This window comes from Salvelinus namaycush, chromosome 11 (genome assembly GCF_016432855.1).
Source record: "Salvelinus namaycush isolate Seneca chromosome 11, SaNama_1.0, whole genome shotgun sequence".
NCBI lineage: Eukaryota > Metazoa > Chordata > Actinopteri > Salmoniformes > Salmonidae > Salvelinus > Salvelinus namaycush.
The window spans coordinates 19,732,517-19,804,605 of NC_052317.1; the positions used below are offsets into that span (position 1 = coordinate 19,732,517).

The following is a 72,089-nucleotide window of genomic DNA, read 5'->3' on the forward strand; positions in this document are numbered from 1 at the left end:
CCAGTGGGAATGGTTCTTAGTTGTTCTGGATGCATATCAAATGCTTCGATACCCTTTCTGGCTGTTCCTTTCTCATTTCATCCTCATGTTGTCCTTTTCCGAGCAAATTAATGTTCAGAACCATTCATCCAAGCCAACTGCAATTAAGAGAGGAGACATTGAAGTTCTATTTTCATCAATCAGAACTTGGGTCTGTGGTTAGATCGAACAGTCTATTGCTATAGCAACCACTCTTTGCCATGGAGGAAAGTGGCAGGCAATTCCGCAAGGTGAAGGAAAAGACCATTGTGAGGTGGGTAAGATAGACAGAATCAATAAGGCAAAGGATAATGAAGATTAACTGTGACTTCAGCCTTCCTCTGAGAGATGTCTCCACCTGAACCACAGATAAGGCAAATATAAAGTGTATGTTCAGTTGGCCTTTAGTCTAGGTCAGTGGTTCCCAACCGGGGTACTAGGACACCTAGGGGTACTTGGCCTATTCATAAGGGGTACTTGAGAAGACTCATGAGACAATAGACCTACTGGTAAAATGCACATGATGGGGTACTTCAAGGGTGCTCCGGGAAGAGCAAAATTCAGTTGGTGGTACAGTAACCGAAAAGGTTGGGAACTACTGATCTAGGTGATATGTGAAAATTATGCCAAAGAGCCTATAAAAACAACTAATCCCTTTGAAAACGGCCTATGTGACATCGATAAGAGTCAGAAACACTTATTTTAATGTCAAAATTGACACAAAGTAGTGTCTTTGTTTGTTGACACAAAGTGTAATGTCAAAGTGGAACAAAAATATAAATATTAAAAAAAGGAAAATAAAACACTAATATATCTTGATTAGATAAGTATTCAACTCCCTGAGTCAATACATGTTAGAATCATCTTTGGCACCGAGTCTCCAAGAGCTTTGCACACCGGTATTGTACAATTTTTGGCCATTATTCTTAAAAAAATATTCAAGCTCTGTCAAGTTGGTTATTGATCATTGCTAGACAGCCATTTTCAAGTCATGCCATAGATTTTCAAGCCGATATAAGTCAAAACTGTAACTAGGGCACTTAGGAACATTCATTGTCGTCTTGGTAAGCCACTCCCGTTTATATTTTACCATGTATTTTAAGTAATTGTCATGCTGAAAGGTGAATTTGTGTCCCAGTGTCTGTTGGAAAGCAGACTGAACCAAGTTTTCATCTAGGATTTTGCCTGTGCTTAGCTTTATTCCTTTTTATCCTAAAAAACTCCCTGGTCCATGCCGATAACAAGAATACCCATAACGTGATGCAGCCACCACCATGCTTGAAAATATGAAGAGTGGTACTCAGTGATGTGTTGTGTTGGATTTGCCCCAAACAAAATGCCTTGTATTCAGGACGAAAAGTTCATTTCTTTGTCACATTTTTTCAGTTTTATTTTATTGGCTTATTGCAAACAGGATGCACGTTTTGGAATATTTTTGTTCTGTACAGGCTTCCGTATTTTCACTCCGTCATTTAGGTTAGTATTGTGGAGTAACTAAAATGTTGTTGATCCATCCTCAGTTATCTCCTATCACAGCCATTAAACTCTGTAATGGTTTTAAAATCACCATTGGCCTAATGGTGGAATCCCTGCGTGGTTTTCTTTCTCTTTGGGCAAAGTGAGTTAGGAAGAAAAGGGCGCCTGTATCTTTGTGGTGACTGGGTGTATTGATACACCATCCAAAGTGTAATTAATAACTACACCATGCTCAAAGGGATATTCAATGTCTGCTTTTTTCTACCAAGATGCCTTTCTTTGCCAACCATTGGAAAACCTCCCTGGTCTTTGTGGTTGAAGCTGTGCTTGAAATTCACTGCTGACTAAGGGACCTTACAGATAATTGTATGTGTGGGGTACAGAGATGAGGTAGTCGTTTAAAAATCATGTTAAACACTATTATTGCATACATAGTGAGTCCATGCAATTTATTATGTGACTTGTTCAGCACATTTTTACTCCTGAACTTATTTAGGTTTGCCGTAACAAAAGGGCTGAATACTAATTGCTTTTCATTTTTTATTAATTTGTAAACATTTCTAAAAACATAATTCCACTTTGACATTATAGGGTATTGTGTGTAGATCAGTGACACAAAATCTAAATTTAATCAATTTTAAATTCAGGCTGTAACACAACAAAATGTGGAAAAAGTCAAGGGGTGTGAATACTTTCTGAAGTATTAGGATGCTGCCATGTAGGCTGTTTCATATGTAAGGCTCCTTGCAGAGCCTGTACTGTACAAGGCAGAATCCTGATTTATAAGCATCCAGCTGTTATTGGATCTGATCAGCCTGCCAGGAATAAAGCTCACGCCCTAGATCAGATATGCATCTGCCTATAAAGCACTTTGACAGCTAATCTGCCTACAAGGAGCTTTACCTATAAAACAGCCTACAAGGCAGTACCCTGACTTATCAGCAACTGAGGCTGAAATTGAATCTGATCAGCCTGTCAGTAATGGAGCTCACCCACTGTAAATTTAAATATTATCTACAAAACATGGTGTCCCTTATAACTATACACATTTCAGTTATGCAAGCTAACAAGACTACCAAGCTACCTAGCTAGCTCACAAGACTAGCCAAGTTAGCTGCGTTGTTCCTTGCATGTGATTGGCTGTGGTCTTGGGGGCAGCCTGGGAGACAGGGTTGCCTCTCGGGCTTCGTTCAGGGCTTATATGCCCAGGAGTACATTGCAATCAACGCAGCCACAGGGCTCCTTAATGAGGTGGTTATTGTGCAGCTGAACAAATTAATGAAATGTGTGGTACTTTTGATTATCTCGTGATCTCGATAAAACAACTTTTATAATGTCGTGATCACAAGAAAATTATCTTTTGTTATCCAGTAATCACGAGATAAATAAGTTGTGATCTCAACATAACAAGGGAATTTATTTATTAATTCATATGTCCGCCTGGACTTCCGTACAAACCAACCCAGGGCCATAGAGAAACACGCCACAGCTGGTTGCATAGTGTAACGGTGTCATCGGCCTGAATATAATCCAATCTGGAGCCAGTCAGTCTACATCTGTAAAGCCTAGAATTAACTTCCAAATGAGATTACCTTATTTCTCGAGGGACGATGACAATCGTTGACCCTGTTTTTCTGTTCGACCAAGTGCACAGTTGGGTGCCAGACTGATCCCCTGATCATGAAGGGATGCCGGGAACTACCAGAAGGAGCAAAGGTGGGCAACATAACATGTCCAGAAATGTGATTGCAATGGTTTAGCGACCTCCAAAAATAATTTTGTTCACTGTTCACTTGCTATTTTTACAGGTTGTCAGACAAGACCTCAGAATAAAAGTGTGTCATGCAACACAAGTACAGTTGTGAAACCTCTGTTTATGCCATTCTCCCTCGACTCCTATGAAAGGACATACCATCATAGGAGTCGAGGGAGACTGGCACCAGTTAGCCTTTTATGCTAACCACGAGCTAGGCCCATATGCCAGCTAATTCTAGGGCTACAATACCTCTTTTGCCAATTGGCCTGGACCCTTTGTTGTCGATACGGAGAACCGTCGATCCATCATGACTGGTCTGCCAACGTTGTTGCACGATGTGGTCTCAACGGGCTTCTCCGTTGCGATGTCACCGAAGACCCATCTTCTTGCCCCGGCCTGCTACCTTTCTAGGCGCCGTGTCTCCCACTTGCCTAGCGTAATACTGACTACTGAACGGCTCCCTGACTCACCTATTGCTGTTCTTTGGACCCTATGATCACTCGGCTACACAGCTGATGTCCCCTGGACTGTTTCAATAACACGGCACCTCATTTTGTTTATCTGTCGTTCCCAGCCTCGAATTCAGGTCCTGTATGTACCTAACTGACCCGCTCTGCCCATTCATCGCCATTTACCCGTTGTTGTCTTAGCTCTCCCGATCAACACCTGTGACTCTCTCTAATGTCAATATGCCTTGTCTGCTGCTGTCTCGGGAAGTCCTTATTGTTTTATTTCACCTTGCCTTAGATAGCTCTTTTGTCCCACCACCGACACATGCGGAGACCTCACCTGGCTTAACTGGTCCCACCAGAGACGAAACCTCTCTCATTGTCACTCAATGCCTAGGTTTACCTCCACTGTACTCAAATCCTACCATAACCTTGTCCGTACATTATGCCCTGAATCTATTCTACCAATCCCAGAAATCTGCTCCTTTTATTCTCTGTTCCCAACCCATTAGACGACCAGTTCTTATAGCCTTTAGCCGTACCGTTATCCAACTCCTCCTCTGTTTCTCTGGTGATGTAGAGGTTAACCCAGGCCCTGTAGACCCCAGTACCACACCTATTCCCCAGGCGCTATCATTTGTTGACTTCTGTAACCGTAAAAGCCTTGGTTTCATGCATGTTAACATCAGAAGCCTCCTCCCTAAGTTAGTTTTATTCACTGCTTTAGCACACTCCGCCAACCCTGATGTCCTAGCCGTGTCTGAATCCTGGCTTAGGAAGGCCACCAACAATTCTGAAATTGCCATCCTACAACATTTTCCGCCAAGATATAACTGCCAAAGGGGGAGGGGTCGCAATCTACTGCAGAGATAGTCTGCAGAGTTCTGTCATGCTATCCAGGTCTGTGCCCAAAAAGTTTGAGCTTCTACTTCTAAAAATCCACCTTTCCAGAAATAAGTCTCTCACTGTTGGCGCTTGCTATTGACCCCCCTCAGCCCCCAGTTGTGCCCTGGACTCCATATGCGAATTGATTGCCCCTCATTTATCTTCAGAGTTTGTACTGTTAGGTGACCTAAACTGGGATATGCTTAACACCCCGGCCGGCCTACAATCTAAGCTAGATGCCCTCAATCTCACACAAATTATCAAGGAACCTACCAGGTACAACCCCAAATCCTTAAACACGGGCAACCTCATAGATATCATCCTTACCAACCTGCCCTCTAAATACACCTCTGCTGTCTTCAACCAGGATCTCAGCGACCACTGCCTCATTGCCTGCGTCCGTAAAGGGTCCGCTGTCAAACGACCATCCCTCATCACTGTCAAATGCTCCCTAAAACACTTCAGCGAGCAGGCCTTTCTAATTGACCTGGTCCGGGTATCCTGGAAGGATATTGACCTCATTCCGTCAGTAGAGGATGCCTGGTTATTCTTTAAAAGTGCTTTCCTCGCCATCTTAAATAAGGATGCCCCATTCAAAAAATATAGAACTGAGAACAGATATAGCCCTTGGTTCACTCCAGACTTGACTGCCCTTGACCAGCACAAAAACATCCTGTGGCGTACTGCATTAGCATCGAATAGCCCCCGCGATATGCAACTTTCAGGGAAGTTAGGAACCAATATACACAGGTAGTTATGAAAGCAAAGGCTAGCTTTTTCAAACAGAAATTTGCATCCTGTAGCACAAATTCCATCCTGTAGCACAAGTTTTGGGACACTGTAAAGTCCATGGAGAATAAGAGCACCTCCTCCCAGCTGCCCACTGCACAGCGGCTAGGAAACACTGTCACCACCGATAAATCCACGATAATCGAGAATTTCAATAAGCATTTTTCTTCGGCTGGCCAAGCTTTCCACTTGGCTACCCCTACCCTGGCCAACAGCTCTGCACCCCCCACAGCAACTTGCCCAAGCCCCCCCCAGCTTCTCCTCCACTCAAATCCAGATAGCTGATTTTCTGAAAGAGCTGCAAAATCTGGACCCCTACAAATCAGGTGGGCTAGACAATCTGGACCCTCTCTTTCTAAAATTATCTGCCGCAATTGTTGCAACCCCTATTACTAGCCTGTTCAACCTCTCTTTTGTATCATCTGAGATCTCTAAAGATTGGAAAACTGCCGCGGTCATAGACCTATATCAATCCTCCCCTGCCTTTCTAAATTCTTCGAAAGCCAAATTAACAAACAGATCCCCGACCATTTCAAATTCCACCTTACCTTCTCCGCTATGCAGTCTGGTTTCCGAGCTGGTCATGGGTGCACCTCAGCCACGCTCAAGGTCCTGAACGATATCATAACCGCCATCGATAAAAGACAGTACTGTGCACCCATCTTCATCGACCTGGCCAAGGCTTTCGACTCTGTCAGCCACCGCATTCTTAACGGAAGACTCAACAGCCTTGGTTTCTTAAATGACTGCCTTGCCTGGTTCACCAACTACTTCTCAGATAGAGTTCAGTGTGTCAAATCGGAGGGCATGTTGTGTGGACCTCTGGCAGTCCCTATGGGGGTGCCGCAGGGTTCAATTCTCGGGCCGACTCTTTTCTCTGTATATATCAATGATGTCGCTCTTGCTGCGGGTGGTTCTCTGATACCCCTCTATGCAGACGACACCATTCTGTATACTCTGGCCCTTCTTTGGACACTGTGTTAACAAACCTCCAGACGAGCTTCAATGCCATACAACAATCCTTCTGTGGCCTCCAACTGCTCTTAAATGCTAATAAAACTAAATGCATGCTTTTCAACCGACCTCTGCCCGCACCCACCCGCCCGACTAGCATCACTACTCTGGACGGTTCTGACTTAAAATATGTGGCAACTACAAATACTTAGGTGTCTGGTTAGACTGTAAACTCTCCTTTCAGACTCACAATAAGCATCTCAAATCCAACATTGAATCTATAAATCGGCTTCCTATTTTGCAACAAAGCCTCTTTTACTCATGCTGCTGAACATCCCCTCGTAAAACTGACTATCCTACCGATCCTTGACTTCGGCGATGTCATTTACAAAATAGCCTCCAACACTCTACTCAGAAAATTGGATGTAGTCTATCACAGTGCCGTCCGTTTTGTCACCAAAGCCCCATATACTTACTGCGAACTGTATGCTTTCGTTGGCTGGCCCTCGCTTCATATTCGTCGCCAAACCCACTGACTCCAGGTCATCTATAAGTCTTTGCTAGGTAAAGCCCCGCATTATCTTAGCTCACTGGTCACCATAGCAACACCCACCCGTAGCACGCGCTCCAGCAGATTTATTTCACTGGTCACCCCCAAAGCCAACTCCTTCTTTGGCTGCCTATCCTTCCAGTTCTCTGCTGCCAATGACTGGAACAAATTGCAAAAATCACTGATGCTGGAGACTTATATCTCCCTCAATAACTTTAAGCATCAGCTGTCAGAGCAGCTTACCGATCTTTGCACCTACATAGCCCATCTGTAAATAGCCCACCTAACTACCTCATCCCCATATTGTCATTTATTTTTGCTCTTTTGCACCCCAATATCCCTACTTGCACATCATCCTCTGCACATCTATCACTCCAGTGTTTAATTGCTGAATTGTGATTATTTCGCCACTATGACCTATTTATTGCCTTACCTCCCTAATCTTACTACATTTGCACACAATGTATATAGATTTTTCTATTGTGTTATTGACTGTACGTTTGTTTATCCCATGTGTAACTCTGTGTTGTTGTTTTTGTCGCACTGCTTTGCTTTATCTTGGCCAGGTCGCAGTTGTAAATGAGAACTTGTTCTCAACTGGCCTACCTGGTTAAATAAAATAAAAAAAATAAAAAAAATAAAATCATGACACCTCTGATCTTTACCCGAGTTACTGCCCTGATGACACAGACAGGTTAATCAACAACGGCAGGTAATGTATGTTATGTGAAATGTTCCAAGCAGATACATCTAGTCGGGTCATTTTGGTTGTGAAGTGCATTAGCGAAAAGCTTTGTGCTTTCTTTTGAACCAAATGGAATTTACCATTTGGTTGTCTGTAATTTCACCCTGTCAAAGGCCCTCCTAGTCAACACCACCTCATAAGATGGCCTGCTGCAGTTCTGTATTTGTATTTATTATGAATCCCCATTAGCTAAGGCAGCAGCTACTCTTCCTGGGTCTAGCAAAATTAAGGCAGTTATACAATTTTAAAAACATTATAATACATTCACAGATTTCACAACACATTGTGTGCTCTCAGGCCCCTACTCCACCACTAACTCATATCTACAATACAAAACCCATGTGTATGTGTGTGTATAGTGCATATGTTATCGTGTGTGTGTATGCATGTGTCTATGCTTATGTTTGTGTTTCTTCAAGGTCCCCGCAGTTCCATAAGGTGTATTTTTATCTGTTTTATAATCTAATGTATTACTTGCGTCAGTTACTTGATGTGGAATAGAGTTCCATGTAACAAATAGTTAAAGAGCAGCAGTAAAATAACAGTAGCGAGGCTATATATAGGGGGTACCGGTACAGAGTCAATGTGTGGGGGCACAGGTTAGTCGAGGTAATTGAGGTAATATGTACATGTAGGTAGAGTTAAAGTGACTATGCATAGATAACAGCCAGAGAGTAGCAGCAGCATAAAAGAGAGGGTGAGGTGAGGGGGAGGGGGGGACAATACAAATAGTCTGGGTAGCCAATTGATTAGCTGTTCAGGAGTCTTATGGCTTGGGGGTAGAAGCTGTTAAGAAGCCTTTTGGACCTAGACTTGGCCCTCCGGTACTGTTTGCTGTGAGGTAGCAGAGAGAACAGTCTATGACTAGGGTGGCTGGAGTCTTTGACAATTCTTAGGGCCTTCCTTGACACCGCCTGGTATAGAGGTCCTGGATGCCAGGAAGCTTGGCCCAAGTGATGTACTGGGCCGTACGCACTACCCTCTGTAGTGCCTTGCGGTCGGAACTTGAAGCTCTCAACCTGCTCCACTACAGCCCCGTCGATGAGAATGGGGGCGTGCTCGGGCCTCCTTTTCCTGTAGTCCACAATCATCTCATTTGTCTTGATCACGTTGAGGGAGAGGTTGTTATCCTGGCACCACACGGCCAGGTGTCTGACCTCCTCCCTATAGGCTGTCTCATCGTTGTCAGTGATCAGGCCTACCACTGTTGTGCCATCTACAAACTTAATGATGATGTTGGAGTCGTGACTGGCAGTGCTGTCATGGGTGAACAGAGAGTACAGGAGAGGACTGAGCATGCACCCCTGATGGGCTCCCGTGTTGAGTATCAGCGTGGCGGATGTGTTGTTACCTACCCATACCACCTGGGGGCGGCCCATCAGGAAGTCCAGGATCCAGTTGCAGAGGGAGGGTCCATAGCTTAGTGATGAGCTTTGAGGGCACTATGGTGTTGAACGCTGAGCTGTAGTCAATGAATAGCATTCTCACATAGGTGTTCCTTTTGTCCAGGTGGGAAAGGACAGTGTGGAGTGCAATAGAGATTGCATCATCTGTGGATCTGTTGGGGCGGTATGCAAATTGGAGTGGGTCTAGAGTTTCTGGGATAATGGTGTTGATGTGAGCCATGACCAGCCTTTCAAAGCACTTCCTGGCCACAGACGTGCATGCTACGGGTTGGAAGTCATTTAGGCAGGTTACCTTCATGTTCTTGGGCACAGGGACTATGGTGGTCTGCTTGAAACATGTTGGTAATACAGACTCAGTTAGGGAAAGGTTGAAAATGTCAGTGAAGACACTTGCCTGTTGGTCAGCACATGCTCGGAGCACACGTCCTGGTAATCCGTCTGGCCCCGCAACCTTGTGAATGTTAGCCTGTTTAAGGGTCTTACTCACATCGGCTACGGAGAGCGTGATTACACAGTCATCTGAAACAGCTGATGCTCTCATGCATGCTTCCGTGTTGCTTGCCTTGAAGCGAGCATAGAAGTAATTTAGCTCATCTGGTAGGCTCGTGTCACTGGGCAGCTTGCGGCTATGCTTCCCTTTGTAGTCTGTAATAGTTTGCAAGCCCTGCCACATCCAACGAGCATCTGAGACGGTGTAATACGATTCAATCTTAGTTCTGTACTGAGGCTTTGCCTGTTTGATGGTTCGTCTGAGGGCATAATGAGATTTCTTATAAGCGGCCAGGTTAGAGTCCCACTCCTTGAAAGCGGCAGCTCTACCCTTTAGCTCAGTGCGGATGTTGCCTGTAATCCATGGCTTCTGGTTGGGGTATGTACATATGTTCACTGTGGGGACGATGTCATCGATGCACTTATTGATGAAGCCAGAGACTGATGTGATGTACTCCTCATTGCCATCGGAAGAATCCCAGAATATATTCCAGTCTGTGCTAGCAAAACAGTCCTGTAGCTTAGTATCTGTGTCATCTGACCACTTCTTTATTCATTGAGTCACTGGTGCTTCCTGCTTTAGTTTTTGCTTGTAAGCAGGAATCAGGAGGATAGAATTGTGGTCAGATTTGCCGAATGGAGGGTGAGGGAGAGCTTTGTACGTGTCTCTGTGTGTAGAGTAAATGTGGTCTAGAGATTGTTCCCTCTGGTTGCGCATTTAACATGCTGGTAGAAGTGAGGTAATACAGATTTAAGTTTCCCTGCATTAAAGTCCCCGGCCGCTAGGAGTGCCACCTCTGGATGAGCTTTTTCCTGTTTGCTTATGGCCTTATACAGCTCATTGAGTGCTGACTTAGTGCCTGTATTGGTTTGTGGTGATAAATAGACAGTTACGAAAAATATAGATGAAAACTCTCTTGGTAATAGTGTGGTCTACAGCTTATCACGAGATACTCTACCTCAGGCGAGCAAAACCTTGAGACTTCCTTAATATTAGATTTCGTGCACCAGCTGTTGTTTACAAATATACACAGACAGCCTCCCTTGTCTTACCGGAGGCAGTTGTATTTTATCCACGTCGTCGTTCAGCCACGACTCAGTGAAACATAAGATATTACAGTTTTTGATATAAATACAAGTAGTGATGAAGTCAATCTCTTCTCCACTTTGAGCCAGGAGAGAATGACATGCATATTATTAATGTTAGCTCTCTTCTCTGTGTACATCCAAGGGCCAGCTGTGCTGCCCTGTTCTGAGCCAATTGCCATTTTCCCAAGTCCCGTTTTGTGGCACCTGACCACGCGACTGAATAGTAGTCCAGGTGCAACAAAACTAGGGCCTGTAGGACCTGCCTTGTTGATAGTGCTGTTAAGAAGGTAGAGCAGCGCTTTATTATGGACAGACTTCTCCCCATCTTAGTTGAGGTTTAGGGTTTAGTGAATGATTTGTCCCAAATACAATGCTTTTAGTTTTGAAATATTTTGAACTAACTTATTCCTTGCCACCCACTCTGAAACTAACTGCAGCTCTTTGTTAAGTGTTGCAGTCATTTCAGTCGCTGTAATAGCTGATGTGTATAGCGTTGAGTCATCCACATACATAGACATACTGGCTTTACTCAAAGCCAGTGGCATGTTGTTAGTAGTGGCCTAGACAGCTGCCATGGGGAATTCCTGATTCTACCTGGATTATGTTGGAGAGGCTTCCATTAAAGAACACCCTTTTTGTTCTGTTAGACTGACTTGCCTAGTTAAATAAAGGTTAAATTAAAAAAAAGACAGGTAACTTTATCCACAATATAGCAGGCGGTGTAAAGCCATAACACATACGTTTTTCCAGCAGCAGACTATGATCGATAACATTAAAAGCCGCACTGAAGTCTAACAAAACAGCCCCCACAATATTTTGGGGTCGAGAGATGTCCAGTTTGAAGCAGAACATGCAGCATATAGAAGACCATCAAGGGGGCCCTCATGACCATCACGCAGACATGCCCTCACTGTGAGCATTCCTATGAATGGAGCAGTTAGCCACATGTTGGCAACTATCCGGCCAGCAAACTTCACCTGTCGGCAACAGCTTTCACAGGCTCATCATTTGTACAAGTACAGAAGGTAACTCACTTCATTAGTTTGATTCATTTGATAACTCAATTGTGAAACATCATTTTTGTAAACTGATATTATGTGTTGTTTATTTTCTACTTCTTAGATGCATATAATGTCCAAGGCATAACCTAGCCTGGTGGAACCAGCCTGATGGCTGTGTTCACCATTCTATTTCACTTCACATTTTATGATATCTGAAGTGAAATAGAAAGGTCAACGCAGTGATCAGGTTGGTTGCCCCAGGCTAATCATAACCACCATTGATAATGTAATCAGTGCTGTGCTCTGTGTGTGTGTGTGTGTGTGTGTGTGTGTGTGTGTGTGTGTGTGTGTGTGTGTGTGTGTGTGTGTGTGTGTGTGTGTGTGTGTGTGTGTGTGTGTGTGTGTGTGTGTGTGTGTGCGAGTGTGTCTGTGCGTGTGTGTGTTTGTGTGTGACTGACAAGTATCTTTGATGAGGGGCCAGGAGCTGATCTACGCTGCTGTGCCCATCAATGGAGCTCTGGCAAAGACCTCACCTCCAGCCTCACTTCTTGCCTGCGCACCAACGATCTTAATTTTTGGTCTTAATCAAAGGTTCATGTTAGGCATAAGGTTAGCAGAGAGGTTAAGGTTAGGGTTAGGTTTAAAATCACATTATATGATGAAAAAGAAATAAGAAGAAATAAGCATGGTTTAAGACTTTGTGGCTGTGGTAACTAGTGACGAATCTCCAAAACGCACCCTGGCCAAAGCCGGACAACACATGTTCCTTCATATCTGCTGAACCAAACATGATAACACAGACAAGGTAATGTCTATGGCTATGTTTTGATGGTCAAGGATTACAATGGTGCCAAGCACAACATCATAAACAGTTCAAATTATTATATAATGGTGAACGAGGGTAAGCCATAGATTAAGAAATCCAATGAAATCGTTGTTTCTGACAATGTCAACAATATAATGTTTTTTAAATATTATATTGTTGGAAAGTGAATCTAATGCTGGAAAGTGAATCTCAGTTTGGGGGTAATGCCATCAATCATTTTTGAATAAACCATTTTTTATTCTGCATCACCAAAAATGTACGGAGTCAGCCATTGACACCAAGCTAAAGAAGGAGCAAGCAGGACTCTGAACTTCCCCATTCTCACTTCATAGACTTCAAGGCTTTTGGTAGTATACATGGTGACACTCTCTTGAAGATCTTGTTATCCGATTGAATACAGTTGAAGTCGGGAGTTTACATACACCTTAGCCAAATACATTTAAACTCCGTTTTTTTTCTCCCATTTCCTGACATTTAATCCTAGTAAAAATTCAGTTAGGATCACCACTTTATTTTAAGAATGTGAAATGTCAGAATAATAGTAGAGAGAACGATTTATTTTAGCTTTTACTTTTTCCATCACTTTCCCAGTGGGTCAGAAGTTTACATACGCTCAATTAATATTTGGTAGCATTGCCTTTAAATTGTTTAACTTGGGTCAAATGTTTCGGGTAGCCTTCCACAAGCTTCCCACAATAAGTTGGGTGAATTTTGGCCCATTCCTCCTGACAGAGCTGGTGTAACCGAGTCAGGTTTGTAGGCCTCCTTGCTCGCACACGCTTTTCCAGTTCTGCCCACACATTTTCTATGGGATTGAGGTCAGGGCTTTGTGATGGCCACTCCAATACCTTGACTTTGTTGTCCTTAAGCCATTTTGCCACAACTTTGGAAGTATGCTTGGGGTCATTTTCCATTTGGACGACCCATTTGCGACCAAGCTTTAACTTCCTGACTGATGTCTTGAGACGTTGCTTCAATATATCCACATACTTTTCCTCCCTCATGGTGCCATCTATTTTGTGAAGTGCGCCAGTTACTCCTGCAGCAAAGCAACCCCACAACATGATGCTGCCACCCCCGTGCTTCACGGTTGGGATGGTGTTCCTCGGCTTACAAGCCTCCCCCTTTTTCTTCCTAACATAACGATGGTCATTATAGCCAAACAGTCTATTTTTGTTTCATCAGACCAGAGGACATTTCTCCAAAAAGTATGATCTTTGTCCCCATGTGAAGTTGTAAACCGTAGTCTGGCTTTTTTGTGGCGGTTTTGGAGCAGTGTCTTCTTCCTTGCTGAGCGGCCTTTCAGGTTATGTCGATATAGGACTCGTTTTACTGTGGATATAGATACTTTGGTACCTGTTTCCTCCAGCATCTTCACAAGGTCCTTTGCTGTTGTTCTGGGATTGATTTGCACTTTTCACACCAAAGTACGTTCATCTCTAGGGGACAGAACGCATCTCCTTCCTGAGCGGTATGACGGCTGTGGTCCCATGGTGTTTATACTTGCGTACTATTGTTTGTACAGATGAACGTGGTACCTTCAGGCGTTTGGAAATTGCTCCAAAGGATGAACCAGACTTGCGGAGATCTACAATCTTGGCTGATTTCTTTTGATTTTCCCATGATGTCAAGCAAAGACGCATTGAGTTTGAAGATAAGCCTTGAAATACATCCACAGGTACACCTCCAATTGACTCAAATGATGTCAATTTGCCTATCAGAAGCTTCTAAAGCCATGACATCACTTTCTGGAATCTTCCAAGCTGTTTAAAGGCACATGTATGAAATGTGTTAAGTATGTAAACTTCTGACCCACTGGAATTGTGATGTGGTGAATTATAAGTGAAATAATCTGTCTGTAAACAATTGTTGGAAAAATTATTTGTGTCAAGCACATAGTAGATCTCCTAACTGACTTGCCAAAACTATAGTTTGTCAACAAGAAATGTGTGGAGTGGTTGAAAAACGAGTTTTAATGACTCCAACCTAAGTGTATGTAAACTTCCAATTTCAACTTTATACTCAGTTTGTCACTCCAACCTCCTACTCTGTACACCTAAAGAAGGCTCCTTCCATCTTTCCTTCACCTTGCCACATAACTGCTGCTTGCTCGTTGGGTTCTGGGCCGAGTTGTTGTAAAGCACTCTGTGACAATCGTTGTTGTTAAAAGTGCTATATAAATAACATTTGTGTTCATTGATTTTGATGTGATGCATATTGAGCTTGTTTGATGTTATATCGACTTCTAGTGCAATCACGCTATACAAATGTATGAAATGTGTTCAGTGTTTTCCCTGTCAACACAAAAATATCAATAGTTCAGATTTACCACCACTTAGACCTATTTCCACCCCCATCCAAAAGTATACAAAATCATTGAAATGACGCTAGTAAGCTTGACAAGAACCATAATGATGAGCAACCTATTCAAATGTGCCAACGTTGACACAAGTTCCTCACACTCACACACCCAAAACTCACAACCACAGGATTTTTACTCAGCTATAGTATAGCAAGTATTCCACACCTCGTTCCTCTGTTGAGTCTTGTCTCATGTTCTAGAGCAGGAAATATAACGCTTCCACCAAAGTAAAACAATTTAGACAGAAAAAACCTTTCAGCAAACCTTTTCTCCTTTCTGACTGACACCTGTGGTCATGTCCCTTCCATGATGTAATGGTATATGTATTGTATGAGAAAACATATTGTGCTAACGACTTTACTGTTGCGGTTCTCTTTAACAAGTGATGTATTATGCTCGGATCCTTGTATTTTAGGAAGAATAGAAATAGGAGGAAAGTGAAGATTGTTATAATAAATAAATCCTCCACACAAAGCTCATTCATGGGGTAATTTGATTTCCCCTTTACTGTAGATATCTAGTTAAGTCAGTCACATTCTCTAGTGCTGAAGGGGAAAAAAGGTCACCATAGGTTCCAGATTGTTCTCGATAAGCCTTTTGCAACAGTTACAAGGCAACTGAGGCAATAATTTTACAATCCACAACAAGGTTTGTTGGATAATCAGTGTATTTGCATTTGAAAAAAATATTTGTCTTTACTGGTAAATGTGATAACCCAACAACCACATAAGTTGTTGATCTATTTAGTCTAGATGCTAATGTTAAGGAAACATCTGAGTTTAACTGTTGGAAATTGGATATCACTAGAAATGTGGTTGAAATTGTGTTTATGTGGAGTTTTCTAACATGGAGCTGCAGTATAAAATGACTCTCATCCTCTTTTACAATGCAAGCAAATACTAGATAATGTCATTACAAAAAACAAAAGCAACTCAATTTTACAAACATTCAAATAAAATATGTAATCCTGTTTCGGTCAAAACCACTCTCTCATCGGGGGAATTTAGGGCCCTTTAAAGAGAACAACATGGAGTGTCAGCATTGAACAACTAACAAAAGAGGATTTTATGGGAAATGTGTACAGGAATTAGCAATAATTCTTGCCACTAATCTTTTTCCCAGCCACCACTCAATGGATCAGCTTATGAACCTCATAACCTTCCATGTTGACATCATCACCACAAACATTCAGCAACCAGTGTTAAAATCGATCAGTTCTACCAACAAATTAACAATTCAATCATATTTGTATAGATTGACATGCTTTTGTCAATCGTAAGTGGATTCTTGTGTTTGTTACAAGTAAGAATATGTGATATGAGGTGCCTTTGCTACACTTCAGCAGCAAACATGCCTCACTAGACATGTGCATAATGATTGTTTGGTTTGAAAGTAGTATTGGGCTAGTCTGGCTAACACCTAACTAGTGTTAGGTGGAATGGCTCTTTGATGTTGTCGGCACAATGCGTTGATAATGATGGGGGCTTTGCTTTTGGCTATCCTCTGTATCTTTCTCACTCAAACACCCACAGGCACAGCCACACACAGCACCCGAGCACCGCCCCCTTCCATTACAACGGTTGGATTTTAAAATCTCAACCCCCGAGGAGTAACAAAATGAACATTTGAGAGAACCAATCAAACCTATCGCACAATTTCTGAGCGAATTTTGCGTTAACAAATAGCCTCCTTTCCAGACCAGTTTGTCACAGCTATCCCTGCGCTGTGATCACATGGGCCGCATCAGCCAGGCTTGTACTGGGCATCTTTCAGGGCATGAGTGCCATAAGGCACTGTGAAATATCAAACAAAATGGCAGATCGATAACTCCTCAGGCTGTAATAAGCTCTGCCACATATTGTGATATGTGGAGCTTTCTGTCATCTTAACCACATACAGATTTATTGAAAATCCATCTTTAAGACGAGAGTTTGACATAACGTAGCACTTAGTAAATTAAGTAAAACCTAAATGTAGGATTTGTATTTAATTCCGTTTTTTTTCTCTAGCTATGTTCCTCTTGAGATAAAAAAGAAAAACATGGCAACATCATATCCAAGAATTAATGAAGGGCACTTTAGATCTTCTCACTGAACCAAATGATCTAATTCAGTTTAACATTAAGATCGAGATCCAGTCTATTACTGGTATTCACTCAATACCTTTGCTTTGTTTGTTTACTTTGCAAATAGACTGAAAGTGGCACCATGGGAGGCTGTGACTTGTGTGTGATAAAACATAGAGCACTATAATATTGAAAAATCTGAGAAGTATGAAAACATATACCTTCTTATTACTGGTGAAACAAAAAGCAAAGGATAATACTATCATTTTATATCCATTACAGTATAAGACCTCATCAAATGGAACAAAGCAGCTGACTCAACTTGACTGCTTTATAATTAAATAAGTTATTGGCACTGAAGGCCCAAGTCTCTCTGTTAGAATACACTGACTGCACTAATGATAAATCTGCTGAGGTGTACAGAAATTGTGATAAGCAATAACTACATACAGCCTGTAGGGAATACAGCGTAGAACTGAGGGCTCTTATATGATATTGATTTTCCCACAGACAATAGCCATCTATTACAACTACAGGTAAATAATCATGTATGTTTTGATATGGTTTCCTTTTAGGATACTGAAACCAAATCATGGGTATTACAACAAAATCTTACAATATTGTGATAACGTTTTGTGAATCACTTTTCCTCAATTGTAAAAGTATTTCTCTTAGGAGCCCTTGGTGTCCTTGGTAGACCATAAAGAAGCTAAGGTCAGCAATTATTTAAATATACATACCATGACATTTTTTATAAAAAAAGACCACTTGGAATAGAGAGCAGCAAGGTCCACCTTAAAGTATGAATGGACCTATGGTTGTTCTTGATGTTTTTTCATTTTAATTGCAAGAGAGAACCAGACATAGAATGTCCATTAAGACATCGTATTTCCTTTTTATGGGTGGTAATGATTACCCACCATAAGCAGCTCAAGGACATCACAGACAACTGACGTGATCTATCTTTCATTTGAAGTGCCTCATAACGTTACCCATAGTCGACCATCAAACTCACACAACCGTGTATGTCTCTCTGCAATTAGCTGGTCTGAGACAGAGGGTCGCTCAACAGTCACCTTGCTATATGACAGGTAATCCAAATGAACTCGTAGGAAAAATAGTAGTTTTAAGAGTGACTATAAATCTGAAATGGGCCAGTAGGCTATGTTCTCAGTACTGCACCAAGATACATGTACTATTCAATTGAGACATGTTGAAAAGGAGATGCTATAATCTTTATCTTGACGATTGGAGCTTTTTTCAGACTTTCAGGTTTTTCCAGATTGTCTTGCTTGATTTACTATTGACAATGAGCTGAAACACACTATCAAACAACAAGTGTGTGAAGTGTGAAAGCCTGACAGGGTGGTACTGTAGACACAACGTGAGAAGATAATGTAGGCACAACGTGAGAAGATAATGTAGGCACAAAGTAAGAAGATACTTAATTAAGGAAGTGTGCAAGTGTGCCCATGAAGCCATTGGAATAAACAGAGTAATTGAGCCCACTGTACAGAATTAAAAACAAATGCTTCAGGTTCATACAGGGATTTTAGTCATTCGTCATACATCAGGAATATAGTACCTCACATTCTCCAATGTCAGAAATATGTTGCTAAGGCAATATTTCGCTAACATGGAGGAAAATATATGGAAAATCCATTATAAAATGATACAGTGACAAACAACCTTATTTAATTGTAAAATATTGATCTAGGTTTTATGACAAGTTAACCTCCCGTGAATGGATGTTAATAGATTTTGAAACAGCCATTAATAGCACATAAAACATTTGGTTCTAAGCATTTCGTGTTTTCAAAAAAAATCTTAATTTTTTCCTAGGCTTAGACAAATACGGTAGCTGTTGGCTGCTGTAATGGCAGAAACTATGATTGAATGTCTCAGATACCATGTTCCTTGGAGCTATATTGATTGTTCATTGTCTTGGAGAAGGAACAGGTTCCAGTTTCTATTAGTTTGAGGGAAATGATCATATACTGAAAATGTTATTTATATTACTACATGTAGTAAAAATGTTGGTAAAAATTCTGGTTGGTATGCCACACAACACATTCTTTTTCATGTCCTTCAAGCCGAATAGGGATAATTATCATTTTAACATGATGCCCCCAGGCAATATCCATGCCTACATTTGATGTAAGATACAGTATGTTAGTGTGATTTCGGAGTGGCTTTTGCTATGGAGCTCGGCGGGAAAAGTCTTCGGGAAGGAAGTGATGTATAGATTTCCCTGCGTATTCATGAGCTGGTGAAAGTTTATGGCTAAATGTGTATACTTTGTTTGTGTACTCCAGTAGAATGAATACTACATTTCAATTGTTTAAATGTATTTATTTTTTATTTAACCAGGTAGGCCAGTTGAGAACAAGTTCTCACTTACAACTGCAACCTGGCCAAGATAGAGCAAAGCAGTGAGACGCAAACAACACAGAGTTACACATGGGATAAACAAACGTACAGTCCCTAACACAATAGAAAAAACTATATACAGTGTGTGCAAATGTAGTAAGATTAGGGAGGTAAGGCAATAAATAGGCCACAGTGGCAAAATAATTACAATTTAGCAAATAAACACTGAAGTGATAGATGTGCAGAAGATGAATGTGCAAGTAGAGATACTGGGGTGCAAAAGAGCAAAAAAATAAATAACAATATGGGGATGAGGTAGTTAGGTGGGCTATTTACAGATGGGCTATGTAGGTGCAAAGATCGGTAAGCTGCTCTGACAGCTGATGCTTAAAGTTAGTGAGGGAGATATAAGTCTCCAGTTTCAGTGGTTTTTGTAATTCGTTCCAGTCATTGGCAGCAGAGAACTGGAAGGAAAGGTGGCCAAATGAGGAGTTGGCTTTGGGGGTGACCAGTGAAATACACCTGCTGGAGCGCGTGCTACGGGTGGGTGCTGCTATGGTAACCAGTGAGCTGAGATAAGGTGGGGCTTTACCTAGCAAAGACTTTTAGATGACCTGGAGCCAGTGGGTTTGGCTACGAATATGAAGCGAGGGCCAGCCAAGGAGAGCATACAGGTCGCAGTGGTGGGTAGTATATGGGGCTTTGGTGACAAAACGGATGGCACTGTGATAGACTACATCCAATTTGCTGAGTAGAGTGTTGGAGGCTATTTTGTAAATGACATCAAGGATCAGTAGGATGGTCAGTTTTACGAGGGTATGTTTGGCAGCATGAGTGAAGGATGCTTTGTTGCGAAATAGGAAGCCGATTCTAGATTTAATGTTGGATTGGAGATGCTTATTGTGAGTCTGGAAGGAGAGTTTACAGTCTAACCAGACACCTAGGTATTTGTAGTTGTCCACATATTCTAAGTCAGAACCGTCCAGAGTAGTGATGCTGGATGGGCGGGCAGGTGCTGGTAGCGATCGGTTGAAGAGCATGCATTTAGTTTTGCTTGCGTTTAAGAGCAGTTGGAGGTCACGGAAGGAGTGTTGTATGGCATTGAAGCTCGTCTGGAGGTTTGTTAACCTGTTGAGGACAGAGGGCGCTGTTTTCACTTTGGGGGAAAATCGTGCCCAATTTAAACGGCCTCGTACTCAATTCTTGCTCGTACAATATGCATATTATTATTACTATTGGATAGAAAACACTCTCTAGTTTCTAAAACCGTTTGAATTATATCTGTGAGTAAAACAGAACTCCTTTTGCAGCAAACTTCCTGACAGGAAGTGGAAAATCTGAAATCAATGCACTGTTCTAGGGCCTGCCTATTAAAGTCCTTGATATTTATTAGTTTAGATGCACTTCATACGTCTTCCACTAGATGTCGACAAGCAGTGAGAGAAGAAATTGAGTGTGTAACTTGATCTGGGGTCGAATAATAGCTCTTGGCATGACGTGTCACCAGTTTCCTGTTTTCTGGAGAGCGCGAGAAGGGACCTGGATTTGCCTTCTGATAAGCTGTCGTTATGGACGACTAATATCTCCGGCTTTGATTTTATTTGATACATGTGACAATATCATCGTAAAGTATGTTTTTTCAATATAGTTTAATCAGATTATTGAAAAATTTTTGGGAGTTTTGCCGTGTTCCGTTCTCTGAGTTTGTTGACGATGGAGAGATTCGCGCCACTTGGCAAGTGTGCTTGCTAAATCGAGAGGGAAAAAGGCCGTTCTAAAACCAAACAACGATTGTTCTGGACAAAGGACCCCTTGTACAACATTCTGATGGAAGATCAGCAAAAGTAGGACCCATTTTATGATGTTATTTCATATATCTGTCGTACATGTGAACTAGTAGTTTGCGGCCAGGTTTTGGGCACGCTCTCGCCATAACGTAAACTGCATATCGTAATGAAGTTATTTTTAGAATTCTAACACGGCGATTGCATTAAGAACTAGTGTATCTATCATTTCCTATACAACATGTATTTTTTAGTTATGTTTATGAATAGTTATTTGGTCAGAATATGTGTGTCAGAAAAAGTGTCAGAAAAATATCCGGACGTTGTGGGAAAAAGATGCTACGTTAGCACAATGTATAACCACTGATTTCAGCTCTAAATATGCACATTTTCGAACAAAACATAAGTGTATGTATAACCTGATGTTATAGGACTGTCATCTGACGAAGCTTATCAAGGTTAGTCAAAAATTATATATCTTTTGCTGGTTTATTCGCTATCGCTAACGTGCCTATTACTATCGCTAACGTGCCTTGATGAATGAATGCGGTAGTGTGGTAGGCTATTGTAGTAAGCTAATATAATGCTATATTGTGTTTTCGCTGTAAAACACTTAAAAAATCGGAAATATTGGCTGGATTCACAAGATGTTTGTCTTTAATTTGCTGTACACCATCGATTTTTCAGAAATGTTTTATGATGAGTATTTAGGTATTTGACGTTGGTGTCTGTAATTACTCTGGCTGCTTCGGTCCTATTTGTGACGGTAGCTGTGATGGTAGCTGCAATGTAAAACTGATTTATACCTCAAATATGCAAATTTTTCGAACAAAACATAGATTTATTGTATAACATGTTATAAGACTGTCATCTGATGAAGTTGTTTCTTGGTTAGTTTGGTTGGTTCTTGGTTAGTTAGGTTGGCTTTGTGCATGCTACCTGTGCTGTGAAAAATGTCTGTCCTTTTTGTATTTGGTGGTGAGCTAACATAAATATATGTGGTGTTTTCGCTGTAAAACATTTTAAAAATCGGACATGTTGACTGGATTCACAAGATGTGTATCTTTCATTTGCTGTATTGGACTTGTTAATGTGTGAAAGTTAAATATTTCTAAAAATATCTTTTGAATTTCGCGCTCTGCCTTTTCAGTGGAATGTGGGAGGAGTTCCGCTAGCGGAACGCCAGAGCCAGACAGGTTAACACAGAGTCCAAAGAAGGGCTAGAAGTATACCGAATGGTGTCGTCTGCGTAGAGGTGGATCAGAGAATCACCAGCAGCAAGAGCGACATCATTGATGTATACAGAGAAAAGAGTCGGCCCAAGAACTGAACCCTGTGGAACCCCCATAGAGACTACCAGAGGTCCGGACTACAGGCCCTCCGATTTGACACACTGAACTCTATCTGAGAAGTAGTTGTTGAACCAGGCGAGGCAGTCATTTGAGAAACCAAGGCTGTTGAGTCTTCCGTTAAGAATGCAGTGATTGACAGAGTCGAAAGCCTTGGTCAGGTCGATGAATACGGCTGGACCTCAATAATTGGACCTCATGCTATTGAAAATACAGTCAAGGTCAACAGTAATGGAGTATTTTGAGAAAACTCTCATGACAAGTTTGCTCCTATGGGAATATAATGTTAATGCCATTGCATCATTCATTGGCACTAGTTTTTCTCTGAAAGTGAACCTGCCAGGCTACCCTGCATGCCCACGCTGTCTGCCTCTGCCCATGTACACAATGCCAGTTTAATTAATGGCATCACTAAAAGGTTTGGCCCACTAAAGTTTGCATCTTGTTTAATATCCTAAGTGCCTCTGTACCTCTCGCAATCTCCCAAAGGTACAATATGAAGGAAGTCAATCAATACTAGCTAGGCCTAAAGCTCCATGCCACCACCAACAGCATTAGCAGCAGCTTCTCCCCTCTCCCAAATAAGTTGAAAGCGAATCACCTAGTTCTTACCCAAAATACCAATGCCAGCATCAGCTTGAGAGAATGACAATGTGCATCAATTTGGTTCAGGTTATTAATTAAGTCGCTGATACAATGCTCACGCTTATGATCACCATGCTTTACCATCCTATATCTGGTATATAACAATGTATGCTAGTGGGCTAAACTCTTTCTACATGGCCTGCAGTGTAATACAATGCAGTGTCACAATGTGAAATTCAGTTTAATCACATTTGCTTTCCCCAGTGCAGTCTGTCAGGCTTAATTGGAAGTCCTGTTACAAGACTCTAATCTGACTCCATTGCTCATTGGATGCAATTAATTCAAGGCATTGTCTTTAAAAAGCCTATGACTCTCACTCCAGTCTCATCTTCTACTTCATGCACTCTCTCTCCTCCCAAACCACTGAATAAGGAATTATGAATTAGTTAACACAAACCTTCATTCACAAATTGTTGAATGGGAAAAACACTGACAAATAATTTGTTTTATAATAAACCTACCATTTTCACTTGGTCTATGTAAGATACAGGCCTAGACAATATTTTCAGATGGGTGTGTTGCTGAGTTACTTATATCTCTATAGATTCATAGAGGGGTTCTTTCCTGTGAACTATTTCTAAGGTGTAATCATCGGACAGGTAATGTGTAAGTCTTTGTTTAGTTGCATGGAGCCCACTGTTTTAGCAAACCAAGGTAATCAGGAGTAGTTATTTTTACAGAAGGTCTAGGAACCTTTTTCACACAGCAAATTCAGTCCAATCAGTCCCTCTCCTACTAATGGAGCACCAGGCCTGGCTCTATTTATAGGACTGCGAGCGACTGAGGATGGCAGAAACAATTATTCAGACTGACTCTGACTCTACATACTTGTGAGCTGTTATTTAATGACTAGAGATATAAATAGAGATAGAACCTTACTTGAGGAGCTGAGGGAGGGAAGGAAGGAAGGGATACACTTTTGAAGGTTGGAGAGGGTTATCATTTGCTTGGTTCATCTATTATTGGTCTTCAAGAAGAAGATTATGCTAAGTGTGGGTAACAAGGAGAGTTATAGAGACAGTAAATATTGGTGAGAAGCAATGATCATTTGCCAGAGGGCAAGGATGTATTTGGGCTAAACGGTTTTCTAGTGGCAAAACACTCCCCCCTTCCTGTTCACTTCTGTTAATCAGACATGGTAGACAAATAAATACATGTAAATAAAAATAAGGCAAATTAAGGTTGTGCAAATAATTTACACTGAAGTTAAAAATGAACAAATACGCTTTCATCTTCTGTTATTTTACACAGTTATTTCACAGAATTTGCCGTTTTTACATTGGTTATACCCCCAGCTTAATACGGGGGCGATGTTGCGCCGACTGATAGTCTGGTCGTCGTCAAAAAACACCAAAGAAGAAGAGAATTAGCTAACCGGATGTTACGTAAAACTACAAACAACCCAAGGCTGCTGAATTGTCTGGGGCAAAGCAGCATTTTCTTAAATAACCATAACTGGAAAACGATAATAAATCACTACTGGAAACTTATCAGGCTATAGAAGAAAACTGGGACGGCTGAAGAGCTAGGTAATTTGACCACGTCTTTTGTTTTACCAGTGACACATTCCTTTGATGCTGGGCAACATCACAAAAACATTAGCTAGCTAGTTAGCTTGCTAGCCTGTTAGTTAGCATTAGTTAGCTAGCCAGAATGATAATTTTGACAGCAACGCAAGTTACTGCAAAATGTTGATGTTGGCTAGAACACTCAGTATGGTCTTTAGCTTTGGTATGATTAGTTTTGAGCTGCTAGGTGATGTGTAATGCTAGGAGGCACAGGACGGCGAACAAAACTGGATATGCTATTGAGTTAGCAATCTTCTAGCTAACGTTAACATAGTGAGCATTATAAACGCATTAGCTAGTAGAATGCAGAGTGACATTTCAGAGATATGGTGGAAAGAGAAAAAGATGAGACTCTGCGAAATTGTATACAATTATTTCCAACTGATAAAATCGATAGATAAACAGTAGCTAGCTAACGTTGTATACCTGACTAGCGCAGCCGCAGCACAACGATTAATGTCCCCACTAGTACATGTTAGTTACCTAGATCAAGAGCTTCAACATACTGACAATTGTGGCTTTCCCCCTGTTGTTGACCCAGGGTTGTCAATCAGGGCTGCTTATTGTGAAATTGCACCAGGGGTTATGTTCTACACTGAGCCAGAATGTGACCTCTTTGGACGATAAAGCGTTGACCTTTATGGGACCGTAAGCCCCCATCCTCCAGCTGTCACTCAGGCATGCCAATTAGTTACCAGGCAACTACCAGTCCAGTCTGGGGAGGATAAAGTAATTTAAGTCATAGATTATCCCATATTCAAGGTGCTGCTGTACTTGCATTTTTTGTTCCCTGAGGCCTGGGAAATAATTGCCCATTTACACAATAGTTTGTATAAGATGTGCACTCCTGCAAATTTTACATTACTGTTTCCTATTCACACAGGTTGGAAAAAGTTTATACAAAACCATGGTGGAATATTATCACATTTTAGGAGTCCTAAGAAATGCATCTCAAGAAGACATAAAAAAAGCGTAAGTAGTCTTGTCAAGTTTAGCGTATGTATTCCAATAGATAGACTGGCACTAGATGTAGATGATGGGATTTTCAGAAGTTTTAAATGTTTGATATACTGAGATAATAAGTTAGGCTTACATTTCAAGTCCCCTTGTGTTGCTGTTTAATGTATTCCTCTGCTTTCAGGTACAGAAAATTGGCACTAAAATGGCATCCTGACAAAAACCCAGAAAATAAGGAAGAGGCAGAGAAAAAGTTCAAAGAACTTTCTGAGGCCTATGAGGTTCTGTCAGATGGTAAGTCATACATTTTGAAAGGCGTTTGAAGCCAAGAGAACACAGTATTTATAATATATGAACAATAAATAATGCACTGATATCTGCATCCATGACAGTAAAGTACATCTAACCAAAATACGTTTTTTTTTTCTTCAAGGAAGCTGTTTGTTCACATACAATAGCAGCATCCACAACTGTTATGCAATTGTTAAACTGTGTGTTAAAGCGATGTGAGTAGTTGAGGTTGCGAAATATTATATTTGATTCCTTCTGAAATTCCCCTTAATAATCCCATAAAGGCTGTATATGCTGATCTGCAGGTACTTACCCAGTGTCATGTTCCTCTGAACCCTTGGCAAGCATCCAGTGTATCTCACTGTTTATCATTTTACTGTTTGTTTTGATGTGAGTTTATGTTTTTATATTGTGTTGTAGCCAACAAGAGGAACATGTATGATCGCTATGGTAAAGCAGGCCTAACAACAAACAGTGGAGGAGGTGGTAAGTCATTTCTTTATTAGGCTCTTGGCGGATGTCAGAAATGTATACAATTATTTTGTGGACGGTTTAATTGTTAGTTACTCTATTCATCTGTAATAAACAATCATAACACTTATTATTATTTCCACTGACCATATTCATCCTTTTTGTTTTCATTTAGTTGGACATTACCACAATGGTGATCACTTCAACGAAGGGTTCACGTTCCGCAATCCTGAAGATGTCTTCAGAGAGTTCTTTGGCGGTCGAGATCCTTTTGCAGATTTCTTTGGTGAGCATTTTTTAGCTCAATTGCCCTCAGCTATGTTTAGACTGTTGTTCATATTTGCTGTGTTCTAGTGTACTATGGAATATATTGCGTTCTTATTCTTGACACTTCTCCCAGTCATATTTAAGGTTAGAACTACAGTTCTAGGCGTTCTGATACTTCAAGCTTGGAGTTTAATTTTTTGATAACGTAGCTACAGTATTTCACTTTTTGTGTATAGTATTGCTTACTAGGTGTGTCCAATCAATTTTGTAACTACTCCCTCTTTAAATTAGGGCTAATTGGAAAAGCTGTTTTAAAAGAGGACATTGTATTATTTCTTTGTACTCCCTTCGGCCATGCAGCTGAAACGCGTCAGTTTAAAAAAAAAAAAACTTTCTTTCCATTGAACATGCCATGTAAATAAAGGCATTTTAATTAATTATATGAAGAGTGCCTTGGTCCTCCTTTCTTTTTTGATGACCAATTCACCCCGTTTACCAAAGAGCACCTTCTGTCTACCAAAATGTACTATTGTGTACCTTAGTAGCGCTTCCCTTCCTCCTCTTTCTACGAGCATTTTTGAGTATTGGTAATACATTGTCAACAATATATATCTTTTAAAGCTTTTACAGAGAGCGCTGCAGATGGAAGAGGGGGACAATCAGTAGGAGATAGGAGAGCACAGATAAGGAAGGACAGAGATGAGAGGCAGGCAGAGATGAAGTAGGCAACCACAGAAGGAAAGGCAGAGATGAAAGAGGGGGGCCCAGTCGTCCTTTATGAGAATCATGTTGGGTTGGTTACAATAGACTCAGTATGCTTATCCCAGAAACTAATAATATAAATTATTTAGTTCATAGCATCTACTAGATTGGAGATTTACAGTCAGTAAATTGCATTACATTCACTTTCTGTGCGTAGGTGGTGTAGGTCTATTTATCTGAAAGCATGCAGGCTATTTTTCATTGTTTATAACTTTAGCTGTCACCCAGAAACTGAACACAGTCTCTCTTCTCTTCACACTCTCTTCTCTTCTCCTGCAGGAGGGGATCCGTTTGGGGATGAGTTCTTCGGTGCAGGGAGGAGGCACCACAGGGGAGTGAGCAGGAGTCGAACTGGGGGACCCTTCTTCGGAGGATTTGGTGGCTTCCCACCGTTTGGTGCAGGCTTCACAGCGTTTGACCCAGGTCAGGAAACACAGGTCCCAAATATACAGTACCAGTCAAAAGTTTGGACACACCTACTCATTCAAGGGTTTTTCTTTATTTTTACTATTTTCTACATTGTAGAATAATAGTGAATACATCAAAACGATTAATTAACACATATGGAATCATGTAGTAACCAAAAAAGTGTTAAACAAATTAAAATAGATTTTATATTTTATATTCTTCAAAATAGCCACCCTTTGCCTTAATGGCAGGTTTGCACACGCTTGGCATTCTCTCAACCATCTTCACCTGGAATGCTTTTCCAACAGTCTTGAAGGAGTTCCCACATATGCTGAGCAATTGTTGGCTGCTTTTCCTTCACTCTGCGGTCCAACTCATCCCAAACCATCTCAATTGGGTTGAGGTCGGGTGATTGTGGAGGCCAGGTCATCTGATGCAGCACTGCATCACTCTCCTTGGTCAAATAGCCCTTACATGGCCTGGAGGTGTGTTTTGGGTCATTGTCCTGTTGAAAAACAAGTGATAGTCCCACTAAGCGCAAACCAGATGGGATGGTGTATCGCTGCAGATTGCTGTGGTAGCCATTTTGTTTAAGTGTGCCTTGAATTCTAAATAAACCGCCTACAATGTCACCAGCAAAGCACCATCACTCCTCCTTCATGCTTCACGGTGAGAACCACAGAGATCATCCGTTCACCTAATCTGTGTCTCACAAAGATACGGCGGTTGGAATCGAAAATTTGGACTCATCAGACCAAAGAACAGATTTCCACCAGTCTAATGTCCATTTCTCGTGTTTCTTGGCCCAAGCAAGTGTCTTCTTCTTACTGGTGTCCTTTTAGTAATGGTTTCTTTGCAGCAGTTCAACCATGAAGGCCTGATTCACGTGGTCTCCTCTGTATAGTTGATGTTGAGATGTGTCTGTTACTTGAACTCTGTGAAGCATTCATTTGGGCTGCAATCTGAGGTGCAGTTAACTTTAATGAACTTATCCTCTGCAGCATAGGTAACTATGGGTCTTCCTTTCCTGTGGTGGTCATCATGAGAGACAGTTTCATCATAGCGCTGGATGGTTTTTGCAACTGCACTTAAATAAACTTTCGAAGTTCTTGAAATGTTCCGCATTGACTGACCTTCATGTCTTAAAGTAATGTACTATGTAAAAAATAAAGAAAAACCCTTGAATGAGTAGGTGTGTCCAAATTTTTACTGGTACTGTACATGTTTGAACAAAAAATGATCCCAAAGAAACAAACATGTATGTTATTTGTCAGTTCACCTTCTAATTTCTTAGGAAACACCTGGTCCTATCTGTACCGTCAAATAAAGTGTAAAGCTATCAATCCAGAACTACTTTTCCTTAAAGCAGTTAGAGGATGTATTTGTTGATGCGTTTAGAGATGTGATTGTTATGGATCTATAAGTGAATGTCATCTCTCTGTTCCCTGACAGGCTTTACCTCTTTCGGACACATGGGTCACATGGGTCATATGGGTCCTATGGGCCATATGAGTCACATGGGTCATCTGGGAGGAGGAGGAGGAGGAGGAGGCCATGGTGGCTTCACTGCCTTCTCCTCCACCTCCTTTGGCGGCGGGGGTGGAGGTGGAGGAGGCGGGATGGGCAACTTCCGCTCTGTATCAACCTCCACCAAATTCATCAACGGCAGGAAAATCACAACAAAAAGGTAGATTAGTAGCTCTCTAACCACACGGTGAAGTTGATATTGTTTTGTTTAGTCTTTAATTGTTGTGTTGTCAAGGGGAAAATGCAACTAGTTATCTACTCTTCTATTAGGCCAGATAGCCTCTGATGATAGTGTATCCTTTAACATGGGTTCTTATTGAAGTGCATTGATTTAGAAAATTATTTTAATCCCCCTCCATACTTTAGAATTGTGGAGAATGGACAGGAACGCGTAGAGGTGGAAGAAGACGGACAGTTAAGATCACTAACCGTCAATGGTAAGGAACAACTACTGCGACTGGATAACAAGTAATCTCCTGGAGCTTTACCAGCACAAACTTGAGCTCAAAAAAACAATGTTATGTCATTGTTTGGATGTTTGTACTTTTGTTTGGTTTTCCCTTGTTAGAGTTTGTAGGTCAGTGTCCATTGAGTAAATAAAATTTTCTATGCATTTTGTTAATGTATTTATGAATTCGAGCTGTCAACAATTTGGCTCAGGATGGAGTGTTATACTTGCGTTTGGGACCATGGTGTAAGTAAGTTAGGATCAGAGAACTTCTGTTTGTACTGTCTTTCTGTATGCACTTCTTCGCTCTATTGCAGTCTCTCTCTGATAATGTTTTGGACAAGGAACGCTTTGTGCATTTGGATAAAGCATGACTTTGCTTTTTCATCTGGATATTAATATGAGTGTTAACTGGAAAACGTAACCCTTGCTTTAAAACCCTGTTTACGACCTGATTGCTTATCTAACCTTTGTTAGTAACATTTCTTTTATAAATGCTGGTAGAAAGTGTTAATATGCTATTTTATTTGTTCTAATACGAGTGTTTTTAGTTGTTTTGTTCATTTCAGCATGTATGCCAATAAATGTTGTTCAGTCTTAATGTTATGATTGCATAACCATGCACAAATTAACCATTCATTATATAAATGATACATGAATATACAAGGAATTTTGTGTACTTTGTAAAACAATTTAAAATCAATAAATATGAATTTCATCCTTTTTTGGGGATTGGACGGACAGTCTTGAGTGGCGTGGTGTGCTGTTTCTTCTAACAGAACAAGCAGTTCATCGTCGTAAACTGCTGCTTTGCTTACAGAGGATTGATCCCTTTGTGTGAGTGCATGCTACTGTACTAACTGCACGAACAGGCTTTCTATCTCCTAGATATCTTTCTATGTGCATTCTATTTGTCCTATTTTGCATGACATTTCTGTCTTGTCATTTACTATGTTTTCATGGTGTGAAAGCATAGTCAATGGAGGATATTCTTGCCATGTACATGATGTCAACTGGTCAGCTGAGTCCATAATAAAGTAGCATGGGAGCTACTTTTACCATAAGAATAACTTTATTGTAGTTTAGGTATAGTTGACTTGACCAAGTTGCATGCATCTTGATTAGCCTCATTCACATTTATCTCTGCTCATCTACAGTGTATTTGAAAAGTATTCAGACCCCTTGATTTCCCCCCCACATTTTGTTACGTTACAGCCTTGTTCTAAAATGTATTAAATTGTTTCCCCCCATCAATCTACACACAATACCCCATAATGACAAACCCAAAATAGTTTTTTAGATTTTTTTGTGAGTATTAAAAATAAAAAACAACATTTTACATAAGTATTCAGACCCTTTACTTTGTTGAAGCACCTTTGGCAGCGATTACAGCCTTGAGTCTTCTTGGGTATGACGCTACAAGCTTGGCACACCTGTATTTGGGGAGTTTCTCCCATTCTTCTATGCAGATCTTCGCAAGCTCTGTCAGGTTGGATGGGGAGTGCCGCTGCAGACATGTTCGATTGGGTTCAAGTCCGGGCTCTGGCTTGGCCACTCTAGGACATTCAGAGACTTCTCCCGAAGCAGCTGTCTGTTTAAGGTCATTGTCCTGTTGGAAGTTTAACCTTCGCCCCAGTCTGAGGTCCTGAGTGCTCTGGAGCAGGTTTTCATCAAGGTTCTCTCTGTACTTTTCTTCGTTCCTCTTTCCCTCGATCCTGACTAGTCTCCCAGTTTCATCAGACCAGAGAATCTTATAGAAACATCTCAAGGATGATCAATGGAAACAGGATGCACCTGAGGTCAATTTCTAAGTCTCATAGCAAAGGGTCTGAATACTTATGTAAAAAAGGTATTTCTGATGGATGAGGGAAGAAAATAATTTAATACATTTTAGAGTAAGGTATATCAAAATGTGGAAAAAGTCAAGGGGCTTGAATACTTTCCGAATGCACTGTATGTGAGATTATTAAGTCTTCATTTTCTATGTTTCACTCCACGCCTCCTTTACTGGGAAATGTTTAGAATTATTGCAGATAGAAAGATGCAATATAGAACAGACTGTGTTCTCTCTCTCACACACACTGTCTCACTCCTTTGTTTATATGACCCAAAATAATACACCCTATTGAAAAAGCCACAACTTTCACTCATAATATGGCATTTTTGAGATTTCACAGCATTTTTCCTTTGTCCCTTTTATGTAATAAGCAATTAACTGTTCAGTTCAACATTATCCATCTGATGGTTGCACCTGTTTAGGTTCAGTCATTTACATACTGTACGTCTGTTCTGATCCATGCATGGAAATCCAATGGAGCGTTTCCTATTGAAGACCGTATGTATTGTAGGGGGTAACTGGTGTCACCCCTCTCTTCTTACAACACCCCATTCCTCTCCCCAGGGGCAAAGCCTATTGCCACAGTTCAAGCAGTCCAACAGGAGGAGTGCAGACAAACTGTTACTGCACACTCCTCCAGTGCACATGCCTCCCGGTCCCCTGTTCCCCGTCCTCCTTATCATCATGTAAAGACTTCCTCCCACAGGCCCACTCCAGACAGAGAGGAGGGAAGGAGCCCAGCTTCAGGTTAGAACCATTTTCAATACATGATCCCTACATGCCCATAATAGTACAGTGGGCAAATTAAAAAAAAACTTTTATAAGGTACTTGGAAACATCATGGAGAAGGTGTGCAGGGATTCAATTCTCAATCAAAGTGGAATCATGTGTTTTTTGTTTTCATACTGTAGTTTTGGGCCTATCAAAAGAGTAGGAGTTGTGATCTAGTATCAATTTAGCCTTTTAAATCATAATGAATAAGACAAGGAGAGATCTCATCCTAGATCAGGTTTCCTGCTCTGAGACGCAATGTGAAAATGGGCCCTGGACTCATTGGATCCACAATCAAATAAGCTGTCTTTTTCTTATGCATCTCTCTCCAGTACACAGTGAAAACAAGAGGAAGAAACCCATGCCTGAGCCCACAGAGGATGCCAAAAAGAGAAAAACATGATCCAGTACACACAGATCCTTGTCCTCCTAGTCAGCTACGGAAACAATATGTTATTGATACACCCTTAACAATGAATATTGTTTTAAAGGACACTTAAATATGGGGTCCTCAAAGCGCTTTAGCAAGAATGCACAGATACTGTAAATGTATAATCCTGACTAGTTTTCTATTATACACTGCTCAAAAAAATAAAGGGAACACTTAAACAACACAATATAACTCCAAGTCAATCACACTTCTGTGAAATCAAACTGTCCACTTAGGAAGCAACACTGATTGACAATAAATTTCACATGCTGTTGTGCAAATGGAATAGACAACAGGTGGAAATTATAGGCAATTAGCAAGACACCCCCAATAAAGGAGAGGTTCTGCAGGTGGTGACCACAGACCACTTCTCAGTTCCTATGCTTCCTGGCTGATGTTTTGGTCACTTTTGAATGCTGGCGGTGCTTTCACTCTAGTGGTAGCATGAGACGGAGTCTACAACCCACACAAGTGGCTCAGGTAGTGCAGCTCATCCAGGATGGCACATCAATGCGAGCTGTGGCAAGAAGGTTTGCTGTGTCTGTCAGCGTAGTGTCCAGAGCATGGAGGCGCTACCAGGAGACAGGCCAGTACATCAGGAGACGTGGAGGAGGCCGTAGGAGGGCAAGAACCCAGCAGCAGGACTGCTACCTCCGCCTTTGTGCAAGGAGGAGCACTGCCAGAGCCCTGCAAAATGACCTCCAGCAGGCCACAAATGTGCATGTGTCTGCTCAAACGGTCAGAAACAGACTCCATGAGGGTGGTATGAGGGCCCGACGTCCACAGGTGGGGGTTGTGCTTACAGCCCAACACCGTGCAGGACGTTTGGCATTTGCCAGAGAACACCAAGATTGGCAAATTCGCCACTGGCGCCCTGTGCTCTTCACAGATGAAAGCAGGTTCACACGCACATGTGACAGACGTGACAGAGTCTGGAGACGCCATGGAGAACGTTCTGCTGCCTGCAACATCCTCCAGCATGACCGGTTTGGCGGTGGGTCAGTCATGGTGTGGGGTGGCATTTCTTTGGGGGGCCGCACAGCCCTCCATGTGCTCGCCAGAGGTAGCCAGACTGCCATTAGGTACCGAGATGAGATCCTCAGACCCCTTGTGAGACCATATGCTGGTGCGGTTGGCCCTGGGTTCCTCCTAATGCAAGACAATGCTAGACCTCATGTGGCTGGAGTGTGTCAGCAGTTCCTGCAAGAGGGAGGCATTGATGCTATGGACTGGCCCGCCCGTTCCCCAGACCTGAATCCAATTGAGCACATCTGGGACATCATGTCTCGCTCCATCCACCAACGCCACGTTGCACCACAGACTGTCCAGGAGTTGGCGGATGCTTTAGTCCAGGTCTGGGAGGAGATCCCTCAGGAGACCATCCGCCACCTCATCAGGAGCATGCCCAGGCGTTGTAGGGAGGTCATACAGGCACGTGGAGGCCACACACACTACTGAGCCTCATTTTGACTTGTTTTAAGGACCTTACATCATAGTTGGATCGGCCTGTAGTGTGGTTTTCCACTTTAATTTTGAGTGTGACTCCAAATCCAGACCTCCATGGGTTGATAAATTTGATTTCTATTGATAGTATTTGTGTGATTTTGTTGTCAGCACATTCAACTATGTAAAGAAAAAAGTATTTAATAAGAATATTTAATTCATTCAGATCTAGGATGTGTTATTTTAGTGTTCCCTTTATTTTTTTGAGCAGGGTATATCCTATCTTACGCCCATACGAAAATGCGGGGTCCATCCGACTAAATGATTCAGAAAACCATGCAAAATAGAATTGAAATTAGTTTAAATCATGACACTTGTCTTCCCTTACATCCAGTAATATACATTACTGAAGGAACACTGTCGATTAGTTTAGCTGAAATATTGAATGGGTGATGTGCAGGGGTTGACTTGTCAGTCCATTATAATATATGTGATGGATGTTATTTCCTAGCTCCCAGTGCCCTCAGCAGAGGGTTCCATTTGCTCTGGGAGGGGAGGGGCTTGTCCCTGTAGCCCTGGAACAGCTGAGGACCGTCATGCTCCTCCTCCGCCTCCGAACTGATCTCCATCTTCTGAACGATCAGCTTCAGCAGGTTGTGCTGCTTCTCAATAACATTAGACATCTCCTTCAGCCTGGGTAAATAATAAAACATAATTTTAATAGTCTAAAAATGCGTGTAGAATTGAAGTGCTTAATACAAAATTGATAGAATGCACTTTAAATACTGATAGATTTTTAAATACTGATAAACTAAACACTGATAAACAATATCATGTTAATACTTGTGCATTGCTCTGCTGTTGTATTTGAATAAGGTCAAATAACCACTGGTGTGAACTAAGTCCTCACCTGTACTTCTGTTTACTGATTTCCTGTTCCATAGGTGTAGATGGATGGGAAGTGGGGTTGAGACGGGTTCTCCCATGCCCCATACCCAGCATTGCAAAGAACATTTCTCTCTGTTAAAGGAGATTCAGACTATTCATTATTACTTTGTTGTTTACCAAACATCTATACCAAAAACTAACAGTGTCCTATGGTGGGCTTGGACAACCTCCATGTCTCTCCATAAGTATTTCCATGCTGAGTATTAGTTGATTAAACAATCCTTTAAACTAACTGATTCACAATTTTTATAGATCAATAGATAAACTGAAGAAAGTCCATTATTAAACGCCTTCGAAAGGATCTCAAAATATTTGTTCTGTTTTTCAATTTGAAAGCCCTTCCATTTTACACAAACATTCAAAGGGCAGTTAACATGTTCTTTTCAATACGACCACTTGTAGAAAGGACACACCTTTCTTCTGCAGGCTCTGTTAGGGTACTCAGTGAGAGAGGCCTGGTCAACCCTCTTCATTAACCAGTACGGCATCTTCTCCTCTAGACTAGTGTGAAGCTCAATCTGTAGAATAATGGTTTATAATACATGCAGATTTTTTTTATCCTGGCAGTAAAACACTAGTAAAGAGTTTGAAAAAGCATGACAAAGAAATCAAAACACACCTGCATTCCCATTTGCTTCAGCACAGCATTTGCCTGTACCTCTGCTATGTCACCAACAGCCAAGCCAATCTATGTCACACAAAAGGTAGTCATGTAGATGCAATGAAACATCCTTAGTTGATAATGGGAGTATAAGAAAATTGCTTCCTGTAGGATTTTAGGACTTACCATTAGGTTCATGAGGAGAATGGGCACAGCGAAGGTGAACATAACAAAAATGGCATAGGTCAAAGAAGGGAATGGCAGAATCCCTTCCAGAAATGGCTTCAGGATATTTTCTTGGTAGTTGAGTTCTCCAACCATCATGACAAATATTTGCATGATTGCTAGCAGCATGCTAGATCCACTGTCAACAAAGTTCTGGGAACAACGACGCATAAAGTCATATACAGTGAACTCCAAAAGTATTGGGACAGTGACACATTAGTTTGTTGTTGTTTCGGCTCTGTACTCCAGCACTTTGGATTTGAAGTGCAGACTGTCAGCTTTAATTTGAGGGTACTTTCATCCATATCGTGTGAACCGTTAAGAAATTACAGCACTTTTTTGCGCATAATCCCCCCTATTTTAGGGAACCAAAAGTATTGGGACAAATTCACTTACAGTTGAAGTCAGAAGTTTACATACAACTTAGCAAAATACATTTAAACTCAGTTTTTCACAATTCCTGACATTTAATCCTTGTAAAAATGCCCTGTCTTAGGTCAGTTAGAATCACCACTTTATTTTAAGAATGTGAAATGTCAGAATAATAGTAGAGAGAATGATTTATTTCAACTTTTAGTTATTTCATCACATTCCCAGTGGGTCAGAAGTTTACATACACTCAATTAGTATTTGGTAGCATTGCCTTTAAATTGTTTAACTTGGGTCAAACATTTTGGGTAGCCTTCCACAAGCTTCCCACAATAAGTTGGGTCATTTTGGCCCATTCCTCCTGACAGAGCTGGTGTAACTTGCTCGCACACGGTTTTTCAGTTCTGCCCACACATTTTATATAGGATTGAGGTCAGGGCTTTGTGATGGCCATTCCAATACCTTGACTTTGTTGTCCTTAAGCCATTTTGCCGCAACTTTGGAAGTATGCTATGCTTGGGGTCATTGTCCTTTTGGAAGACCCATTTGCGACCAAGCTTCAACTTCCTGAGTGATATCTTGAGATGTTGCTTCAATATATCCACATAATTGTCCTGCCTCATGATGCCATCTATTTTGTGAAGTGCACCAGTCCCTCCTGCAGCAAAGCACCCCCACAACATGATGCTGCCACCGCCGTGCTTCACTGTTGGGATGGTGTTCTTCGGCTTGCAAGCCTCCCCCTTTTTCCTCCAAACATAACGATGGTCAGAATGGCCAAACAGTTCTATTTTTGTTTCATCAGACCAGAGGACATTTATCCAAAAAGTATGATCTTTGTCCCCATGCAGTGCAGTTGCAAACCGTAGTCAGGCTTTTTTATGGCGGTTTTGGAGCAGTGGCTTCTTCCTTGCTGAGCGGCCTTTCAGGTTATGTCGATATAGGACTCGTTTTACTGTGAATATAGATACTTTTGTACCTGTTTCCTCCAGCATCTTCACAAGGTCCTTTGCTGTTGTTCTGGGATTGATTTGCACTTTTCACACCAAAGTACGTTAATCTCTAGGAGACAGAACGCGTCTCCTTCCTGAGCGGTATGATGGCTGCGTGGTCCCATGGTGTTTATACTTGCGTACTATTGTTTGTACAGAGGAATGTGGTACCTTCAAGCATTTGGAAATTGCTCCCAAGGATGAACCAGACTTGTGGAGGTCTATAGTTTGTTTACAAGACATTTGTGGAGTGGTTGAAAAACGAGTTTGAATGACTCCAACCTAAGTATATGTAAACTTCTGACTTCAACTGTACATGTGTATTAAAGAAGTCAAAAGTTAAGTATTTGGTCCCATATTCCTAGCACGCAATGATTACATGCAGCTTGTGACTCTACAAATTGGTTGGATGCATTTGCTGTTTGTTTTGGTTACATTTCAGATTATTTTGTGCCCAATAGAAATGAATGGTAAATAATGTGTTGTGTCATTTTGGAGTCACTGTTTCTACCATGATTATGGATAATCCTGAATAAATTGTGAATTATGATGAGTGAGAAAGTTACAGACACACAAATATCACACCCCCCAAAAAATGATAACCTCTCCTATTATTGTAATGGTGAGAGGTTAGCATGTCTTGAGGGTATGATATTTGTGCGTTTTGTAACTTTCTCACTCATCATTATTCACGATTCATTCAGTATTATCCGTAATCATGATAGCATCCTCATTAATGTAGAAGTGTTAGAAAGATATTATATTCTTATTTACAAATAAAAGAGACTCAAAAATGACACAATACATTTTTTACCATTATTTTCGATTGAGCACAAAATAATCTGAAACAACCAAAAATGCATCCAACACATTTGTAGAGTCACAAGCTTGGTGTAGTTATTGCGTGCTAGGAATATGGGACCAAATACTTAACTTTTGACTACTTTAAAATAATAATTTGTCCCAATACTTTTGGTCCCCTAAAATGTGGGGACTACAGTATGTACAAAAAGTTCTGTAGTTTCTAAACGGCTCACCCCATATGAATGAAAATACCCTCAGATTAAAGTTGACAGTCTGCACCTTAACCTCATAGTCATTGCATCATTTAAAATCCAAAGTGCTGGAGTACAAAGCCAAAACAACAACAAATGTGTCACTCTCCCAATAGTTTTGGAGCTCACTGTAACTGTGGAAATGCATTATACAAATACAAGTTATTGGTCATTTTTAACAGATGTTCACAAACACATAGCTACATACATTACACAATACAATGTTCTTCACATAGAGATAAAACATTGTTAAATCTCCATGGTCCTGTAAACATACCTGGTCTTGTATCAGGGCATAGAAAGCCAATGCAAATGCAAGCAGCAAGAAGAAGAACAGTACAGTGATGCTTAATAGAGTTTTTGCAGTCTCTAAAAACATCACCACGTAGATCCCAACACGTTCAAACCTGTGGACCAATAGAGATTTTATTTGTTAAAATTGCTTTTGTTGATTAAAAAAATAATTTGATCAGTTTATATAATAAATCTTTCTTCAAAGATGAATCTCAGTAAACCTACACTATTTTATGTAAAAAAAAACATTCAGTCTCCATACCGTTGGAAATAGAGGAGAAAGTTGATCCAGGATAGAAGAACTGCCACTACCCCAGCCTCCCAATGCCATGTGTCCTTGAAGTCCATCAGTAAAGGGATCACAAACAACAGAGAAGTGACGGCAGCACCCCAGTCCATTGCATTGGTCACATCACGGAAGTACTTTGAACCCTTGAATAGAAACACATCAAATGAACGTCTATTTCAAAATTGTAACGAATTCGGGAGGTAGCCCCGAATGGGTCTCGAACCCGGGTTCAGCGACTGTCAACCCACCACCTTAAACGTTATACCAAGTTATCCAAAATCTTTGACAAGGTTGCTAGGTGTTGGGTTAACTTCGCTACAATATATTTAAAATGATCAAATCACACTACCAGATAAATCACACACCATGGATTGAGGCTACAGTATTTAGAACCGATTTATATTTCCATGATTACCTGCTGAACTATCTGCACCAGCTCCTTGCCAACTGTGTACAGATTCATGGCAAGAATCAGGAACATGCAGGTGGTGATAAAATAGCATTGCTGTGAAGATGGAGGAGTTATTATTGAATTGGGTTTCTGAGACAAACAAATACACTAGGAAAGAAGTCTAATGTCTTGCTGTGGATGTAATCGGATCTCATACGGCACCTTGTCAAGGGAGGTGGTCACCATGCTTACTGATGATGATGGTGATGTAGTATGGGTGACATTGGTGTTGAGGATGGGCTTCAGAGTATGAATGATGTGTGTCAGAGGCCCCAGACCAAGTGAGTAGACAGCCAGATTGAGCAGATGCACTTTGATACCATAGGCGTTCCTAAATAGATATAAGAAACCATTTGGTGAGTATTCGCAGGTGACTGTGCACTAATATATTTTGTATATAGCTTACTATATACTGTAGCTTGGCATGACTTTTAATTGATGTTGTCAATATTTACAGTGTTGGAGACAGTAGAATGATGTTAATATTTACAGTGTTGGAGACGGTAGTATGATGTTGATAGTTACAGTGTTGGAGACGGTAGTATGATGTTAATATTTACAGTGTTGGAGACGGTAGTATGATGTTGATATTTACAGTGTTGGAGACGGTAGTATGATGTTGATATTTACAGTGTTGGAGATGGTAGTATGATGTTAATATTTACAATGTTGGAGACGGTAGTATGATGTTGATATTTACAGTGTTGGAGATGGTAGTATGATGTTAATATTTACAATGTTGGAGACGGTAGTATGATGTTAATATTTACAGTGTTGGAGACGGTAGTATGATGTTAATATTTACAGTGTTGGAGACAGTAGTATGATGTTAATATTTACAGTGTTGGAGACGGTAGTATGATGTTAATATTTACAGTGTTGGAGACGGTAGTATGATGTTGATATTTACAGTGTTGGAGACGGTAGTATGATGTTGATATTTACAGTGTTGGAGACAATAGTATGATGTTAATATTTACAGTGTTGGAGACAATAGTATGATGTTAATATTTACAGTGTTGGAGACAGTAGTATGATGTTAATATTTACAGTGTTGGAGACAGTAGTATGATGTTAATATTTACAGTGTTGGAGACGGTAGTATGATGTTAATATTTACAGTGTTGGAGACGTTAGTATGATGTTGATATTTACAGTGTTGGAGATGGTAGTATGATGTTGATATTTACAGTGTTGGAGACGTTAGTATGATGTTGATATTTACAGTGTTGGAGACAATAGTATGATGTTGATATTTACAGTGTTGGAGACGGTAGTATGATGTTAATATTTACAGTGTTGGAGACAGTAGTATGATGTTGATATTTACAGTGTTGGAGACGGTAGTATGATGTTGATATTTACAGTGTTGGAGACGGTAGTATGATGTTAATATTTACAGTGTTGGAGACGGTAGTATGATGTTAATATTTACAGTGTTGGAGACGGTAGTATGATGTTAATATTTACAGTGTTGGAGACGGTAGTATGATGTTAATATTTACAGTGTTGGAGACGGTAGTATGATGTTAATATTTACAGTGTTGGAGACAGTAGTATGATGTTAATATTTACAGTGTTGGAGACGGTAGTATGATGTTGATATTTACAGTGTTGGAGACGGTAGTATGATGTTAATATTTACAGTGTTGGAGACGGTAGTATGATGTTAATATTTACAGTGTTGGAGACGGTAGTATGATGTTGATATTTACAGTGTTGGAGACGGTAGTATGATGTTGATATTTACAGTGTTGGAGACGGTAGTATGATGTTAATATTTACAGTGTTGGAGACGGTAGTATGATGTTAATATTTACAGTGTTGGAGACGGTAGTATGATGTTAATATTTACAGTGTTGGAGACGGTAGTATGATGTTAATATTTACAGTGTTGGAGACGGTAGTATGATGTTAATATTTACAGTGTTGGAGACGGTAGTATGATGTTAATATTTACAGTGTTGGAGACGGTAGTATGATGTTAATATTTACAGTGTTGGAGACGGTAGTATGATGTTAATATTTACAGTGTTGGAGACGGTAGTATGATGTTAATATTTACAGTGTTGGAGACGGTAGTATGATGTTAATATTTACAGTGTTGGAGACGGTAGTATGATGTTAATATTTACAGTGTTGGAGACGGTAGTATGATGTTGATATTTACAGTGTTGGAGACAGTAGTATGATGTTAATATTTACAGTGTTGGAGACAGTAGTATGATGTTGATATTTACAGTGTTGGAGACGGTAGTATGATGTTAATATTTACAGTGTTGGAGACGGTAGTATGATGTTAATATTTACAGTGTTGGAGACGGTAGTATGATGTTAATATTTACAGTGTTGGAGATGGTAGTATGATGTTGATATTTACAGTGTTGGAGACAGTAGTATGATGTTAATATTTACAGTGTTGGAGACAGTAGTATGATGTTAATATTTACAGTGTTGGAGACAGTAGTATGATGTTAATATTTACAGTGTTGGAGACGGTAGTATGATGTTGATATTTACAGTGTTGGAGACGGTAGTATGATGTTGATATTTACAGTGTTGGAGACGGTAGTATGATGTTGATATTTACAGTGTTGGAGACAGTAGTATGATGTTGATATTTACAGTGTTGGAGACAGTAGTATGATGTTGATATTTACAGTGTTGGAGATGGTAGTATGATGTTAATATTTACAGTGTTGGAGACGGTAGTATGATGTTAATATTTACAGTGTTGGAGACGGTAGTATGATGTTAATATTTACAGTGTTGGAGACGGTAGTATGATGTTGATATTTACAGTGTTGGAGACAGTAGTATGATGTTAATATTTACAGTGTTGGAGACAGTAGTATGATGTTAATATTTACAGTGTTGGAGACGGTAGTATGATGTTAATATTTACAGTGTTGGAGACGGTAGTATAACCATAACGTATTATGATAAAGGTCATGCAGTGTCACTCACCATTTCATTTCTAGATACTTCTTGCAGACAGGATGGGTCAGAAGCTCTATGCGATTAAATTGCACCATGGACTAGTAAAAAAATAACAATATAAATACTTTGAACACATATCAGATAATTATGTTTTCCTTTCCACTATCCAACAATGTTGTGTTGTGGGAATGACAAATACATACAGTGCCTTCAGAAAGTATTCCAACCTCTTGATTTTTTTCACATTTTGTTACGTTACAGCTTCATTCTAAAATGAACTAAATATTTTTTCCCTCATCAATGTACACAAAATACCCCATAAGTACAAAGCAAAAACAGGTTTTTAGAAATGTTTGCTAATTTACAAAAAATAAAATAATGAAATATCACATTTGCATAAGGTTGGATGGGGAGCGTCGCTGCACAGCTATTTTCAGGTCTCTCCAGAGATGTTCAATCAGGTTCAAGTCCGGGCTCTGGCTGGGCCACTCAAGGACATTCAGAGACTTGTTCGGAAGCCACTCCTGTGTTATCTTGGTTGTGTGTTTAGGTTCGTTGTCCTGTTGGAAGGTGAACCTTCACCCCAGTCTGAGGTCCTGAGCTCTCTGGAGCAGGTTTTCATCAAGGATCTCTCTATACTTTGCTCCGTTCATCTTTCCCTCAATCCTGACTAGTCTCCCAATCCCTGCCTCTGAAAAACATCCCCACAGCATGATGCTGCCACCACCATGCTTCACCGTAGGGATGGTGCCAGGTTTCCTCCAGACGTGACACTTGGCATTCAGGCCATATAGTTCAATCTTGGTTTCATCAGACCAGAGAATCTTGTTTCTCATAGTCTGAGAGTCTTTAGTGCCTTTTGGCAAACTCCAAGTAGGCCGTCATGTGCCTTTTACTGAGGAGTGGCTTCCGTCTGGCCACTCTACCATAAAGGCCTTATTGGTGGAGTGCTGCAGAGATGGTTGTTCTTTTGGAAGGTTCTCCCATCTCCACAGAGGAACTCTGGAGCTCTGTCAGAGTGATTGCTCAGATTGCTCAGTTTGGCCAGGCGGCCAGCTCTAGGAAGAGTCTTGGTGGTTCCAAACTTCTTCCATTTAAGAATGATGGATGCCACTGTGTTTTTGGGGAACTTCAATGCTGCAGACATTTTTTGGTACCCTTCCCCAGATCTGTGCCTCGACACAATCTTGTCTCAGAGCTCTACGGACAATTCCTTCGACCTCATATGGCTTGGTTTTTACTCTGACATACACTGTCAACTGTGGGACCTTATCTATACAGGCGTGTGCCTTTCCAATCATGTCCAATCAATTGAATTTATCACAGGTGGACTACATCTCAAGGATTATCAATGGAAACAGGATGCACCTGAGGTCCATTTTGATTATTTAAGAATATTCAAAGGTAAATACACAACGCAGAGGACTAAAGGTCAAGAGGAGAACTGAAGATTAATGGTTCAGGGACACGGGAGGAATTTCAGTCCAGGACTCGTAGCTACATGTGGCAAGTTCTCATTGGTCCAAATTGTCTATACATTGAGCCTGAAACGGGATACTTGTTATTTGGCCATTGGCCCAATTTTGCTGCAAGGAATTCTAATTGGTCAACCGCAGGCTAGGGTTGGGGTATAAACTACATCCTGTCTCTTTGTTCAGTGGAGAAACCATTGAGGACAGGGAAGAATGAACACCTGTCATCTACTTTCCAGCATAACAACTATGATTTGTTCTCTTTGAATAAATATTTTTTTCTCTCCCTGATTTGCTTTGGGGTCTGTGTTATTGAAGAATAACATCAACTGCTCACAATTCTCATAGCAAAGGGTCTGAATACTTATGTAAATTTGGTATTTCTGTTTTTATTTTTAATACATTTGCAAAAATGTCTAAAAACCTGTTTTCGATTTGTCATTATGGGTTATTGTGTGTAGATTGCTGGAAGTAAAAAAACAAAAACAAATTAAGAATAAGGTTGTAATGTAACAAAATGTGGGAAAAGTCAAGGTGTCAAATTACTTTCCGAAGTCACTGTATATGACCTGTTTCTGATATTGCACTGTTTTGCTTTAAAGTGTTAGTTGGGGAAAGTTCATGGCCCTTAACCCTAGAGAAAAAGACCATGTTTGAAAACAGTGCAGTTCAGTTTACAGCAGTGTTTCACAACCCTGGTCCTCCAGTACCCTCAACAGTACACATTGTCTTTGTAGCCCTGGACGAACACACCTCATTCAACTCATTGAGGGCTTGATGATTAGTTGACACGTTGAATCAGGTGTGCTTGTCCAGGGTTACAATAAAAATATGTACTGTTGGGGTACTGGAGGACCAGAGTTAGGAAACACTGCTCTACAGTATTGCAGTGGGTACTAACGTTCAGAGCAGTGAGAGGCTGGAAGTAGTAGCTTTTGTCTGTTTTTGCAAGCTTAATGATATGAATGGGAGCTTGGAGCCATTTGAAAGTGTACTCGATCTGTTGATAAAAGACATATTCGTTTACAACTGGAATGTTTTTGTGAATTTGATTAAGCAATAATGAATCTGAGTTTTAAGAAGGTAATACCAAATACAGAATAGAGAGAACAGACTTACAGAGTAGTTGTAACTATTTACGTCAACATCTGACTCCTTCACACAAGTGTCCAAAAGATGCTGTGGAGAAACACTGCACCATTAATGTTTTCTAATATGCTGACTGAGAAATGGGAGATTTGTATCCATTTCCTTTATGATAGTTTCCTTTATGCATAGTTTTTTAAATACAACTAACTTTGAATGACTCTGGCAGGAACTCTATCATGTCCATGACAACACATCGCTTAGTTGACTTCACTTCGAACAATAGCATAGCCTCAGCACATCTGAAACAAACAGGTTATATTGTACATGTCAATATGGCATTGTCATGCAATCCAACTGAATACCAATAATCAAACACATCACTGTACTGTCAAAGCATCGTAACAGCACATAGATAAAGTATCCACTGTATCTTGCAACAGTGGCCCAACCTCTCATTGTGGATGACAGCGAAGGCAACGTCTTTCCTGCCGTTGAGAACAGCTTCGTGGAGGAAGGAGGCATCACTCTTGTTGAGCATCATCTGGGCCCCTCTGCCCAGGAGCAGTGTCACTGCAGCCGCATGGCCCTCCCTGGCAGCCAGATGTAACGCTGTGTTCTGGACCAAAAGTAAAACATAGCACTTCGAAATTAGAATTTAGGATTGTATATAACGGCAACAATGACCTTTGGATTTCCTTTTTCAGAAAGAGGAATGATATCTATTTGTGGAAGACTTTCTCTGTTTTTCAACATAGACATCTTACTCCCTCAAGCTAAACAGAAAGGAAACAGATAAGATGAGCCCACCTCAGGTTAAGGAAATGTGAAGATGAGCCCACCTCAGGGTAAAGGAATGTGAAGATGAGCCCACCTCAGGGTAAGGGAATGTGAAGATGAGCCCACCTCAGTGTAAGGGAATGTGAAGATGAGCCCACCTCAGTGTAAGGGAATGTGAAGATGAGCCCACCTCAGGGTAAGGGAATGTGAAGATGAGCCCACCTCAGGGTAAGGGAATGTGAAGATGAGCCCACCTCAGGGTAAGGGAATGTGAAAATGAGCCCACCTCAGTGTAAGGGAATGTGAAGATGAGCCCACCTCAGGGTAAGGGAATGTGAAGATGAGCCCACCTCAGGGTAAGGGAATGTGAAGATGAGCCCACCTCAGTGTAAGGGAATGTGAAGATGAGCCCACCTCAGTGTAAGGGAATGTGAAGATGAGCCCACCTCAGGGTAAGGGAATGTGAAGATGAGCCCACCTCAGTGTAAGGGAATGTGAAGATGAGCCCACCTCAGTGTAACGGAATGTGAAGATGAGCCCACCTCAGGTTAAGGGAATGTGAAGATGAGCCCACCTCAGTGTAAGGGAATGTGAAGATGAGCCCACCTCAGTGTAAGGGAATGTGAAGATGAGCCCACCTCAGGGTAAGGGAATGTGAAGATGAGCCCACCTCAGGGTAAGGGAATGTGAAGATGAGCCCACCTCAGTGTAAGGGAATGTGAAGATGAGCCAACCTCAGTGTAAGGGAATGTGAAGATGAGCCCACCTCAGGGTAAGGGAATGTGAAGATGAGCCCACCTCAGTGTAAGGGAATGTGAAGATGAGCCAACCTCAGTGTAAGGGAATGTGAAGATGAGCCCACCTCAGGGTAAGGGAATGTGAAGATGAGCCCACCTCAGGGTAAGGGAATGTGAAGATGAGCCCACCTCAGTGTAAGGGAATGTGAAGATGAGCCCACCTCAGTGTAAGGGAATGTGAAGATGAGCCCACCTCAGGGTAAGGGAATGTGAAGATGAGTCCACCTCAGTGTAAGGGAATGTGAAGATGAGCCCACCTCAGTGTAAGGGAATGTGAAGATGAGCCCACCTCAGGGTAAGGGAATGTGGAAAAAGAGAGGACTCAAACCATGTCTTCATCTGTTTTGTCCAGCAGTTTGATATTTGATTCCAGGAGTATGATCATGGTCTGGGTATATCCCTCTGCTGCAGCGTGATGTAGACAGGTCCAACCTTTAGAATCACTGCAATGGCATACAGTAAACATTCATTACTACTGCAGCTGATTCAAAATGGAAAATCTAGTAAAAAGATAGACATTGGTTTCCACTGGTTTGGGAAATAATGGTTCACCTCACTCGGATTAACGTCGAGTTTGAGTTAGTGTGTGCGTAGCAGGTCTGAAATACTGTCAGTGGTGTAGTAATTAAGTAAAGTAATACTTGAAAGTACTACTTAAGTAGTGTTTTTGGGTATCTGTACTTTACCACTTTACTTTTACTTCAGTACATTCCTAAAGAAAATTATGTACTTTTTACTCCATACATTTTCCCTGACACCCAAAGTACTCGTTACATTTTGAATACTTAGCAAGACAGGAAAATTATCTAATTCACACACTTATCAAGAGAACATCCCTACTGCCTCTGATCTGGCAGACTCACTAAACACATGCTTTGAATGTAAATTATGTCTGAGTGTTGGATCATGCCCCTGTCTATCCGTAAAATAAAGAAAGAAAGAAAATGATGCCATCTGATTTGCTTTATATAAGGAATAAAAAAATATTTATACTTTTACTTTTTATACTTAAGTTTATTTTAGCCATTACATTTTCTTTTGATACTTAATTTTATTTAAAACCAAATACTTTTGGACTTTTACTCAAGTAGTATTGTCACGACTTCCGCCTGAAGTCGGTCCCTCTCCTTGTTCGGGCGGCGTTCGGCGGTCGACGTCACCGGCTTTCTAGCAACCGCCGATCCACTTTTCATTTTCCATATGTTCTGTCTTTGTCTTTTCACACCTGGCTTCACTTAATCAATTACTTGTTTATTATTTAACCCCCTGTTCTACATGTTGTATTTGTGAGTGATTGTTTGTTGTATTGTGGCCCGTATTTGTGTGGCCGTGTATATTACGTGTTATGTTTGAATTTTTGAGTAAAGTATTTTATTACTCATATCTGCTGTCCTGCGCCTGACTCATCTCACCAGCTACACACAGACGCCTTTACAAGTATTTTACTGGGTGACTTTCACTTTTACTTGAGTCATTTTCTATTAAGGTATCTTTACTTTTACTCAAGTATGAAAATGTGGGTACTTTTTCCACCACTGAGTACTGTACCTGTGGAACAGAGCTCCTTTCCGCAGCAGTAGCTCCAGCACTTTAATATGGCCGCCTCGGGATGCCAGGTGAAGGGGAGTCATCCCCCTCTCATCTCCCTCGTTCAGCAGCCTGGTGCAGGTCATCCACTCCAGGAGTCTGTGGCAGGTGTTTATCCTCCCATACCTGGAATAGAAAAGATTGATCATAAAAAGTAAGTTATCAAATACAACTAATGCTAAACTGAAAACCAGCCAAAATAGCAAACAGTGAAATTGTTCATGTTTTTGGGGTATAATTAGTCTATTGACAACTCAATGAGTCAATAATGTAGAGATTTATTCAGAATTATAAACTGGGTGGGTCGAGCCCTGAATGCTGATTGGCTGACAGCCGTGGTATATCAGACCTTATACACCGGGTATGACAAAACTTTTACTGCACTAATTACGTTGGTAAGCAGTATATAATAGCAATAAGGCACCTCGGGGGTAAGTGATATATGGCCAATATACCACGGCTACGGGCTGTGTCCGCATTGCGTCATGCCTAAGAACAGCCCTTAGCCGTGGTATATTGGCCATATACCATGTCTTACTCCTTAAGTAACTCACTCGGCTGCGTAATGCAGTGCAGATTTCTTCTGCTTAGACTTCTGGTCTAGTGAGACGTTGAGTCCGAGCATGTTCGTCACTGACTCTGGGATTCCCAGTCTGCAGGCGTAATGCAGGGGAGTACAACCCTCATTGTCCTCCGCACCCAGGAGCTCTCTCACATTGCTGCACTGTGTGGCAAGAGACAATATGATAACATTGGGGTCTCAAGAGTCAAACTAAGTGTTTACTGCCAACTTTATTCAAAATGATTGTACATGTCAATCCTACTGAGACAGTCACAAGAAGATATATGGTTTTAATAATGAACCTTGTTTAATACAAAGGCTAACACTTATGATCCTGTGATCCTTCTTCGTGTGATGGATTTGCTTCAAGTTCTCTACGCTAGGTGGCAGTAATGCACTACGTTTTTTTTCTAATAAGATCCCCACTAAAGCTCATTAAAACATACTGTATGAGCTCACTGCAATATTTAGAACTTGCCTTAAAATTGCCTTAAAACGTTGCCTTAAAATTTTAACATGGATCTCAGCGTCATTTTGGAAGCTTCATCATTGCTATTGAAACTTCTAGCAGGTACGTTCATTATATAATATTACCTGTAAGACTTCTGGAGGAAGGTTTTTCAGACCTTTAGGCTGCAAGATGGCAAGGTGAAGGAAATTGCAGTCATATTTGTCTTTTATTTTCAAATTAGCCCCTAAAATAGGAGAGGATGAACAGGATCATGACAAACCATACAATAGTATAAACTACATGTGAGACATATGCTTCTCTTTGAGAAACTTACCATGTGTAAGAAGAAGGCCCACTGTTTTCCATGCACTACAGCTTGTTGCCAGAAGCAGTGGCATATGACCCTTACAGTCAATGGAATTAATGTCTGCACCCTGTCAAAGAATAAATATTAATATGATAAGATCGTGAAACACTGGAAATATTCATATTTTTCTCTTGGTTATTTTCATGTTTTGTGTTCACCTTTGAAATGAGGTATTCAGCCAATCCAACATGGTCAAATATTGTTGCTCTGTTGGTGAAAAATATGAGAAAAGAGTAAGAGAGTAAGATATAATTTTGACCTAAACGTCTTGTCCAATGAAAATGCATACAGTATACAGTGTACTACTTATGCAGTGGAGTTTGGCTAGCTCCATCTGGGACATTGATGACATCACAGACTCTATCATATGCCGATAGCATGAGTTTGACGGCCTCGGATGCTCCCTGGGTGCAGGCAAAGTGGAGGGCTGTGGATTTGTCACACTGTAAAGAGAAGCACAAAGACATGACAGAGGTCACAATGACCAGTTTGAAATGATGTCAGGATATTACAGACACTGGTCCGTTCCCCTTGATTAGATTTAGAGTGGATTTGGTTATCTTCCAATGTCTCTTGGGTGTAACATGAACTGACAATGTACCCATTATGGGTGGATGCATAATAACTCATTGTTGCTTTACTGTAACACATTGTAAAAACCTCAGGTCTAAGAACCTTTCAAATGAATGCCTGTAACGGGAACTGTTTTATATTAGAAGTAAAGGATCATTAAGGTTCATAATTGGTCTTTCCTACTACTCAGAAGCCTTCTAAATATATGTGCTTTTGTCTATGGTTCTGAGAAAGAACCAACGTTATTTTTGTGTTAGATTTTGAAATCCATATACGTGAATATACGGTATATGATATTTGTAGGTGCAGTTTGGATGATTATTTACATATCCACAGAAAAAGCTTCTTAGCGTCATCATCACCAGCTGACATACCTGTTGTTGATCGATTTTTGCTCCCTGTTCTATGCAGAGTTTGATGGCCTCCAGGTTTCCTCCATGGATGGCCAGATGAAGAGGAGTGCTGAATGATTTGTCCACGTAGTTGATGTGCGTTTCAGCTGAGAAACCCATCTCCTCACCTTCAGCAGAGGAAATTAGTGAGTTAGAATTATCTGCTGGATATTGTTTGAGTACCAAAATGAGTATTTGATTACTGTAATAGGAAAGCAAATGTTTCTTATTTACTTACCTTTCTGAAGAACCACCAGCATTGATTTTTTAGCCCCTGCAAACGCTGCTGCGTGAATGGGATAATGCCCCAGCCTGTTCTGTTGACATAGTCTTGCTCTGTATTTAAACTGAGAACAGCAGGTGAAATTAGTGTAGTTACATAACAGAAACCTCATAGGACATCACTAACGATCAATGAATCACACACGTCTCCTTGTTCAAACATACAAGAACACACAATTTGACAATTATACAGTGGCCATATAATTAATATTCACACACAAGTAGACGAACAGCTTCATGGTTATCAACCGAGCAGGCCAACATTAGAGGTGTGTTCCCCTGGTCTCCCATCAGGTTGGCATCCGTGTTGCTGTGAGACAGTAACAGCTGTGGAAAAACATAATTATTTATAATATCATATCATACTGAATGATATAATATCTTATTATATCATCATATAATATCGTAGTATATCATATAATATAAACTCAGCAAAAAAAAAGAAACGTCCTTTTTTCAGGACCCTGTCTTTCAAAGATAATTCGTAAAAATCCAAATTACTTCACAGATCTTCATTGTAAAGGGTTTAAACACTGTTTCCCATGCTTGCTCAATGAACCATAAACAATTAATGAACATGCACCTGTGGAACGGTCGTTAAGACACTAACAGCTTACCGACAGCGCTACAGGTAGACAGGGTGGACAGCTGATCGTCCTCGCAGTGGCAGACCACGTGTAACAACACCTGCACAGGATCGGCACATCTGAACATCACGCCTGCGGGACAGGTACAGGATGGCAACAACAACTGCCCAAGTTACACCAGGAACGCACGGATTGTGCATCAGTGCTCAGACTGTCCGCAATAGGATGAGAGAGGCTGGACTGAGGGCTTGTAGGCCTGTTGTAAGGCAGGTCCTCACCAGACATCACCAGCACCAACGTCGCCTATAGGCACAAACCCACCGTCGCTGGACCAGACAGGACTGGCAAAAAGTGCTCTTCACTGATGAGTTGCGGTTTTGTCTCACCAGGGGTGATGGTTGGATTCGCGTTTATCGTCGAAGGAATGAGCATTACACCGAGGCCTGTACTCTGGAGCGGGATCAATTTGGAGGTGGAGGGTCTGTCATGGTCTGGGGCGATGTGTCACAGCATCATCGGACTGAGCTTGTTGTCATTGCAGGCAATCTCAACACTGTGCGTTATAGGGAAGACATCCTCCTCCCTCATGTGGTACCCTTCCTGCAGGCTCACCCTGACATGACCCTCCAGCATGACAATGCCACCAGCCATACTGCTCGTTCTGTGCGTGATTTCCTGCAAGACAGGAATGTCAGTGTTCTGCCATGGCCAGCGAAGAGCCCGGATCTCAATCCCATTGAGCACGTCTGGGATTTGTTGGATCGGAGGGTGAGGGCTTGGGCCATTCCCCCCAGAAATGTCCGGGAACTTGCAGGTGCCTTGGTGGAAGAGTGGGGTAACATCTCACAGCAAGAACTGGCAAATCTGGTGCAGTCCATGAGGAGGAGATGCACTGCAGTACCAGATACTGACTGTTACTTTTGATTTTGATCCCCCCCCCTTTGTTCAGGGACACATTATTCAATTTCTGTTAGTCACATGCATGTGGAACTTGTTCAGTTTATGTCTCAGTTGTTGAATCTTATGTTCATAGAAATATTTACACATGTTAAGTTTGCTGGAAATAAATGCAGTTGACAGTGAGAGGATGTTTTTTTTTTTTGCTGAGTTTATGTTATTAGACTGAATGAATAATAGTACATGGAGGTGCACTAGCTAGAAGTGTAGACGTATAATAGAGGTGTATTAGACCAGGGTTTCTCAAACTTAGTCCTGGGAGCACGTTTTGCGAGAGAGAGACGACAGACCGCAACCAACCAAGCCGACTCGCGCTATAGCAAACTAATAGCTGCCATAGCTAGGTTCTATATCGTGGAGCTCCGTCCCATAGGGGAGCTCTGCTTCTAGTGGTTTACCCCGCTGCCTAGGCAGGGAATAGCCTGAAAGAAAAATATGCACACACCTGCAGCCAATGGGAGTACAGGTGTCCCTATAGAAGGGGATGCTTCCCCTCAATCAGCCTCCCATTAACTTCAGTGACTGGACTGGACTGACTGGCCAATTAGAGAAGAGAGAAGATAAGTCTCAGGACGAACCCGCCGTCTATCTCCAAGTCTCGACGTTGTTCTTATAAAATGAGCACGTTTTTTCCACCCAATCCAAAAGTTATTTTAAGAGCTCAGTGTCGCTGCTCCACCATGGCGTGGACTCACATGACCTATGTTTCGTGTGCTTAGGATCACAGCACACTAGGATATAGCTTCTGTAACAGATCCCCCGGAATGCCCTGGCTGCGCCCTCCTTTCATTAAAGGCGAGGAAGCAGCGGTGGGTATTTTTCAGGGAGGATATCCCTCTAGAAGACGCCATGTCTGTGCTAGCCTCAGGTTCATATGATGATGCCACTTCTAGAGAAGACGAGGATATTGGGAAGTTTGTGGATTTTTCTCCGGAACAATCCACTCCACTGACTGAGGTTGAACCTTGGACGAGGAAGAGACAGGCTCTGAGTTCTCAGCAGTCCCCTTCTACGCAACGGCCTCTCTGCCCTCTGATTTTCCAGGGCTCATTGAGCCGGCTGCGAGCCGGCTGTATATCACGCTGCCCCCCATTCCCTCCAACCCGGAAGTGGATATGATGGTGAACGACCCATACTCTAGACCAAGAAAGGCGGCTCTGCCGTTGGCACCAGCCATGCCCTCGCTCGGGAAGTATGTGGAGGATGAATGGGGGTAGCCTTAAACGGCCAGAGAGCCGGCAAAGGCGTATACCCCATTCAGCAGAGTGGACGACAGACGGCCCCAGGAGATCCCCAGGTTCGCGGACGCCTTGGCTGCATACCTCGTCCCGGGTTCGAGCTCCTGTCCGTCATCCAGAAAACCCACTCTACCTACGACCAAGGACAGGCTCACAGCTCAGCTGATAGAGAAGTCCTTTGCTCTGGGTGTCCGGGCTGTAGCAGCAGCAAATAATATTGTCCTCCTAGCAGCCTCTCTTTCCCGTCTCATCACGGGTAGGACTGAGCTGTCGGGAGAAGAGATAGAGGAGGCATCGAGGATTTCCGGCGCCATACTCCATCTCACACAGGCGTCGGCTGTGTGCGCGGGGAGGTCCATGGCCACTTCGGTGGTCGCGGATTGACACCTCTGACTGTCTTTGATGGCCAAGAAGGAGACCTATAAAGCCGCACTGTTAAACGCCCCCATCTCTGACAGTGGTCTCTTTGGAGCCGCCGTCAAAAATGTGACGGAGCGTTTTGGGAAGCTGGAGGAGGAGAGGAAGCAGCTATCTAGGCAACTGCCTTTAGCAGGAGGGGCTAGAGCATCTTACAGAGAGCCTGCCAGCTTCACCGTCTCTAGTAGACCTGGGTCCACTCCACCGGCGAGAGAGGTGGTCGTGACGTCACCCTGGCGACACCCTAGGGGTGGCCAGAAGAGACGGCGACCATGACGGGACGAGGGGGAGAGGACGGGAGAGAGCGTAGCGCCTTGTGCGACGGTGCCCACTGTTCCCCCCCACCCTTGCAAAGGGATGGATGGAGGAGCCAACGTGTTGTTTGTTGAATAAAGGAATGTGTTCCAATTGACTTTGTCACAAGAGAACCTCTTTTCCATAACAAACCCGAGACCGTTCAGGTTCCTTCTCTCTCCCTCTCACCACTTTGAGTGCAGCCCAGCCCACCACGGGTGCGTAGCTGAGCACACACATGAGGACGTTGTGAGTGGGAATGACATGAGGGCAGCAAAGCGGACGCTCTTGATGAGCCGCCATGCTATACCTCATAAAAACCCTACACCACAGACTCCTAGGAGTAATGTGGCACAAGGTTTAAAGAACAGCCTGCGTACACAACCCCATGTTGGGTCGATGACGCAATCGCTGTTGGGAGACGACGCACTAACTCATGCAAGCGCCTCAGTTAGTGCAGTTCAGACCCATGCTGCGTTTACGGAGGGCTGGAACCACAAGGTTACGAGTATAACCAACGTGTCGTCGCTCCCGTTTCTCACAGAACGTGTTAATATTTCCTCCCCCTTCGAGGGAGGCCCACCCTGGGCTGTGCCACCACTTCAATGTCGGGGGACAGCGGCGGCATGGGCCATAGAGAAATACAGGTCCTTCCTACTGAGATTCGCGCTCTCCTGCTCTCAGTGTTGGGGCGGAGTGATGAGGGAAATAGTACTGTAACTAGTATTACTTTACCATTGGACCGGTCACAAATTTTGATAGAATATTGAGGTATCATCTATCTGCTGAGACAGATTAGTATGGCTGATATTCTGTTATCTGCCCTTAAATCATTGGCTTTGGCCTATGGATTGAGTGTTGCGGGTTACGCTGAGGAATCAATGAGTATGTCTTCCAAATTGGTTCAGCCTGTACTCAGCATTGCTGATGGGAGGACTAGAACTAAGGGGAGAAATGCAGGACCAATGGACGTGGTCCCATCAGGTCCGGTTTTTCTATTAGAATGACTACATGGCATGAGGGTGTGGTCCATTAGAGTCATGTATTCTAACCTGCCCACAAGTCTATGACTGTGTTTGGGTGGAAGAATGAGGGATATAGCTTCTGTAACTGGTATTACAGTACTATCAGTCCAATCTTTTAATATTGACAGAATATTGAAGTATAATCTATCTGTTTGTACAGATTAGTATGGCTCATATTCTGTTTTATCTGCCCACTAGTCATTGGCGATGCCTCTAGACTGAGTAGGGTGGATTGGACCGAGGACGTAATATATTGTGACACAGTGTGTTACAGTACTGCAGGATTTGGTCGCAGCCATGGCTGAGCCCGACCTTTTCATTAAGTGGGATGTGTTTGGCTCGGCAGGGAGTACATTTTGGAGCGTCGCGCTCCGCCTTAAACCACTAGCTCCCCTATGGGGCGGAGCTCCACGATATAGTTACCAGAGTTGTAACTCCAGTTCTATGAGTGGAGCGGAGCCCCATAGGACTTAAGGCCCTGCTGACCCCCAGTCTACAGGTGGATCAGTGAAAACCTCTAGTTGCAACAGAATACCATCATGGATACCATTTTTATGTCTGAATCCAGTATGAAGTTAGAGGTAGTTTCACGAGCCAAAGCTCGCTAGCATTAGCACAATGACTCGAAGTCTACAGGAACAATTACCATGCTAGCTGTTCCTGTTCATCAGACTCTGGGGAAGTAGATAAATGGCTTCATTGCTAAAATGTCTGAACTTAGATAGAGGAAGTTACAGTCATTTGAGCTAATTACAGTTTTTTTTCTGTTTAGAAAATTATTGTGGTAAATTCTAGAATATGAACATTCAGGGCACATGCCCATTCATATTATTAAAATGTTTGAGCAGAGAAACAGAGCATTACCTCTGCAAAATGTATAGAAATGCAGGAAATTAGCTTGAAAACTGCAAAATTGTCTCTCAGCTCCATGCCAAAAAATTTACAATTGCTGGAAATTAGCTTCAAAACTTTAGAATTCTCTCAGCTCAATGGAAAAAATTGCAGAATATTCACTTTACAACAGCAACATTTTCTCTATGACACCAAGATATCTTTCTAGCTAATTGACTATGTTAGAGTGTATACTTCCTCTTCCAATGAACTGTGGGGAGGTCTATATAATGAAACTGTCCACCAAATCTATTACATTTCAAATGTTGATTACTTGTACTTGCTATTATCATTCACCTGATGATAAGACAAGACGTTACTTTTTTTGTTTGTTAACCTATGATGGGGCAGGGGTCCTTGGGCAAGAAACATGTGAAAACCCCTGTACTAGAGTAGAGCTGAATGGGGGGTCAGGTAGGGGACGAACCTCAACGAGAGGGTTGTGTCCGAGGCTGACAGCCAGGTGTAGGGGAGACATGAGGCGGAGGTTGAGGATGTTCGAGTCTGCCCCCAGGTCCAGCAGGCAAGCACAGCTCTCTCTCTGGGTCCTCTGCACAGCCCAGTGCAATGGAGTGTTGCCCTCCTCATCACTGGCATTCAGTTCTTCACAAAGGTCACAGATAGAGATTTTTGTTTTCTCAATACATTTAAATATATACATCAATATCACATGACTGATAAAATAAAAAAAATACGATTTTGGCGACAATATAAAATGGCAAACAATAACGATGTTTCAAGGAAGATATATACCACAGCATACAGTAAATAAATACCTAAGTAAATACGTCTTACCATCTGGACCAGTCAACTGCACAATGAGCTGTATGGTGCTGATGTGCCCGTGTGAGGTGGCGTAATGCAGAGGGCTGGCATTGGCTTGGTCACGGACTCCCAGCAGGGCTGAGTGCTTTCCCAACGCTACAGAGTCACCTTGCAGAGCCCACTATTATCATAGTGTGGAAAGACCATATCAATCCTGTATTATGATCTGGTTTACAGTAACACATCTGTTCAAAAGACTATTATACACACTGGATTCTGTTACTGTTCAGTTGACAGTTAAGTAAAACATCTTAACTAAAACTAGAGAAAAAAATGCCAAAGACTCCAGCCACCCAAGCCATAGACTGTTCACTCTGCTACCGTCCGGCAAACGGTACCGGAGCATCGGCTCTCGGACCAACAGGCTCTGAGACAGCTTCTACCCCCAAGCCATACGACTGTTAAATAGCCAGACTGCTAATAGTAAATGAATGGTACTCAAACTATTTGCACTGACCCTCACTAGACTATATACATGTATACACCATATACACCCTACATTGACACTCCAACACATAACTCTCACACATTCACATACACTACATAGGCACACACACACATAACACACACACGCATATCGACACCACACAAACACACATACATACCCCTTACACACAGAAGCACACATACACACACACTTTTACACTCATCATTTGCTGCTGCTACTCAGTTCTTTATTTTACTTATTATTATCTATTCTGATGCCCAGTCACTATACCTGCCTTCATTGAGATTTCTTTTGTCACTGGCCGACACACATACCCCATAATGTCAAAGCGGACTTATGTTTTTAACATTTTTTACAAATTAATAAAAAATGAAAAGCTGAAATGTAATCAACCACTTTGTTATTGCAAGCCCAAATAAGTTCATGAGTAAAAATTTGCCAAACATGAATCCTGTTTGCAACAAGGCACTAAAGTAATACTGCAAAAAATGTGTCAAAGCAATTTACTTTTTGTCCTGAATACAGTGTTATGTTTGGTGCAAATGCAATACAACACATTACTGAGTACCACTCTCTATATTTTCAAGCGTAGTGGTGGCTGCATCATGTTATGTGTATGCTTCTAATTGTTAAGGACTGGGGAGTTTTTCAAGATGAAAAGAAATGGGATGGAGCTAAGCATAGGCAAAATCCTAGAGGAAAACCTGGTTCAGGCTGCTTTCCACCAGACACTGGGAGATTAATTCACCTTTGAGCAGGACAATAATCAAAAACACAAGGCCAAATCTACACTGGAGTTGCTTACCAAGAAGACAGTGACTGTTCCTGAGTGGCCAAATTACAGTTACATTTTTTAAAAACAATGTATGGGCATCCAGGGCACATGCCCATTCATTTTATTTTAATGTTTGAGCAGAGGAAGACAACATTAGCCATGGCAAAATGCATAGAATTGCAGGAAATTTGCTTTAATACTGCCAAATTGTCTCTCAGCTCCATGCCAAAACATGTACAATTGCTGGAAATTGGATTCAAAACTAAAAAATTCTCTCAACTCAAATGGAAAAATGTGTAGAATTTAAGAAAATTAGCTTTACAACAGCAACATTTTCTCTACGCCGCCTAGATATCTTTCTAGCTAATAGACCATGTTAGAGTTAAGATTTCCTCTTCCAATGAACTGTGGGGAGGTCAATATAATAACACTGTCTACCAAATCTATTCATTTTCAAATGTTGATTACTTCTACTTGCTATTATCCTTACATCTTTTTTTATGAATTCACCTTTCAGCAGGACAATAACCTAAAACACAAGGCCAAATCTACACTAGAGTCTCTTACCAAGAAGACAGTGACTGTTCCTGAGTGGCCAAGTTACAGTTTTGACTTAAATCAGCTTGAAAATCTATGGCAAGACCTGAAAATGGTTGTCTAGCAATGATCAACAAACAATTTGACAGAGCTTGAAGAATTTTGAAAAGAATAATGGGCAAATCTTGCGCAATCCCAGTGTGGAAAGCTCTTAGAGACTTACCCAGAAAGACTCACAGCTGTAATCGCTGCCAAAGGTGCTTCTACAAAGTATTGGGTGTCAATACTTATGTAAATGCTATATTTCTGTATTTCACTTTCAAAAAATGTGCACAAATTTCTAAAAACATGTTTTCATTTTGTCATTATGGGGTATTGTGTGTAGATGAGTGAGAGAGAAAATATATTTTAACCATTTTGAATTCAGGCTGTAACACAACAATTGAGGAATAAGTCAAGGGGTATGAATACTTTCTGAAGCCACTGTAGCTCCATTTTTGTGTATTTGATTTTATTCCTCTTGTGTTGCTATTTTTATTTGTATTATTATTTTTAAACTCTCCATCATTGGGAAGGACTCGTAAGCAAGAATTTCACGGTAAACTCTATACCAGTTGTATTCGGCGCTTGTGACAAATACAATGTGATTTGATTTAGACCAATGTATTTTTTACTAATCACAAAATCATATTAAAATAGTTTATCAGATTTGCTAATAATAATTAAGGATTGAGAAGTAAAAAACTGTACATGCAATAATAACATTAAAAAAGGAATTGAATATCTGCAAGATCTGTTTTCCACATGACTTACCTCAAATATTTTGGCAGAAATCTCTGTAGCAGGATCTCCATGAATCACAGACTGGTGGTAGGGCTTGTTCTGCATCAGGTCGGTCTTTGAAGAGCTCATCAGGCTTTTCTGTTCATGTCGACATTTCCACAAGGACTTGAAAGTTTCATGTGGTTTGGTTTGTGACAGAATGTGTAGATTAGTAGTATGTTCTACAAAACGTAAGAGCAGAGAAGTTACATTTCAACATACATTAATATCTATAGTAAACAGCTGTCAATGTATAAGCACTAAGTGTACATAAAAAACATACAGTATTGAAAACAAAGACATCCAGCAGGCTGCATAACCGTCTGTAAAATATTATAATGTCAACCAATGAGTCTAACCAGTAAGATGTAATACATCATCTTACCTTAATGTTTTCTGGGTGTGAGATGAGCTTTCTAGTGTCTTCTGTTGTTAGCTAGAGGGGGGGGGGGGGGGGGGGGGGTTATATAGAGATTTGCCATTTGCCAAACAGATCGAATTACATTGCATCTTGGTTGGTCAGACTTTGGACAGTGGAGAGGCTTAATATCCTAATGTAAATGCATCGGGTCCATTGCGACAGACCAGAAAAGTTAATTGGACAAACAGTCCTTCCTGAAAAACAACATTAGCTGAAACTGAGGGGTAACTTTGTGGTTTAGAGTAAACCTATGAGATTCACAGGCTCATTACTGCACTATGGTTCTATGATTTTCCAGTAGTAAACTAAAATCAATAATTCTCTCTTTGTTCTGAATTATGTAATGACCACAACGGAATGGACCTATTCACTTATGTGTCATATGTAACATACAGCTGAGGATATTTTCCAATCATCTTATAAAACATCCCATTACAATAAACAATTATTCAAACCAGGAAATTACATTATTTCTGTCATGGCTGATATTAAATTGACATGCATTGTCTTAAATTTGCCAACTAAACTCTGTGATCGTAGTTGTTCCTAAACTTTACATTTAGCGTAAAATACCACATTCACAATGCTTACTCTCCTCTGTTTAAAAAAATACACCTCCTGTATGCACAAATCGTTTGTTATTTATTGACTAAAGCGTCAGGTTCAGCCCTTTTATTCTATTATTTTGTAAGCAGACTTTCATAAGGTATTCAGGTTTTCTGTTGATAACAATGCTCTGTGGGAGCCTGAGCAATGAACCATTTATATGTTCAAGAATATTTTCAATAAAGATAGGGTCCTCCATTGTTGAGTCGAACCAGAGTCAATATTTGTTTGGTTAGCATTACAGAGGGGCAAACATGGTGTTAAATTTCATAATGCTCCCTTGCCATCATCTGATAAGCATCTGGTTTATTGTTGTATTTTGAATTAAAGTATAGTGCCTTCAGAAAGTATTCATACCCCTTGACTTATTACACATTTCGTTGTGCTACAGCCTGAATAAAACATGGATGACAGATTTATTTTCTCACCCGTCTACACACAAAGCCCCATAATGACAAAGTGAAAACATGTTTTTAGAATGTTCTGCTTATTTATTGAAAATGAAATACAAAATATATAATTTACATAAGTAGTCACACCCCTGAGTCAATACTTTGTAGAAGCACCTTTGGTAGTGATTACAGCTGTGAGTATTTTGGGGTAAGTCTCTAAGCGCTTTACACCGGGATTGTACAATATTTGCCCATCATTTTTTTTTTTACAATTCTTTAAGCTCTGTCAAGTTGATTGTTGATCATTGCTAGACAGCCATTTTCAAGTTTTTCCATAGATTTTCAAGCCCGATTTAAGTCAAAACTGTAACTAGGCCACTCAGGAGCGTTCAATGTCATCTTGGTAAGAAACTCCAGAGTTTTGGGTTATTGTCCTGCTGAAAGGAGAATTAGTCTCCCAGTGTCGGTTTGAAAGCAGACTGAATCAGGTTTTCCACTAGGATTTTGCCTGTGCTTATAGCTGTATTCCATTTCTTTTTATCAGAAAAAAATTCCCTAGTGACTGCAGATGACAAGCATAACCATAACATCATGTGCCATCACTATGCTTGAAAATATGAAGACTGGTACTCAGTGATGTGTTGTGTTGGATTTGCCCCAAACATAAGGTGTTTTATTCAGGACAAAAAGTGTATTTCTTTGTGACATTTTTTGCAGTATTACTTAAATGTCTTGTTGTATTGTTGCAAACAGGCTGCATGTTTTGGAATATTTATATTCTGTATAGGCTTCCTTCTTTCACTGTCATTTGGGTTAGTATTGTGGAGTAACTACAATGTTGTTGATCCATCCTCAGCTTTCTCATATTACAACCATTAAACTCTGCAACTGTTTTAAAATCATCATTGGCCTCATGATGAAATCCCTGAGCGGTTTCCTTCCTCTCCAGCAACTGAGCTAGGGAGGAAGACTGTATCTTTGAAGTGACTGGGTGTATTGATACACCATCTATAGTGTAATTAATAACTTCACCATGCTCAAAGGGATATTCAGTGTCTGATTTTTGTATTTTTACAAATCGGTGCCCCTCTTTGCGAGGCATTGAAAAACCTCCCTGGTCTCTGTGGTTGAATCTGTGCTTGAAATTCACTACTAGATTGAGGGACCTTACAGATAATTGTACTTATAGGGTACAACGATGGGGTAGTTATTCAAAAATCTTGTTAACCACTATTATTGAACACAGAATGAGTCCATGCAAATTATCATGCAATTTTTGTTAAGCACATTTTTACTCCTGAACTTATTTAGGCTTGTCTTTACAAAGGGGTTGAATAGTTATTGACTTATTTCAGCTTTTAAATTTGTATTAATTAAAAAAATTGTCTACAAACAAAATTCCACTTGGACATTATGGGGTACTGTGCGTAGACACAAAATCTCAATTTAATGTTTTTTTTTTATTAAGGCTGTAACACAACCAAATGTGAAAAAAAGTAAAGCGGTTTGAATACCTTCTGAAGGCACTGTATGTTACTATGTTTTATTGATTTCCAATATACAGTGCATTCGGAAAGTATTCAGACACCTTGACTTTTTCCACATTTTGTTACGTTACAGCCTTATTCTAAAATGGATTAAATAAACAATTTTCCTCATCAATCTACAAACAATACCACATAATGACAAAGCGAAAATAGATTTTATTGGCAAATTTATTAAAAATAATAAACAGAAATAACTTATTTACATAACTATTCAAACCCTTTGCTATGAGACTAGAAATTGAGCTCAGGTGCATCTTGTTTCCATCGATCATCCTTGAGATGTTTCTACAACTTGATTGGAGTCCGCCTGTGGTAAATTCAATTGATTGGACATGATTTGGAAAGGCACACACCTGTCTATATAAGGTCTTACGGTTGACAGTGCATGTCAGAGCAAAAATTAAGCCATGAGGTCGAAGGAATTGTCCGTAGAGCTCCGAGACCAGGATTGTGTCGAGATCTGGGGAAGGGTACCAGAACATTTCTGCAGCATTGAAGGTCCCCAAGAACACAGTGGCCTCCATCATTCTTAAATGGAAGAAGTTTGGAACCACCAAGACTCTTCCTAGAGCTGGCCGCCCAGCCAAACTGAGCAATCGGGGGAGATGGGCCTTGATCAGGGAGGTGACTAAGAACCCAATGGTCACTCTGACAGAATTACTCTGTGGAGATGGGAGAACCTTCCAGAAGGACAACCATCTCTGCAGCACTCCACCAATCAGACCTTTACTGTAGAGTGGCCAGACGGAAGCCACTGCTCAGTAAAAGGCACATGACAGCCCGCTTGGAGTTTGTCAAAAGGCACCTAAAGAACTCTCAGACCATGAGAAACAAGATTCTCTGGTCTGATGAAACCAAGATTGAACTCTTTGGCCTGAATGCAAAGCTTCACATCTGGATGAAACCTGTTACCATCCCTACGGTGGTGGCAGCATCTTGCTGGGGGGTGTTTTTCAGCTGCAGGGACTGGAAGACTAGTCAGGATTGAGGGAAAGATTAACAGAGCAAAGTACAGAGAAATCCTAGATGAAAACCGCTCAGGACCTCAAATTGGGGCAAAGGTTCACCTTCCAACAGGACAACGACCCTAAGCACACAGCCAAGACAACGCAGGAGTGTCTTCAGGACAAGTCTCTGAATGTCCTTGAGTGGCCCAGCCAGAGCTCCGGACTTGAACCCAATCGGACATCTCTGGAGAGACCTGAAAATAGCTGTGCAGCGATGCTCCCCTTCCAACCTGACAGAGCTTGAGAGGATCTGCAGAGAAGAATGGGAGAAACTCCGCAAATACAGGTGTCCCAAGCTTGTAGAGTCATACCCAAGAAGACTCAAGGCTGTAATCGGTGCCAAAGGTGCTTCAGCAAAGTACTGAGTAAAAGGTCTTAATACTTATGTAAATGTGATATCTATATACATTTTTTGTAATACATTTGCAAACATTTCTGAAAACCAGTTTTTGCTCTGTCATTATGGCGTATTGTGTGTAGATTGATGAGGAAGAAAACAATTTCATACATTTTAGAAAAGGCTGTTACGTAACAAAATGTGGAAAATTTCAAGTGGTCTGAAAACTTTCCAAATGCACTGCAGTTGAGCTATAAAAAAAATATTATGAATGAGCAACCTACCCCCTCTTGTGGTCACTTTTGATACAGCTATTTATTTTACCCATGATGAAGTCATATATGTCCCCATCTCGGGCAAACAAGATCTTAAAAAAACCCACATACAGTGCATTCGGAAAGCATGGGATCATGGCATCTGTGCTTTAAATGGTAGAACCTCAACAAAAATATTTGGCAAATAATAAAAAATTCCAATGTCCCCAGAGCGTACGGCAAGTAACCGAAAGGCAGCTGGTTCGAATCCCTGAGCCGACTAAGTGAAAAATCTACTGATGTATCGTTGAGCAAGGCACCTAACCTTAATTGCTCCTGTAAGTCGCTGTGGATAAGAGCGTCTGCTAAATGACTAAAATGTACAAGTGTAAATCCCCAGTTTGTTCCCAAAAACAGGCTTTTCCTTTGTAGCTTGGAATGTGTAGTGAATAATAATACAGCAGAAATAACTACTTTTTCTGCCAGAGATGACCATTATCAGCAGTGGCAGCTAAATATCTCATGCTAGAGGTTTATTCTGTAGGCTATTTCTTGGTGAGCAGCCAGATGCTGTCTGCTTCTGCCAACTCCAGCCAAGGGGAGAGGGTCCTTGCTGTGCTTATTCCTACAGTTCAGGAGCCCCCATGATGTACTCTTTGCCACCTGGAAGGCCCCAGTGTTCAGGGAGGGTTCGAGGTGTGGATTTTTTCTTTGTTTTGTTTTAATTTGTTTTATGTTTTCTTAAATTACCAAATTGGAAATAGGCATCCAGTGTTATCTTGACTCTGTAGCAGGTTGCTGGCAAGTTATTATGGACAGGTCATTCTTCCCTAAGCCAAATTAAATTCAATGTGATTGGTCACATGTACATGGTTAACAGATATTAATGCGAGTGTAGCGAAATGCTTCTGCATCTAGTTCCGACAGTGCAGCAATATCTAACAAGTAATCTAACAATTCCACAACAACTACCTAATACACACAAATCTTGTCACGCCCTGACCTTAGTTCCTTTTTTATGTCTCTATTTTGGTTTGGTCAGGGCGTGAATTGGGGTGGGCATTCTATGTTTTAGTTCTATGTTTTCTATTTCTATGTGTTTGGCCGGGTGTGGCTCTCAATCAGAGGCAGCTGTCTATTGTTGTCTCTGATTGAGAACCATACTTAGGTAGCCTTTTCCCACCTGTGTTTTGTGGGTAGTTGTTTTCTGTCTTTGTGTCTGTACCAGATAGGACTGTTTCGCTTCATTCTCTTTGTTATTTTGTTTAGTGTTCTGTTTTAATAAATTAACATGAACACTTACCACGCTGCGCTTTGGTCCGATGATTCCTCATCTTCAGACGACGAATGTTACAAATCTAAAGGGATGGAATAAGAATATGCACATATAAATATATTGATGACCGAGGCAAGATGCAATAGATAGGCAAGATAGGCAAGATGCAATAGATGGTATAAAATACAGTGTATACATACAGTATGAGATGAGTAATGTAAGATATGTAAATATTATTAAAGTGGTAAATGGTAAAATTCGGTAAATGGCACTGTATGCTCTTTTCAAAGAATGGATCCCAGTCGGTTCAGGGCTATGGGATACAGGGGGTCGAGGGTGGTCTACCGGGCATTGGGATGACAAGCCATCTCAAGATGAGGCCTTTTAGCGGGTGGAATAGTAGGGACCAATTGGAGGTTTACTTAGTAGAAATGCAAATATCATGGTACAACTATATAGACACTCAATCATTATGTTACTTTTTAATAGTATGTTTACAAAAATATATTCTGATTAAAAGAATGAAAGGTGTGTCTCATTATGGTAAGTGGTGAAATAAGTATAGCCAGTTACAATTGTAATGGCTTAGCAGATAATAAGAAAAGACGATCAGTATTTACCTGGCTAAAAGAGAAGGATTATAATATCTATTGTTTACAGGAAACCCATTCAACAGTTTTAGATGAAGTTTTGTGGAAAAAGAACTGGGGGGGCAAAATATATTTCTCCCATGGGCAAAGAAATTCAAAAGGGGTGATGGTTTTAATTAACAATAATTTTGATCCAAATGTGCAAATTGTCCAAACAGATCCTCAAGGTAGATGGATTATTTTAAATATGTTATTGGACAATAAACAAATATGGCTTGTTAACCTATACGGTCCGAATAATGATGATCCAAGCTTCTTTGAAAATATATATAAGAATTTATCAACTCTACAAGCAACACTAGACTCTATTATTATAGTGGGAGATTTTAATACGGTCTTAAATACCTCTATAGACCGGAAAGGAAATCACACTACAAACTATCACCCTCAGGCACTTAAGGAAATCATGAATGTCATGGATATATTGGAATTAGTGGATATATGGAGACTTAAATACCCTGATTTAGTGAGATATACATGGCGGAGGCTGAATCAAGCTAGTCGTCTTGACTACTTTCTTATACCATTCTCTCTGGCACCAAAAGTTAAAAAAGTGTTGATAGGGGACAGAATGCGGTCGGATCATCACATAATTGGCATATATATTTCTCTTACAGAATTTCCACGTGGGCGAGGATATTGGAAATTTAATCAAAGTCTACTAGATGATAAATTGTTTAGAACTAGGACAGAAGATTTTATAACTGACTTTTTCAGACATAACATAGGTACAGCAGATCCCCTTATTGTATGGGACACTTTTAAGTGTGCCTTTAGAGGCCATGCAATTCAGTACTCATCTATAAAACAAAGGGAATTTAGATCAAAAGAGTCCATATTAACAAAGGAAATTGAAGGACTAACAGTACAGTTAGATAGCAATAAAAACAGTACCATAGAGGCACAGAATAAGTTAGAGGAAAAACAAAAAGAAATGGAGGAACTTATTCAAGAAAGATCCAGTGTAATATATTATAAAAATAAAGCGAACTGGATGGAATATGGGGAAAAATGCACCAAATTCTTTTTCAATCTTCAATATAGAAATGCTACCAAAAAAAATGTATTAAAACTTGTTACAAATGATGGAGTCACGCATGATTCACCAAATGATATTTTGAAAGAGGAAGTAAAGTACTTTAAGAATATGTTTTCGTTTCAGGCTCCTCCATCTCCACTAACTGAAACTAATTGTATGGATTTTTTTCCTATTAATAATGTAAAATTAACATCTGTACAGAAAGACTCATGTGAAGGCCAAATTACAGAGGAGGAACTGCTTGATGCAATTGGGGCCTTTAAGGATGGGAAAACTCCAGGGCTGGATGGCATACCAGTGGAAGTATACAAAACTTTTTTTGATATACTCAAAGGACCATTATTAGCTTGTTTTAACCACTCCTATATAAATGGTAGATTATCAGACACGCAACAAGAAGGTCTGATATCGTTATTACTGAAACAGGACCCAAGTGGTATATATAAAGATCCAGTCCAATTAAAAAATTGGAGACCTCTTACACTTCAGTGTTGTGATGCAAAAATCCTAGCAAAATGCTTGGCGCATAGAATAAAAAAAGTTTTGTCAGATATTATTCATCCTAATCAGACAGGTTTTTTACATGGACGATACATTGGAGATAATATAAGGCAAGTACTGGAAACAATAGAACACTATGAAATATCGGGGACACCAGGTCTGGTTTTCATAGCTGATTTTGAAAAGGCTTTTGATAAAGTACGACTGGAGTTTATATATAAATGCCTAGAATATTTCAATTTTGGGGAATCTCTTATAAAATGGGTTAAAATTATGTATAGTAACCCTAGGTGTAAAATAGTAAATAATGGCTACATCTCAGAAAGTTTTAAACTATCTAGAGGAGTAAAACAAGGTTGTCCACTATCGGCATATCTATTTATTATTGCCATCGAAATGTTAGCTGTTAAAATTAGATCAAACATTAATATTAATGGATTAGAAATCCGTGGCTTAAAAACTAAGGTGTCATTGTACGCTGATGATTCATGTTTTCTTTTAAAACCACAACTAGAGTCTCTCCACGGCCTCATAGAGGATCTAGATACCTTTGCTATCCTCTCTGGATTAAAACCAAATTATGATAAATGTACCATATTACGTATTGGATCACTAAAAAATACACATTTTATATTGCCATGTAGTTTACCAATTAAATGGTCTGACGGAGATGTGGACATACTCGGTATAAAAATCCCAAAAGAAAGAAATGATCTCACTCCAATAAATTTTTATAGAAAGTTAGCAAAAATAGATAAGATCTTGCTACCATGGAAAGGAAAATACTTGTCTATTTGTGGAAAAATCACCCTGATTAACTCTTTAGTCATATCACAGTTTACCTATTTGCTTATGGTTTTGCCTACACCTAGTGACCTGCTTTTTAAATTATATGAACAAAAAATATTCCATTTTATTTGGAACGGCAAGCCAGATAAAATTAAAAGGGCCTATTTATATAACGAATATGAATTCGGAGGGCAGAAATTATTAAATATTAAAGCATTAGACCTCTCACTAAAGGCATCAGTCATACAAAAGTTATACTTAAATCCAAACTGGTTCTCTAGTAAATTGGTACGAATGTCTCATCCTATGTTCAAGAAGGGCCTTTTTCCCTTTATTCAGATTACACCTGCTCACTTTCGGTTGTTTGAAAAGGAAATAATCTCCAAAATATCCTTATTTTTTAAACAAGCCTTAGAAAGTTGGTTGCAATTTCAGTTTAATCCACCTGAAAGGACGGAACAAATAGTACAACAAATATTGTGGTTAAATTCAAATATAGTAATTGATAAAAAAAATGTATTTATCGAAGAAATGTTTAAAAAAGGTATAATTTTTGTGAATGATATCATAAATAGGACTGGTGGAGTTATGTCACACATGCAGCTAACACAGACATATGGAAATGTCTGCTCTACCCAAAATTACAACCAATTAATTGCAGCATTACCACAAAAATGGAAGAGGCAAGTAGAAGGGGAAAAAAGTAAGGAACTTGTATGTCGGCCCTGTATTAAAGAACATAAATGGTTAAAGAAAAGTGTGATAAATAAAAACATATACCAATTTCATTTAAGGACCAAAAAACTGACAGCTGTGCCATATAAATTGCAAAATAGTTGGGAAGAGATTTTCGATGTACCCATTCCATGGCACATGGTTTATGAATTGATACGCAAAACAACGCCGGATTCAAAACTTCGAATTTTTCAATTTAAATTACTGTACAAAATTCTTGCAACTAATAGAATGTTATATATATGGGGTATACAATCTTCCCAGCTCTGCAGATTCTGTTGTGAGGAGGCAGAGTCATTAGATCATTTATTTTGGTATTGTCCATATGTAGCTCGTTTTTGGTCACAGGTCCAGGAATGGCTGAAGAATTGCAACATTTGCCTAGAACTAACGCTACAGATAGCAATACTGGGGGATTTGAAAAGCCATAGTCAATCAATCAATAATATAATAATTATTTTAGCAAAAATGTTTATTTTTAATTTACAATCTGTAGAAGCTATGAGAATAGGAAGGTTCAAATCTTTTGTGAAGCATCACAGCACAGTTGAAAAATATATGGCAAATAAAAATCCGAAATGGATGATGTTGGAAGATAGATGGGAAGGGTTGAGTGGAACTGAAGGGTGGGACTAATAACAAGATAAACAATGTAGGGCATACGGGATCTGTGAAATGTGTATAGGTGCGGAGCTTTTGTGAAATAGCACAGTTACAAGTGGAAATAAAATTGGATGGACAACAGAAATAGAGGAAGGACTAAGAACAAACAAGAGAGAACTATTATAAAGTAGTCTGTGTCTGTAAAATAGGTATAAGATGTATAAATTGAAGGTAAAAGCAGAAGTGTTTATTAGTTTACTCCAATTGGGGGAGCGGTGGTAGGGTTGCGGGGAATAATAATAAAGGTATATTCTTTAAAAAAGTATGTATGTCTATATAGGTATGTGTATGTATATATGTATATATGTATGCATGCGTGTATGGATATATATATTTACAAAAAAAATATGGGGGATTGGAAATGATGCAGACAATTACATTGGAAGCAACATTCTTTCCGCAATATTAAGCTGATCCACCCCCAAAAAAAAAAAAAAAAAAAAAAAAAAAAAAAAAAAAAAAAAAAAAAAAAATATTATTAATGTGCCATTATTTAAAGTGACTAGTGATCCATTTATTAAAGTGGCCAATGATTAGAGTCTGTATGTAGGCAGCAGCCTCTCTGTGTTAGGGATGGCTGTTTAACATTCTGATGGCCTTGAGATAGAAGTGTTTTTCAATCTCTCGGTCCCAGCTTTGATGTACCTGTACTGACCTCACCTTCTGGATGGTAGCGATGTGAACAGGCAGTGGCTCGTGTGGTTGTTGTCCTTGATGATCTTGTTGGCCTTCCTGTGACATCGGGTGCTGTAGGAGTCCTGGAGGGCAGGTAGTTTGCCCCCAGTGATGCGTTGTGCAGACCACACCACCCTCTGGAGAGCCTTGTGGTTAAGGGCGGTGCAGTTGCCGTAACAGGCGGTGATACAGCCCGACAGGATGCTCTCAATTGTGCATCTGTAAAAGTTTGTGAGGGTTTTAGATGACAAGCCAAATTTCTAAAGCCTGTCTGTGTGGGTAGACCATTTCAGTTTGTCCGTGATGTGTACGCCGAGGGACTTAAAACTTTCCACCTTCTCCACTGCTGTCCCGTCGATGTGGATAGGGGGGTGCTCCCTCTGCTGTTTCCTGAAGTCCTCCTCTCCTCTGCTGTTTCCGATCATCTCCTTTGTTTTGTTGACGTTGAGTGAGAGGTTATTTTCCTGTCACCACACTCCGAGTGCCCTCACCTCCTCACTGTAGGCTGTATCGTCATTGTTGGTAGTCAAGCTCACTACTGTTGTGTTTTCTGCAAACTTGATGATTGAGTTGGAGGCGTGCATGGCCACGCAGTCATGGGTGAACAGGGAGTACAGGAGGGCGCTGAGCACGTACCCTTGTGGGAACCCAGTGTTGAGGATCAGCGAAGTGGAGATGTTGTTTCCTACCTTCACCACCTGGGGGCAGCCCATCAGAAAGGGCGGGGTTGAGACCCAAGGCCTCAAGCTTCATGATGAACTTGGAGGGTACTATGGTGTTGAATGCTGAGCTGTAGTCATTGAACAGCATTCTTACATAAGTATTCCTCTTGTCCAGATGGGATAGGGCAGTGTGCAGTGTGATGGCAATTGCATCGTCTGTGGACCTATTGGGGTGTCTCGGGTGGCAGTTGAGGTGGAGGTGATATGATCCTTGACTAGCCTTTCAAAGCATTTCATGATGACAGAAGTGAGTGCTACGGGACAATAGTCATTTAGTTCAGTTATCTTTGCCTTCTTGGGTACAGGAACAATGGTGGCCATCTTGAAGCATGTGGGGACAGCAGACTGGGATAGGGAGCGATTGAATATGTCCGTAAACACACCAGCCATCTGGTCTGCGCATGCTCTAAGGACGCATCTAGGGATGCCGTCTGGGCCAGCAGCCTTACGAGGCCGCTCCGTCTATTCTTCTGCGGCGACGTTGTTTGGGTCGGCCTCTAGGATTAGATCAAATGTCTTGGGTGGTGGTCTGAACAAAGGATCCGCTTCAAATGACACAGCATCCATGAAACAACAGTTCCCTTTCAGTCAGTCAACTTCAGTACAACATACTATGGGGAGTCGCACTCTCGCGACTTCAGTTGAAGGATCTACAATCACGCCTGACAACGCCAATGAAATCCACGCCTCAGTATGATAAGTGATAAGCTTGAGATAAGTGACACGCAAGTGATAAGCATGAGGCTTCACCTCAGTGTGAACAGGATCGATTCACGCTACTAAAATAAACTGTTAGAAAACGAGACTGTCTTACATTGCGCCAACTAAACTGTCCAATAGCGGTAGAGCGTACTCACCCTCTGGATGTTGTGTGCTGAAGTTTGTACTTGTTCTCATAAGGTTTAGAATCACAAACAATTAGTTATTCTTCAATTTGCTGGTGCAATGAGTAAGGTGG

General features: G+C 40.9%; 2 protein-coding genes across 2 annotated transcripts; one reads left to right on the top strand and one right to left on the bottom strand.

Annotated features, from left to right (window-relative positions):
* Window positions 1–24,373: 24,373 nt before the first annotated feature.
* LOC120055893 (dnaJ homolog subfamily B member 6-like) lies at window positions 24,374–32,950 on the top strand. The gene is made up of 10 exons (XM_039003933.1): window positions 24,374–24,537; window positions 25,460–25,548; window positions 25,718–25,827; window positions 26,245–26,310; window positions 26,471–26,581; window positions 27,604–27,747; window positions 29,185–29,419; window positions 29,626–29,696; window positions 32,109–32,291; window positions 32,648–32,950. Exons 2-10 carry the CDS (start codon window positions 25,484–25,486, stop codon window positions 32,716–32,718), a joined length of 1,056 nt encoding a protein of 351 aa, XP_038859861.1. The 5' UTR covers window positions 24,374–24,537; window positions 25,460–25,483; the 3' UTR covers window positions 32,719–32,950.
* Window positions 32,951–34,688: 1,738 nt separating this feature from the next.
* On the bottom strand, window positions 34,689–59,607 carry LOC120055266 (transient receptor potential cation channel subfamily A member 1-like). Its single transcript, XM_039003151.1, has 28 exons — window positions 59,509–59,607; window positions 56,906–57,056; window positions 56,538–56,713; window positions 50,921–51,028; window positions 50,658–50,766; window positions 50,402–50,547; window positions 49,761–49,897; window positions 49,613–49,661; window positions 49,422–49,521; window positions 49,231–49,331; window positions 48,629–48,798; window positions 48,036–48,200; window positions 46,816–46,930; window positions 45,363–45,529; window positions 45,122–45,212; window positions 44,944–45,003; window positions 44,726–44,824; window positions 42,380–42,450; window positions 39,575–39,743; window positions 39,377–39,466; window positions 38,935–39,104; window positions 38,656–38,785; window positions 37,826–37,830; window positions 35,924–36,101; window positions 35,756–35,824; window positions 35,550–35,654; window positions 35,099–35,208; window positions 34,689–34,881 (listed from the first exon to the last, which is right to left on the bottom strand). Exons 1-28 carry the CDS (start codon window positions 59,605–59,607, stop codon window positions 34,689–34,691), a joined length of 3,333 nt encoding a protein of 1,110 aa, XP_038859079.1.
* Between the last annotated feature and the right edge of the window lie 12,482 nt (window positions 59,608–72,089).

Excerpts from the sequence above, each read along its gene's own strand:
- LOC120055893 (XM_039003933.1), top strand. The coding sequence starts at position 25,484 with ATGGTGGAATATTATCACATTTTAGGAGTCCTAAGAAATGCATCTCAA. Across the intron at positions 25,828-26,244 it reads CTATGAGGTTCTGTCAGATG|CCAACAAGAGGAACATGTAT; the intron begins GTAAGTCATACA and ends ATTGTGTTGTAG. Across the intron at positions 29,697-32,108 it reads AAGATCACTAACCGTCAATG|GGGCAAAGCCTATTGCCACA; the intron begins GTAAGGAACAAC and ends TCCTCTCCCCAG.
- LOC120055266 (XM_039003151.1), bottom strand. The coding sequence starts at position 59,607 with ATGAGCTCTTCAAAGACCGACCTGATGCAGAACAAGCCCTACCACCAG. Across the intron at positions 49,522-49,612 it reads CTGAATACCTCATTTCAAAG|GGTGCAGACATTAATTCCAT; the intron begins GTGAACACAAAA and ends ATTCTTTGACAG. Across the intron at positions 44,825-44,943 it reads TAAATAGTTACAACTACTCT|ATCGAGTACACTTTCAAATG; the intron begins GTAAGTCTGTTC and ends TTTTATCAACAG.